The 71,921-nt window shown below is 46.0% G+C and overlaps 2 protein-coding genes, 3 non-coding genes and 1 pseudogene across 5 annotated transcripts; 4 read left to right on the top strand and 2 right to left on the bottom strand.

Annotated features, from left to right (window-relative positions):
• Nucleotides 1–1,876: 1,876 nt before the first annotated feature.
• LOC119949058 lies at nt 1,877–2,014 on the bottom strand. Its single transcript, XR_005457154.1, has one exon. It is a non-coding gene; the product is annotated as a small nucleolar RNA SNORA7 (small nucleolar RNA).
• An 18,218-nt stretch (nt 2,015–20,232) lies between these two features.
• On the top strand, nt 20,233–29,412 carry LOC119948782 (putative olfactory receptor 14L1). Its single transcript, XM_038770277.1, has 4 exons — nt 20,233–20,238; nt 27,225–28,161; nt 28,899–28,906; nt 29,317–29,412. The coding sequence occupies exons 1-4, from the start codon at nt 20,233–20,235 to the stop codon at nt 29,410–29,412; spliced, it is 1,047 nt and encodes a 348-aa protein (XP_038626205.1).
• An 8,266-nt stretch (nt 29,413–37,678) lies between these two features.
• On the top strand, nt 37,679–42,882 carry LOC119948781 (annotated as a pseudogene).
• Nucleotides 42,883–43,685: 803 nt separating this feature from the next.
• On the bottom strand, nt 43,686–44,618 carry LOC119948780 (olfactory receptor 2T2-like). The gene is made up of 2 exons (XM_038770276.1): nt 43,911–44,618; nt 43,686–43,823 (listed from the first exon to the last, which is right to left on the bottom strand). The coding sequence occupies exons 1-2, from the start codon at nt 44,616–44,618 to the stop codon at nt 43,686–43,688; spliced, it is 846 nt and encodes a 281-aa protein (XP_038626204.1).
• Nucleotides 44,619–51,466: 6,848 nt separating this feature from the next.
• On the top strand, nt 51,467–51,604 carry LOC119949011. The gene has a single exon (XR_005457109.1). It is a non-coding gene; the product is annotated as a small nucleolar RNA SNORA7 (small nucleolar RNA).
• Nucleotides 51,605–61,537: 9,933 nt separating this feature from the next.
• Nucleotides 61,538–61,675, top strand: LOC119949043. The gene has a single exon (XR_005457140.1). It is a non-coding gene; the product is annotated as a small nucleolar RNA SNORA7 (small nucleolar RNA).
• Nucleotides 61,676–71,921: the final 10,246 nt, after the last annotated feature.

The following is a 71,921-nucleotide window of genomic DNA, read 5'->3' as shown; positions in this document are numbered from 1 at the left end:
TCTTCGGGATTGCGATCCTGACACAGGTTGGCATTGAGATTTCAGCAAATGGATTCCTCTTTCTGTTTTATGTATATGAGATCCGTGGCGGCCACCAGCTGAGCTCCTCTGACATCATCCTTGCTCACCTGACCTTGGCCAACACCATCGTTCTTCTCACTGAGGGAGTCCTAAATGCTCTGGAAGTTTAGAGCCTGGGAAATTTCCTAGATGATTTCTGATGCAAAATGGTCGTGTACTTCTATCTAGTGCCCCGTGGCCTGTCGGTCTGCAGCACCTGCCTCTACCAGACCAATGCCATCAGCCCCGGGACCCCCAGGTGTGTAGGACTTAAGGCAAAGTTATCTATGTTCGTCCTCTCCTCCTGTCTCCTTAACTGGATCTTCAATCTCTTCTTAGATTTTGGTGCACCAATGTTCATGACAGGTCCCCGGAATGGCTCTGGTGTTCAAATCACGCTGGATTTTAAATATTGCACAGAGGTTCCTGTCAGTGAGGCAACCAATCAGATTAATGCCTTGTGCTCAGTACCTGAGATCTGTTCTTTGAGGTTGCGATGAGTACAGCCAGCAACTATATGGTATCCATCCTGCACAGACACCACCGGCAGGTCTGACACCTCCATATGCTTGGACCGTCCCCTGGGCTGATGCCCGAAGTCCGGGCGGCCAAGATGGTCGTCGTCCTGGTAGTGTTCTATGTCTTGCTGAATGGACAACAGACCATCATATTCAGTGTTTCGCTAAACAGGAAAGAGAATTCTCCGTGGCTGGTGAATAGCCATGTGGCTTTTTTACTCACTATCTCAGCCCTGAGTCCGTTCCTGATAATTTCCAGTGACCAGAGAATTGGAACCCTTTGGAAAAGGGACTCTCCTCTTTTCAACAAGGATCCCTAGGGAAGCTACATTCTTTCCCATGGTGTTCCCGGGAAGATAAGGGGGAGGCACCTGCAAGCTGGGAAGGCTCAGACTTGACCCATACGGTCAGAATCACCTCTGTGGTTGGTGCCCCGCTGTGAAACAGCCAACAGATGGCACGTCCAGCTCCCTGAGCCCTTCCGTCACCTTCACTTACAGGCCAGACTCAATGGCAGATGGCAAGACCAGATCATGAACAATGAATTCCTGGAACACAGACAGTCTCCTAACAGAGCTTTCCCTGATAAATAACAAACATTCTGTTTATGTTTATGAGTGACTTGGGCAAGTCATCTGTAACAGAGAAGTGAAGTGACTCACCCAAGGTCACACAGCAGAAAAGTGGCAGAGCTGGCAACAGAACCTGTGTCCTCTGATTCCTAGGGGTGTGCTCTTTCTACTAGGATAAGTCAGGGGGTAATTACGTTACATAAATTAGGAGGTAGTTAAGTTAGCTCTAGATTACAGATGGGTAGATATCACCCTCTTCATTTAAAATTATCTTCCTCCAATGCACTGTTCTCTTTTTGGTATCTTCTATGCTAAATGCTAAGGGTTCCTTAAGGCCCAGATCAATACTTCACAACAAGTAACTGTCACTGCTGTTAAATGCTAAAACATTTTACTAAGTAAACCCCATTTACCATCTCATAACCAGAAGTGCCTGTGTAATCTGTGTATGGAAAACACACAGAATTTGGAAAGATTCTGTCTCGGTGGGAGTAGGAATTGTCTTGTCATTATACTGTCAAGTCATCTCTGACCTGTGGCAAAGCCATGGACACATCTCTCACACAACACCATACCTCTATCTGCAATCGTTCTGATAGTGTATCCATAGAGCTTTCTTTGTAAAAATATGAAAGTGGTTTACCATTGCCCCTTCCGAACAGTAAACTTGGGTCTCCTCCCTCGACTCTCTCTCATGCCGCTGCTGCCCAGCACAAATGAGTTTAGACTTGTAGCAGATCGCCTTTCACTCACTAGTCACTGCCTAAGCTAGGAATGGAATGGATATGCCTCTGCCTGACTCTCCCTCCCATAGTCAAGACTGGTAGAGTATTGGAAACTCTCCAGGTGCGACCCTGAGAGGGGGGAGTAGGAATAGGTTATTTAAATCCCATCCCCTCCAAGAGGCTTTTCCCAACTGAGCCTTGATTTCCTATTCTCATATCCCCTTCTTCGTCAGCCCTCGTGCTTGGATTTGCACTCTTAATCATCCCTTCCTCAGCCCCTCAGCACTTATGTATATCTCCATAATATATCTTTTGTTTCAGGGTCTGTTTCCTCCTCTAGACTGTAAGCGTTTTGTGGGCAAGGAAGGTGTCTATGCCTCTGTTATATTGTGCTCTTCCATGCTCTTAATACAATTGATTGTTCGAGTGAGCTTCCTTAATGACCTCTCAGTCTCCCGTGTCTCCCCACCCCGTTCCATACTTTGCTCATTTTTCTACAGAGGCGTCAGTCTATGTTTCCCCACTTCTCAAGAAGCTCTAGTGGTTGCCTATCCACTCTGCATCAAACAGAAACTCCTTTTCATCAGTTCCAAAGCGCTGAATCACCTTCCCCCCTCCCATCTTATCTCACTGTTCTACTACAACCGAGCCTGTGCACTCTGCTCCTCTAACCCCAACCTTCTCACCGTACCTTGATTTTATCTATTTCACTGCCAGCCTCTCACCCACACCCTGCCTCTGTCCTGGAATGGTCTCCTTCTTCCCATCTGACAGACAATTACTTTCCCCACCTTCGAAGCTTTAATGAAGGCACATGTCTTCCATGAAGCCTTCTCTGATTTAGCCCTCATTTCCTCTTCTCCCACTCCCTTCTGCATTGCCCTTGTACTTGGATTTGCTTCCTTTATTCCTTTATTCACCCCTCACTTGGCCCTACAGCACTTATATACACTGACACTGTCCTCTCCTGGTTCTCCTCCTATCTCTCTGGTTGCCCCTTCCCAGTCTCTTTTTCAATCTGACCTCCTCTGTCTCCAATCCTCTCACAGTGGGGGTCCCTCAACGCTCAGTTCTCAGTCCCCTTCTATTCTCCATCTACCCACTCCCTTGGAGAACTTACTTACTCCCACAGCTTCAACTACCATTGCTACATCTATATATCCATTCCTGACTTCACCCCTATCTCCCCATTTCCTCCTGCCTTCAGAACATCTCTACCTGGACACCCTGCTGACACCTCAAACTAAACATGTACAAACAGAACTCCTCATCTTTCCACACAAATCGTGTCTTCCTCCCCTTTTCCCCATTTCCGTCACTGAAGAAAATCTTCTCGAATACACAATCCAGTTACCTTGGCATTTCCCTTGATTCATCCCACTCATACAACCCACATATTCAATCCTGTCAGTTCTACCTTCACAGTATTGCTAAAATCCTCCCATTCCTTTCCGTCCAAACTGCTACTACACTGATCCAAGCACTTATCCTATCCAGCTTTGACTACTGCAGCAGCCTCCCCGAGCTCCGGGAACTCTTGTCTCTCCCATCTCCAGTCCATACTTCACTCTGCAGCATGGATCATGTTTCTCAAAAAACCTTTCAGACGATGTCTCTCCACTCTTCAAGAACTTCCGGTGGTTGCCCACATACTTCCACATCAAACAGAAAATTCTTTCCATCATCTTAAAAGTGCTCCATCAGCTGGCCCTACCTACCTCATCTCCCTGATCTCCAACTACAGCCCAGCCCATACACTTCTCTTCTCTAGCAGCAGTTTATTCCCTGTGCCATGATCTCATCTAATCTCTCTGCTGACCAATTTCCAATATCCTCCCTCTGGCCTGGAACTCCCTCCACCCCCCATTTGTGCCAGACTTCCATTCTCTCCACCTTCAAAATCTTACTAAAGTCACACTATCCTCCAAGAGGCCTTCCCCCACTTTGAGCCCTTGTTACTCTGACTCCTCCCTTCTGCATCATCCATGCATTTGGATCTGTACCCTTTAGGCTTTTGGTATCCACCCCAAACCACTTGGATATATATGTTACTTATTTACATTAATGTCTGTGTCCCCCTCTAGACTGTAAAATTGTTTTGGGCAGAGAACACATTTGCCAACTTTGTTGTATTGTATTCTCCCAAGCGCTTAGTATGCCCTCAATAAATACCACTGATGATGATGAAGAAGATATCTTATCTCCATTTCACAGATGAGGAGCCCAAGGCCCAAGGCTTGGTCAAATCACACAGTAGGCCAGTGGTACTCAACCTTGGGTCTTGCCTCTTTTCCAATGCTCTAACCACTAGCCCACAATGCCTCCCTGAAACATTTTCGCCAAATCCCAAGGTGGGGTGGGAATGGGGATACTACTTTAGGTAGTAGATAGGTTCAAATGAAACAAAAGCCAATCATGTCTGCTCCAAGAGGATGGTGGCGAACTATCAGGGTCTCCCTTACCTCCACCCACAAAGCTTTCTGTTATCTGTTTTTGTCATTTCTGATATTGAGCAGTCAGAGCCTCAGTTTTGTATGTTCAAAGTAGGGTTGATCTCGAGGGTTCCCGCTAGCCTATGTCACAACTGAACCTGTAATTCACCACCTCTATTCCATGATTCTGAAGGTTTGCACTGCAGGAGAGTGGAACGCCCTCCTGCCCCACACCCGACAAACAATTACTCTTCCCCACATTCAAAGACTTATTGAAGGCACATCCCCTCCAAGAGGGCTTCCCTGACTAAACCCTCCTTTCCTCTTCTCCCATTCCTTTCTGTGTCACCCGTATTTGCTCCCTTTATTCATCCCCCTTCCCAGCCCCATAGAACATATGACCAGATCTGTTATTAATTTATTTATATTAATGTGTGTCTCCCCCTCTGGACTGTAAGCTCATTGAGGGTAAGGAATGTGTCTGTTCATTGTTACATTGCACTCTCTCAAGCGCTTAGTACAGTGCCCTACACACAGTAAGCGCTCCATAAATTCGATTGATTGACTGCTTAGTGAAGCCCCCAGGGCTCAACGAAACAGTCCTGCTGCCTGCGTCCTGGGGAAAGAGAAGAAGAAGAAGAAGAAGAAGAAGAAGGAGGAGGAGGAGGAGGAGGAGGAGGAGGAGGAGGAGAAAGTGGAGTAGGAGGAGGAGGAGGAGAAGAAGAAGAAGGAGGAGGAGCAGGAGGAGGAGGAAGAGGAGGAGTAAGAGGAGGAGGAGGAGAAGGTGGAGTAAGAGAAGGAGGAGGAGAAGAAGGTGGAGTAAGAGGAGGAGAAGGTGGAGTAAGAGGAGGAGGAGGAGGAGGAGGAGGGGAAGAAGAAGAAGAAGAAGAAGAAGAAGAAGAAGAAGAAGAAAGAAGAAGAAGAAGAAGAAGAAGAAGAAGAAGAAGAAGAAGAAGAAGAAGAAGAAGAAGAAGAAGAAGAAGGAGAAGAAGAAGAAGAAGAGGGAGGAGGAGGAGGAGGAGAAGGAAAAGAAGGAGAGAAAACGAGGAAGAAGAAGAAACCACTGAGAGTTAAATTCACCTATAAATGCATGTAGGACTGACAGTTTTGGTGGTACTGTGCACACAAAAAGGCTGTCCTCTATTTTTTAAATGATATTTATTGAATGCTTACTATATGTCAAGCACTGTGCCAAGGTAGAAGCAATCTAATCAGGTGGAACACAGTACCTGTCCCATATGGGTCTCATATTCTGAGGAGGAGGAAGTAGGATTTAATTCTAATTTTAAAGATGAGGGAACTAAGACCCAGAGAAAGTATGTGACATGTCCAAGGCCACACAGCTGAAAAGTGGCAGAGCCGGGACTAGAACCCAGGTCCTTCTGACGTCCAAGCCAGTGCTCTATCCACTAGACCATGCTGCTCCCCTTGTTTTGTTCCACTTAATATTTGCATTGTCTCTCACTCTTTATGGAGCTTTAGATTGAAAAGGGCCATTCCTTTCTTGATTGCAATGTGCTATGTTGGTCTCTTCGCAACAACTGACTTCCAGTTTTGAGCTGGGATGTAGACTTGTCTGAGGCTTTACTGTTTTTTATGGTAATCGAAAAGTGCTTACTATGTGCCAGGCACTATACTAAGTGCTGGGGTAGGTAATTAAATTCAGTCCATGTCTCATGGCTCACAGTGTTACAGATGAGGCAACTGAGGCCCAAAGAAGTTAGGTGACTTGACCAGGTTCACACAGCAGACAAGCAACAGAGCAGGATTAGAACCCAGTTCCTTCTGATTCACAGGACCATGGTCTATCCATTAGGCCATGATGCCTCTCATCCTTTATCTTACTATGGCCTTGAAATACTTCCTCTGCCCTCCTTGGTTTTGATTTTCCAATTTCAGCTCTCCAGAGAGCAGCTGTTTGTATCTCCTGCTGACTCTCGAATGATCTCCTCACGTCTCCTCTTCATTGGAGTTGCGTTAAGATGAGCATAGTATGAGGCTAGGAGACTGACTGTGATCTAGAAATTTATTCTCCGTAATCTGCTCTTGCCATTTGCCATTGAGTCTGTCACATAAATTGAGGCAATGGAAAGTTTCAGGGAGCCGGACGTGTCATTTGTTGGCTGTCTGACTGGGAGGCCCTGGGCCTGGCAGAGAGATGATTCTGACCATGTGCCTCCCTCTAATCCTCCACTAGACCTAATGAGAAAGCACGTAACTTCCCTAGGGATCCTCGTTCGAAAGAGGAGATTTCCTTTTCCAGTGTCCTTATTCTCTGGTCACTGGAAATCATCAGGAATGGACTCACGGCTGAGAAGGTAATCAAAAAAGCCACATGACTATTCACCAGCCATGCAGAATTTTCTTTTCTGTTTAGCAAAACACTGATCACGATGGTCTGTCGTCCATACAGCAGGACATAGAACACTACCAGGACAATGACCCTCTTGGCTGCCCTGACCTCAGGCATCATCACGGGGGACCGTCAAGGCATGTGGAGGGGCCGGATCTGCCAGTGATGTCTATGCAGGACAAACACCATTTGGCCACTGGCCACACTCATGAATGCCACGAAGAACAGATCCCAGGCACAGAGCACAACTCGCATTTATCAGGTTGGTTGCCTCACTGACAGGGACCTCAGGGCAATATTCAAAATCCAGCGCAATGCAAACCCTGGAGTCATTCCGGGGACCTGCCACAAACATCAGTGCACCAAAACCTAAGAGGAGAGTGAAGATCCAGAGGAAGAGACAGGAGGAGAGGACAAATTTGGATAATTTCATCTTCGGCCTAGCCCATCGGGGGGTTCCGGAGCTGATGGTGATGGCCTGGTCGACGCTCAGGAGGCACGTGTTGCAGATGGACAGGCTGTGGGCCACTCACTAGAAGTACACGACCATCTAGCAACCGACGTCATCTAGGAAATTCCCCAGGCTCCAAATTTCCAGAGAATTTAGGACTTCCCCCGTGAGAAAAATGATTCTATGGGCTAAGGCCAGTTGAGCTAGGATGAAGTCAAAGGAACTCAGCTGGAGACTGGCATAGGTCTTGTGGGTATAAAACAAGAAGATGAATATATTCGCTGATATCCCAGTGAGAACCGGTATCAGAATCGCAATCCCAAAGGTAGTGTCCATTCACCCAAATTCTCAGGCAGAATTAGAGAGGACCTCCAGCAAGGCAACTTTGGGAGAGAGAGTGACTTAATGTGAGAATGAGAGAGACAGAGAAAGAGAGACAATGAGAGAGGGTGCCCTATAGTGTCACTGAGATGTAAAAACATACATACACCCCTTAAATTTGACGGTGGTCAAAAGAAGAAGAGAAATGTACATACTTTGTATCTTAATGCTCCTGACCTAATCCCGTCGTTTTTCCCCAATTCTACGAAAAAAAGATGGAAAACACTAGTTGGGGCTCAGCGATGAAGGTGGCTCTGGGTTTGGATTGTATACTTGTGGGACCTGCTGATCAACTGAGATATAAAATATTGTTAGCCTCTAGTGCCTGTCTCCCCAGATAGATTGTAAGCTACTTGATGGCAAGAATCCTGTCTACTAACTATACGTTTCTTTTCCTAGGGCTTAATACACTGCTCTGCATAGAGAAAGCCCTCAAGAATTCCAATTATTGATCAATTGGTTGACAAAGGCTTCAGTGCTCAAGACAACTTGAGTGCATTAAAGGCTAATAATGTCCATATTCCCAAATTTAATTGCGGTGTGCTACCAGGCTGGGCCAACAGCTGAACTAGGCTTTTCCTCAGAGGATTTGTAACGAGAAGGTCATCTTCTACCAAAATTTAAATCCAATGAAAATCCAACTCATTTCACGCAGACTTCAATTTGGTTTTGGAACTTTTCCAACTTGTTCCTATAGCAATGTGTTTGATGCTCAACATCTCTGATGAAATGACCTGATCAACACAGTCTGTGCCTTATGCCCTTTTTTAGTGGTATTTGTTATTTGGTTGGGGATTGTCCCTATTCGTAGCTGAATTGTACTTTCCAAGCATTTAGTACAGTGCTCTGCACACGGCAAGCACACAATAAACATGATTGAATGAGTGAATGAATGTGTCAGGCACTGTACTAAGTGCTGGGGGAGATACAAGATAATCAGGTTGGGCACAGTCCCTGTCCCACATGGGGCTCAAAGTCTTAATCCCCATTTTATAGAACAGGGAACTGAGGCCTAGAGAAGTAAAGTGAATTGCCCAAGGTCACATAGCAGACAAGTGGCAGGGTCAGGACTAGAATCTAGGTCTTTCAGACTCCCAGTGGATAGCGGCTCTATCCACTAGGCAATGATGTTTCTCTTAGTATTTCAAGGCTAATTATGGGAATCATTACTGACAACGACACTGATTCTTCAGGCCCCAGGATCCACAGTCTGAGAGTCATTTCCTGGAGAGGACCTGAGGTCTAATTATGTCTCTGCTACTTCCCTGTTGTGTGTCCTTGGGCAACTCCACTTCTCTGTGCCTCAGTTCTCTCATCTGCAAAATGGGGATGTAATAATCAATCAATCAATCAATCATATTTATTGAGTGCTTACTGTGTGAAGAGCACTGTACTAAGCGCTTGGGAAGTACAAGCTGGCAACATATGGAGACAGTCCCTACCCAACAGTGGGCTCACAGTCTAGAAGGGGGAGACAGAGAACAAAAGCAAACATATTAACAAAATAAAATAGAATAGATAGGTACAAGTAAAATAAATAAATGAGTAATAAATATGTACAAACATATATACATATATACAGGTGCTGTGGGGAAGGGAAGGAGGTAAGATGCGGGTTATGGAGAGGGGGACGAGGGGGAGAGGAAGGAAGGGGCTCAGTCTGGGAAGGCCTCCTGGAGGAAGTGAGCTCTCAGTAGGGCCTTGAAGGGAGGAAGAGAGCTAACTTGGCAGATGGGCAGAGGGAAGGCATTCCAGGCCCGGGGGAGGACGTGGGCCGGGGATCGATGGCGGGACAGGAAAGCTGAGTAGGTGCGAATGAGGGTGTCGTTAATGTAACTTGGTGATAACAAGGGCCTTTTTCCCGGGGTGGGGGGGAGTCTATGGCGTCTATGGCGGACCGGACCGGGAAGCGGGGTTGGGGGACACCATAAGGAAGGTCGCTTACGTGGGTGGGGGTGGAAGCAGGGAGCGTCTATGGCGGCGCTCGGAGGAGAGGAGCCTTCCGGGAGCAGCAGGGGCCACGCGGTGTGATGGCGGGCGGGCGGGCGGGCCTCTCGGGAACGGAGTTCCGGGCGTCTATGGCGGGCCTCTCTGGCGCTCTGAGGAGAGAATCCTTCCGGGAGCAGCGGGGTCCATGCCGTGTGGTGGCGGGCGGGTGGGCCTCTCAGGAACGGAGTCCCGGGCGTCTATGGGGCGCTCTGAGGAGAGGATCATTCCTGGAGCAGCGGGGGCCACGCGGTGTGATGGCGGGGGGGCGGGCCTCTCGGGAACGGAGTCCCGGGCGTCTATGGCCTCGCTCTGAGGAGAGGATCCTTCCGGGAGCAGCAAAGCCGCGCGTTATGATGGCAGGCGGGCGGGCCTCTCTGGAACGGAGTCCCGGGCGTCTGTGGCGGCGCTCTGAGGAGAGGATCCTTCCGGGAGATGCGGGGGCCACGCGGTGTGATGGCGGTCGGGCCTCTCGGAAACGGAGTACCGGGCGTCTATGGCGGCGTGCTGAGGAGAGGATCCTTCCGGGAGCAGCGGGGGCCACACGGTGTGATGGCCGGCGGGCCTCTCGGGAACGGAGTCCCTGGCGTCTATGGCGGGCCTCTTTGGCGCTCTGAGGAGAGGATCCTTCCCGGAGCAGCGGGGGCCACGCGGTGTTATGGCGGCCGGGCCTCTCAGGAACGGAGTCCCGGGCGTCTATGGTAGCGCTCTGAGGAGAGGATCATTCCTAGAGCAGCGGGGGCCACGCGGTGTGATGGCCGGGGGGCGGGCGGGCCTCTCGGGAACGGAATCTCGGGCGTCTATGGTGGCGCGCTCTGAGGAAAGAGCGGTAATACCGGTCCTCCCTCCTCCTTAGACTGTAAGCTCGGTGTGGGACAGGGACTGTGTCCTCTCTGATGATCTTGTATCTACTCCAGTGCTTAGTAAAGAACTTGGCACATAGTAAGGTCTTAGCTAATACCACTATTATTATATTGATGGAGAACTCTAGTCTCACTGGTCTACAGATCAGAGCTTTCCTATGGGCCTTCCTCCCTCAATCTTCCCCAACCCTCCATTCCCTCTAATTTTTTTAATGGTATTTATTGAACACTTGCTATGTGGTGGGCACTGTACTAAGCACTGGGGTAAACACGAGCTAATCGGGGTGGACACAATCCATGTCCCACATGGTCTCACAGTCAAAATCTCCTTTTAACAGATGAGGTAACTGAGGCCCAGAGAAGTAAAGTGACTTTCCTAAGGTCACACAACAGACAAGTGGCAGAGTTAGGATTAGAACTCAGAATCTCTGACTCCTAGGTCAGTGCTCTATCCACTAGACAATGATGTTTTTCTTAGTCTTTCAAGGCTAATCATGGGGATCAGTACTGACAATGACACTGATTCTTCAGGCCCCAGGACCCACTGTCTGAGGGGTCATTTTCTGGAGATGGTGGGAGATCCTCATTCTTGAATAGGTGCCTTTGTGAGAGTGGAGCGTGACTAGTTTAAAAAGAAGCAATGTGGCTTAATGGATAGATCACATGCCTAGGAGTAAGAGGCCCTAAGTTCTTATCCCAGCTCCACCATCTGTCTGCTGTGGGACTTTGGGCAACTCATTTCACTTCTCTGTACCTCAGTTACCTCATCTGTAATGTGGGGATTCTATATCTGTTCTCCTTCCCTGCTAGACTTTGAGCCCCATGAGGAACATTAGATGGGTCCAAACTGATTATCTTTTGTTGACCCCAGTACTTAGTACAGCATCTGGCACATAGTAAGTGCTTAACAAATACCATAAAAAAGATGTAGCAGAGGAATGTTCTTATGTCAATAATCAGGGGAGCCCAGACGAATGTATTCTGCCATAGGACTGAGGTGGAAGAGGAAGAGCTAACAAAAGATGGCAGCTATGTACATATCTGTAATTTATTTATTTATATTAATGTCTGTCGCCTCCTCTGCCCCCAGACTGTAAGATCGTTATTTGCAGGGAATGTGTCCACTGATTGTTATATTGTACTCTCCCAAGTGCTTAGTACAGTGCTCTGCACACAGTAAATGCTCAATAAATACGGCTGAATGAATGAATGGATGAATTAAGTGGAGAAGGAAGTTAGCATGCCAATGGAGGTGATTTGGGATGAGAATATTTAAATCACTCTCTCAGTTAACTCTGCCTCATTGATAATAATAATCATAATCGTGGTGTTGGCTAATAACTCAGGTGCCAAACACTCTGCTAAATGCTGGGATAGATTCAAGATAATCAGGTAGAACAAAGTGCCACATGAGGCTCACAGTCTAAGGGGGAGGGAGAACACGTATTTTACCCTCATTTTACAGATAAGGAAAGTGAAGCATAGAGAGGTTAAGTTACTTTGCCAAGGTCACCCAGTATGCAAGCGTTGGAACTGAGTGGAAAACTCCAGTCTGCTGACTCGCAGTCTTGTGCTCTTTCCAATAAAGGGTTACCCAGGAATTCATTTGAACAGGGAGCTGGGGCATTCTTGTGCTTGACCTAAATCCTCCTATTTCATCCCCCATCCTCTTCCTTCTTTCATTCCTTCATTCATTCAATAGTATTTATTGAGTGCTTACTGTGTGTAGAGCACTGTACCAAGCGCTTGGGAAGTACAAGTTGGCAACATATAGAGACAGTCCCTACCCCACAACGGGCTCACAGTCTAGAAGGGGGAGACAGATAGCAAAACAAAACATGCGGACAGGTGTCAAGTCATCAGAATAAATAGAAATAAAGCTAGATGCACATCATTGACACAGTAAATAGAAGAATAAATATGTACAAGTAAAATAAATAGAGTAATAAATCTGTACAAACATATATACAGGTGCTGTGGGGAGGGAAAGGAGGTAGGGCGGGGGGATGGGGAGGAGGAGAGGAAAAAGGGGGAAGGAAGAACACGTTCAAGAAGTTTGGAAAGGAATGGTAGGAGGGAGATAGGGCTATAACTAGAAGGGGAGGTGGGGAAAAGAGAGGGTTTTTTTAGGATGGGGGGGACATGGGCATGTTTGAAGGCAGAGGGGAAGGAACCAGTGTAGAGTGAGCGGTTGAATATGGAAGTTAAGGAGGGGAGGAGGGAAGGGGCGAGAGATTTCATAAGATGAGAGGGAATGGGGTCAGAAGCACAGGTGGCTGGAGTAGCACTTGAGAGGAGGGAGGAGATCTCATCTGAAGATACTGCTGGGAAGGATGGGAGAGTAGCAGAGAGGGTTGAGAGCAGGGGTGTTGGAGAAGGGGAAGGAGTGACTTGGGGGAGCTCAGGCCTGATGGAGTTAATTTTACTAATGAAGTAGGAGGCCAGATCGTTGGGGGTGAGGGATGGAGGAGGGGGAGAAACAGGGGGCCTGAGAAGGGAGTTAAATGTACGGAAGAGCTGATGGGGATGACGGGCATCGGGGGCAATAAGGGAGGAAAAATACTTTTGCCTGGCAGAGGGGAGGGCAGAGTTAAGGCAGGAAAGGATTACCTTGAAGTGAACAAGGTTAGCTTGGTGTTTAGACTTTCACCAGCAGCGTTGAGCAGCTCGAGCATAAGAGCGAAGGAGACAGACAGTGGCAGTGATCCAGGGCTGTGGGTTAGTGGTATGAGAGCGGTGAAGGGAAAGGGGAGCAAGCAAGTTGAGCTGAGTAGAGAAGGTAGAGTTGAAAGCAGTAATCTGGTCATCAAGATTGGGTAGAGAGGAAAGGGAGGCGAGGTGGGCTGTGAGCCGGTCAAAAAGATGGATAGGGTCGAGAGAGTGGAGGTCTCTGTGAGGTAGTAATACAGATTTACAGGGGAGAGGACTGTGAGTGAGGAGGCAGTTGAGAAGGTTATGATCAGAGAGAGGTATTTCAGAGTTGGTGAGGGTGGAGATAGTGCAGCCGTAGGAGATGATGAGGTCGAGGGTGTGACCAAGTTGGTGAGTGGGCAAGGTGGGGTGGAGCAGGTGGTTGGCAGCATCAAGGAGAGATAGAAAGTGGGTGGCAGAGGAGTCACCTGGGACATCCATGTGAATGTTGAAGTCTCCAAGGATCAGAGTGGGCATGGAAAAGGAGAGAAGGAAGGTGAGACAGGGGTCAAAATCGTTAAAGACGTTGGAGGTGGAGCCGGGGGAGGGGGCGGTAGATGATGGCTACAAGAATCTGGAGAGGGTGGTAGAGGCTAATAATGTGGGCTTCAAAGGAAGGGAAGGAAAGGGAAGGGGGAGGAGGGATAATGTGAAAGCGACATTGGGGAGCATGAAGGAAACCGACACCTCCTCCTTTTCTGGTGAGTCTGGGGGAGCAGGATAAGAAGCGGCCTCCACTGGAGAGAGCAGCAGAAGAGACCGTGTCTTCCGGAGAGAGCCATGTTTCAGTTAGGGTGAGGAGGAGTAGAGAGCTGGAAAGGAATAGGTCCAGGATGAAAGGGAGGTTCCCCGTAATGGAGCGGGGGTTCCAAAGGCCACACTTGGCAGCAGCTGTGGAGGGAGGGGAGGGAAGGGGAAGGATGTGAGGGGTGGGGAGGGTTTGGATTGGGATGAGTTGGCGGGGGCCTGGGCGGGGAGAGGGAGAAGAGGGGTGGCGATGGGAAAGAACTAGGATCTCTTGACCCCTCCAAGCCAACCATGGGTCGGATACACAAGTCCCTGGCTAGTTTCCATCCTTCCTATGTCCATCTGTTCCCAAACACACCCCAGGCCCAGCAGGTTCCGTCTCAGGGGGAAACTTCCCCTTCCAGCCTCCTGTCCCTGTAACCCCAACGTCGCTAGATTGAAAGATAACTCCGTCCTACTCAACTGCCTCCATTTCCTCCACAGATGAAGGGTTCAGCTCTCTGACACTCTGACTCTGGCAGAAAAAGGAGGAGGCAAGCATTTATCAAACAGTTTTCCTCATCACTGCTCTCCCTCTGGAGTTGGTTAGTATGTGGGGGTTCAGTGAGTTTGTCTATGAGCATTATTTGCTCTGACACCCTGCCTGGGACATCTCTGATGATGATTGCCTCCATGTTGCCCCTCAATCTGAGACTCTGTGATCCTGGAGCTTTCTGCACAATGCAACGAGGTTAATTGACTTATCAGACACGTTCCAGAAGAGTTGGGACACGGACAAGCCCTGCAGATCTTGGGAATGAGTTGAATAAAAGAAATAATCAAAGCTCTTTTACAGGTTATTAGCAGCTAGAAACAATACAATATCTACCCTGATCTTGAGAGTTGATTTTTGACTGTCTGAACTTGGATTGACCAGCTGTCGATACTACCATATCACAGACAAATATCAGTCCCTTCACATCTGGCCAAAAACATGGGTAGGTGAAGGTGGCACTTGGCACATAGTAAGCACTTAACAAATACCATAATTACTATTATCATTATTAGCACAAGGCTCAGAAGCTGACTCATCGAAACCCACCTCTGATCCCTGTCTATGGAATACAAATGTTTTGGTTCACTGCTGGTTGGGGTCCCTTTGGAGGGGAAGCGAAGGGATTGAACTGTTTGTTTGCAGTGGTATTTGTCAAGCACTTACTATATGCCAGGCACTGTACTAAGAGCTGGGGTAGATGTGAGGTAACTAGGTTGGGCACGGTCCCTGTCCCTCACGGGGCTCACTGTCTTAATCCCCATTTTACAGATGAGGAAACTGAATCCCAGAGATGTGACTTTCCCAAAGTCACACAGCAGACAAGTGGTGGAGCTGGGATTGGAATCCAGGTCCTTCTGACTCCTGGGATCTTACCACTAAGCCACGCTGCTATTTTGGAGCTGAATGTGGGGGCTGACCCCTCAGGTATACTGTTGGATGTGGAGTACTTGGGGAAGGGGCTTTAGACTTGAGGTGATCTCACCGGGGCTCCAAGGAGACATAGGGCCGGCTTACCGTGTTGCCACTTGTGGGCACTAAACTGATTGCTGCCCCTCAGTTCATTAATTATAAATTTTCAAAGGATTATAAAATTGCTATTAATTGTAAAACTGATTTTATCCTATCATGGGCTTGCTATAACATTTACCCAGCAAAATGCCTCCTCTTCCTTTCAACATGAATCAATCAATCAATGATTGATTGAACGAAGCAGCGTGGCTCAGTGGAAAGAGCCCGGGCTTTGGAGTCAGAGGTCGTGGGTTCAAATCCCGGCTCCACCACTTGTCAGCTGTGTGACTTTGGGCAAATCACTTCACTTCTCTGGGCCTCAGCTCCCTCACCTGTAAAATGGGGATTAAGACTGTGAGCCCCCTGTGGGACACCCTGATCACCTTGTAACCTCCCCAGCGCTCAGAACAGTGCTTTGCGCATAGTAAGCGCTCAATAAATGCCATTATTATTATTATTATTATTATTATTATTATTATTTATTGAGCCCTTACTGAGTGCAGAGAACTATACTAAGATCTTGGGAGAGTACCAATACAACAGAGTTCCCTGCCCACAACAAGCTTACCGTCTAGAGAAGTTATCGGAGATCAATGATACGAAATCCAGCCCAACACTTCTTTCTTCATCATTTCTTTAGCTTGATGTTCACACTGAGACCCACCTAACCTCTTCTCAGTGAAGCCAAGGTTGGATAAAGTTTCAAGGAAAAGGGGGTGGTACACAGTATTAATAGGAGCTGAGAGGTTTAGGAGGATTAAGATAAAGTAGAGGCCATCAGATTTCGCAAGAAGAAGGGGCATTGGTTTCACAAGAAGAAGGGGGCGTAAGCCAGATTGGAGGAGATCAAGGGGAGGATTGGAGAAAAGGAAGTGGAGATAGCAGGTGCAAACAAATCCCTCAAAGAGTTTGGAGAGGAGTGGTAGAATTGAGATGGGACAATAACTGGAGGGAGCCGTGGGGTCAAGGGTGGGCTTTTCAAAAGAACAGGGAAGAGAAGATTCTGCTTGACAACAATAGGGAAAAAGCCACTGGAAAGTGAACAGTTGAAGATGGTGGTCAGAGAGGGAAGAAGGGAGGGGGCAAAGTGCTTTGATAAGGTGAGATGGGATGGGGTCAGAGTTAAGACTGAAAACCCCATGTGGGACAGGAACTGTGTCCAACATGGTTACCTTGTATCTACCCCAGTGCTTAAACAGTACTTGTCACATTGGAAGTGCTCAGCAAATACCTCAATTAATTAATTAATTAGTTAATCAACCTCCAGGACCATTCTATGGGGCAGAAATATCGCTCAATCTCCACAACCCTTGCCTGAGTTAGGCTGCTCTCCTTGTACTTCGGCTGTGACCCCCATGTGGAACCTGATTATTAGATACCACAGTGCACATTATAGTGCTCGACGCCTAGTGTTTAAATAACTATTATTATCATTGTTAAAATCGTTCTTATCATCATTATTATTACTTAAACCATGAGCCCCATGTGAGACCTGATTAGTTTTTATCTACCCCAGCACTTAGTACAGTACTTGACACACAATGAACACTTAACCAAAACCATTATTATTGTTATTATTACTCTCAGATTGATGCCTGTTTAGTATGTGTCAGGCACTGTACTAAGCGCTGGGGTAGATACAAACTAATCAGTTTGGACACAGTCCCTGTCCCTCATGGGGCTCACAGTCTTAATCCCCATTTTACAGATGAGGGAACTGAATCCCAGAGAATTGACTTGCCGAAGGTCACATAGCAGACAATTGGCGGAGCCAGGATTAGAAACTAGGTCCTTATGACTCCCAGGCTCTAACCATTAAGCTTCGGTTGTCTTGTATCTACCCCAGTGCTTAAGCAGTACTTTGTCACATTGCAACCACTCAACAAATACCTCAATTAATTAATGAATTAGTTAATCAACCTCCAGGACCATTCTATGGGGCAGAAATATCACTCAATCTCCACAACCCTTGCATGAGTTAGGCTGTTCTCCTTGTACTTCGGCTGTGACCCCCATGTGGGACCTGATTATTAGATACCACAGTACACATTATAGTGCTCAACACCTAGTGCTTAAGTAACTATTATTATTATTGTTGTTAAAATCGTTCTAATCATCATTATTATTACTTAAACCATGAGCCCCTTGTGGGACCTGGTAAGTTTTTATCTACCCCAGCACTTAGTACAGTACTTGACACACAATGAACACTTAGCCAAAACCATCATTATTGTTATTATTACTCTCAGATTGATGCCAGTTTAGTATGTGCCAGGCACTGTACTAAGCGCTGGGGTAGATACAAACTAATCAGTTTGGACACAGTCCCTGTCCCTCATGGGGCTCACAGTCTTAATCCCCATTTTACAGATGAGGGAACTGAATCCCAGAGAAGTGACTTGCCAAAGGTCACATAGCAAACAAGTGCCGGAGCCAGGATTAGAAACCAGGTCCTTATGACTTCCAGGCTCTAACCACTAAGCTTTGGTTGCCTTGTATCTACCCCAGTGCTTAAGCAGTACTTGTCATATTGCAACCGCTCAACAAATACCACGATTAATTAATTAATTAATTAATTAATTAATTAATTAGTTAATCAACCTCCAGGATGAATCTGTGGGGCAGAAATATCGATCAATCTCCACTACCGTTGCCCGAGTTAGGCTGCTCTCCTTGTACTTCAGCATATGACCCCCATGTGGGACCTGATTACTTTGTATCTACCCCAGTGTGTAGTCTAGTGCTTGACACCTGGTAAGTGCTTGCAAAACTATTATTATTATTGTTAAAATCGTTCTTATCACTATTATGATTTCTTAAATCATGAGCCCCATGTGGGACTGGATTAGTTTGTATCTACCCCCTGCACTTAGTACAGTGCTTGACACGCAGTAAACACTTAACCAAAACCATTATTACCATTATTATTACACTCAGATAGATGACAGTTTGCTAATGGCAGAGGTCCTCAGTCCAGATTGGCACCCACTTCATCATTCATTGAATCGTATTTATTGAGTGCTTACCAGGTGCAGAGTACTGTACTAAGCGATTAGAAAGTACAATTTAGTGATAGAGACAATCACTTCCCAACAATGGGCTCACAGTCTAGAAGGGGGGAGACAGACATCAAAACAAGTAAACAGGCATCAATAGCATCAATATAAATGAATAGAATTATAGATATATACATATCATTAATCAAAAAAATAGTATAGTAAATAGGTACATATATACACAAGTGCTGTGGGGCAGCAATGTCAGGGCAATGGAGAGGGGAGGAGGAGCAGAAGAGAAGGGGAGCTTAGTCTGGGAAGGCCTCCTGGAAGAGGTGAGCTATTTACTTAACAGTAGACTGAGAGACCCTGATCTTTCCAGCTTGGCAGGGAGGATGGGAAGGAATCAAAGGGCTGAGGAAATGCTAGGTAAGCTATTTACTATCTTAACTTCTCATCTCCTGACTATGCTTTGCTGCTTAATTGAGCCTCTTGGGTTTTCAGAGGCCTTCCTCAATTAAGCCCTCTTTTCCCCAGCTCCCTCTGCCTTCTGCTTCCCCTATGCACTTGGATATAAGCGCTTAGTACACTGTTCTGCACACCATAAGTGCTCAATAAATATGACAATGAAATACGATTGAATGATATGTTACCTTTGGACATTTGATATTTGCCCCACCCTCAACCCCACAGAACTTATGTACATATCTTTAAATGATATATCAGAAATTATTTATTGATGTTAATGTCTGTCTTGTCTCCCACCTCTGGATTGTAGCCTTTAAGGGCAGATGACATGTCTGCAGATTCTGTGGCATTTTAATAATAATAATAATGATAACAATTAACAATTATGGAATTTGTTTAAGTGCTTACTGGGTGCCAGGCACTGTACTAAGCGCTGGGGAGGATACAAGCAAATCAGGTTGGACACAGTCCCTGTCCCACTTAGGGCTCACAGTCTTAATCCCCATTTCACAGATGAGGTAACTGAGGCACAGAGAAGTGAAGTGACTTGCCCAAGGCCACACAGCCGAGAAGTGGCAGAGCTGGGATTAGAACCCATGACCTTCTACCTCCCAGGCTTGTGCTCTATCCACTACGCCACGCTGCTTCCCATACTCTCCCAAACACGTAGTACAGTTCTCTTCACATAGTAAGCACTCAATAAATATCATTGGTTGATTAATTGAACAATTCTGGGCTCTAAGCTCATGACATCTCTTAACTCTCCCTATCTCCATCCTTCCCTTTCGTATCTCTTATCTTTATCCTTCCCTGAACCCAGGTTCCCAGAAAGGCCAATCCCACTGTCTTTTCCAGTGGGATTAATTAGATTCTGAAAACCCAAGTCCATCCCTAGGGCTACTTCCTTGGAACCCTGGGATTAAAGTCTCCAGAAACACCAGGTAAGAAGTATGGTCCTCAGCCACTGAAGTCTTCACCCGTGGCGATCTTCAAAGACAAAACAACTGGGTTCATCTGTAGCCTGGCCCAGTCGTCCAGGTCTTCGAAGTGTTTCCACTGTAGCAAAAGGATGGAGAAGGCCCCACTCCATTCCCAGTGATTTTCATCCTCCCAGCGCCCACGGCTTCAAATCAACTGTATTTTCCAACCTCTTCACCGGCTATCTCAGTGATGATGGGATCACCGGGGCAAAAGGATTGGAAGAGACATGTGAGTTGAAGATCTTGGTACCCAGAAAGGTATAAGGGGGTTAGAAAAAGATTCCAATTCACCACTGCTACTCGTTTCTTAGAGCTGTAGGCGTCAGCATGTCCTGTCAGGTTAGGTCACCACTTCCTGTTTCCAGTTGGAGCCTGATGATGTGCAGACAGGTGGGGAGCAAAATAGGAAATTTCCTGATTATTTGTTTGGTTACGATGTGGTCCAGAGAGTCTTTCAAATTCAAGGATGAAGGTGAGGGGAGACATGAGTCTATAAGAAGTGCCATCACCGGGTCAGACAATTGCTCATCCAGCCCAGATTTACGTCTCTGGATTTTAATTTTTTTAGCATTTTGTTAATCAATCGATCAGTGGTCTTTATTTATAGCTTACAGACACTGTACTAAGGACTGGGGCAATAATAATAATAATAATAATAATAATAATAATAATAATAATAATAATAATAATGATAATGGCATTTTATTAAGCGCTTAGTATGTGCAAAGCACTGTTCTTAGCGCTGGGGAGGTTACAAGGTGATCAGGTTGTCCCACGGAGGGCTCACAGTCTTCATCCCCATTTTACAGATGAGGTCACTGAGGCCCACAGAAGTTAAGTGACTTGCCCAAAGTCACACAGCTGACAATTGGCAGAGCCTGGATTTAAACCCATGATCTCTGCCTCCATAGCCCAGGGTCTTTTCCACTGAGCCACGCTGCATTGGAAACAGTCCATGTCCCGCATGGTCTCACAGTCTTATCCCTATTTCACAGATGAGTTAACTGAGACACAGAGAAGTGAAATGAGTTGCCCTAAGTCATAGAGCAGATACGTGGAGGAACTGGGATTAAAACACAGGTCCTTTGACTCCCATGCCAGTGGTCTTTCCATTAAGCCATATCACCTCCACCAGATGTAGCAACTAGAGGATTTGGGGAACAATAGAAATGTGGAATCGTATCCCGCTTGGATTACTATATCAGCCTCCTTGCTGACCTCCCAGCCTCTTGTCTTTCCCTACTCCAGTCCATACTTCATTCTGCTGCCCGGATCATTTTTCTATAAAAACATTCAGGACACGTCACCCTGCTCCTCAAAAAACTCCAGTGGTTGCCCATTCACCTCCACATCAAACAAAAACTCCTCTCCATTGGCTTTAAAGCACTCAGTCACCTCACCCCCTCCTACCTCACCTCGCTTTTCTCCTTCTACAACCCAGCCCGCACATTTTGCTCCTCTAGTGCTAACCTTCTCACTGTGCCTCCATCTCTCCTGTTTCACTGCCGCCCCGTAGCCCACGTCCTGCCTCTGGCCTGCGACGCCCTCCTTTGTCAAATCTGACAGCCAGTCTAACCCGCTTCAAAGCCTTACTGAAGGCACATATCCTCCAAGAGGCTTTCCCGAATGAGGCCCACTTTTCCTCATCTTCCACCCTCTTCAGCGTCGCCGTGACCTGGTCCCTTTGCTCTTCCACCCTCCCAGTTCCACAGCACTTATGTACATATCTGTAATTATATTTAGTCGTTCGTTCTTCCCCCTCCCAACCCCAAGCCACTTACGTACATATCTGTAATTTGATTTATTTGTTTTGATGTCTATCTCCCCCACGCTAGACTGTGAGCTCACTGTGGGCTGGGAATGTCTCTGCTTATTGTTGTATTGCACTTTCCCAAGCACTTAGTACAATGCTTTGTGCACAGTAATAATAATAAATAATGATTATTATGGTATTTGTTAAGCACTTACTATGTGCCAAACACTGTTCTAAGCACTGGGGTAGATACAAGGTGATCAGGTTGCCTCATGTGGGGCTCACAATCTTAATCCCCATTTTACAGATGAGGTACCTGAGGCACAGAGATGTCAAGTGGTTTGCCCTAGGTCACACAGCAGACGAGTGGCAGAGCCTGGATTAGTACCCACGTCCTCTGACTCCCAAGCCTGGGCTCTTTCCACCAAGCCACACTGCTTCTCTAAGTTCTCAGTACGTGCTCAATAAATGCAACTGAATGAATGAATGAATGAATGGACCTCTTTAGGATAGTGGAAGAAGCATGGCTTAGTGGAAAGTCCAGACTTGGGAGTCAGAGGACCTGAGTTCTCTTTCTGGCTCCCGCACTTATCGCTGTGTGACCTTGGACTAGTCCTTAAACGTCTCTGTGCCTCAGTTTCCTCAGCTGCAAAATGGAGATTCCATGCTTGTCCTCCCACCTATTTAGACCGTGAGCCCATGTGGGACAGGGACTGTGTTTGACCTGATTAACTTATATCTAAATGCTTGACACACAGTAAACACTTAACTGATACCCTAATTTTTATCATTATTATGCACTGAGAAATTCTGTAGGGCAGGAGGTTAGTTGTTGCTACTCTTCTTTGGCTTGTCCCTATAGGAAGGGAGACTTGCTATGCTGAAGGGTCTTCAAGGCTGATGTTCTGCCTTAGCATTTTTAAGAATGGTATTAAGTATTTACTATGTGCTAAGCACTATGCTAAATCCCAAGGCAGATAAAAAATCAGGTTGGACACATTCCCTTTCCACATAATGCTCACAGCCTAAGTAGGTGGGAGAACACGTATTAAACATCCATTTTGCAGGTAAGGGAACTGAGGCACAGAGAAGTTAAATGACTTGTCCAAGGTCACCCAGTAGACAAGTGGTTGTGCTGGGAGTAGAATCCAGGTTCTTTGGTTCCCGGGACCCTTTAGGCCATGCTGCTTCTCATCGCTGAACTAGGTGTTAGCCTAGTTCAAATGACAAGTATGGTAGGAAGCAGAGTGGGTGAAGTTGCTTCACCCTCTTTAGCAGACAGAAGAAAATAAAAGTGAATGTGTAATTACTGGGTCCCTCTGGGAGAACTAAAAGCTGATATTCAATGTTTATTTGTTTTACTAGTTCGGGACCCTAACAGACATGCTCAGAATTCTTTGTGCCAGGGAGGACACTTTGTGCTACAAGACTCTCCGTGAGTTTCCTAGGAACTTCAGGAGTTTCGAGGAGCAGCATGGCTTAATGGAAAGAGCACGGGCCAAGGAGCCAGAGGTTATGATCCATATGCCTGCTGTGTGACCTTGGGCAAGTCACTTCACATCTCTGTGCCTCAGTTCCCTCATTTTCAAAGTGGGGATTCAATACCTGTTTTCCATCCTACTTAGTCTGTGAAACCCATGTGGAACAGGGACTACATCTGACTTGATTACCTTGTATCCTCCCCAGAGTTTAAAAGAGTGCTTGACAAATAGTAAGTGCTTAAGAAATACTACAATTCTTTATCTCTACTCATCTGACCTATTCTGGGTAGTCTTTGAGGTTCATGCTCATATTCGTTTTCAGTTTCACAGCAAATGAAAAGCAAAAGGATTGTTCTCTACAATGCATGCATATGGACTGTAAACTCACTGGGGGCAGGGAATATGTCTCCCAACTCTGTTGTATTCTCTCAAGCGCTTAGCATAGTGCTCTGTGCATATCATATGCTCAATAAATATCATTGAATGAAAGGTTGAACGTGCTATCTGCCCATAAAATTCTTAAACCCTTAAGACCGTTTCAGGGTCACACCTGGAGAGTTTCCAGTACTCTACCGCTCTCAACTACGGGAGGGAGAGTCAAGCAGAGGCATACCAAATCCATCCCTAGCTTGGGCAGTAGCATGTGAGTGGAAGGCAATCTGCTACAAGTCAAAACTTACCTATGCTGGGCAGCAGCAGCTTGGGAGAGAGTAGAGCATGGAGATTCAAGTTAACTGCATGGGAAGAGGTAATGATAAACCACTTACTGAGAAAAATCTATGGATATACTACCAGAATGAATGCAGATGGAGTTGGGGCATTCGGGGAATGATTCATTCATTCATTCATTCAATCAAACACATTAATTGAGCGCTTACTGTGTGCAGACCACTGTACTAAGCGCATGGGAAGTACAAGTCGGCAACATATAGAGACGGTCCCTACCTACCAACGGTCTCACAGTCTAGAACGGGGAGACAGACAACAAAACAATACATGTAGGCAGGTATCAAAACCATCAGAATAAATACAGTTGTAGCTATATGCACATCATTAACAAAATAGAGTAGTAAATATGTACAAGTAAAATAAATATAGTAATAAATCTGTACAAATATTTACAAGTGCTGGAGGGAGAGGAAGGAGGTAGGGCGGGGGGGATGGGGAGGAGGAGAGGAAAAGGGGGACTCAGTCTGGGAAGGCCTCCTGGAGGAAGTGAGCTCCCAGTAAGGCTTTGAAGGGAGGAAGAGAGCTAGCTTGATAGATCTGTGGAGGGAGGGCATTCCAGGCCAGGGTAAGGACGTGAGCCAGGGGCTGATGGCAGGACAGGCAAGAATGAGGCTCAGTGAGGAGGTTAGTGGCAGAGGAGTGGAGGATGCGGGCTGGGCTGTAGAAGGAGAGAGGAGAGGTGAGGTAGGAGGGGTGAGGTGATGGAGAGCCTTGAAGCTGAGAGTGAGAAGTTTTACTTGATCTGTATGTTGACAGGCAACCACTGGAGATTTTTTAGTTGGGCAGTGACCTGCCCAGACATTTCTGTACAAAGATAATCCGGGCAGCGGAGTGAAGTACAGAATGAAGTGGGGACATCCAGGAGGATGTCACCTCCTCCAGGAGGCCTTCCCAGACTGAGCCCCTTCCTTCCTCTCCCCCTCGTCCCCCTCTCCATCCCCCCATCTTACCTCCTTCCCTTCCCCACAGCACCTGTATATATGTATATATGTTTGTACATATTTATTACTCTATTTATTTATTTATTTTACTTGTACATATCTATTCTATTTATTTTATTTTGTTAGTATGTTTGGTTTTGTTCTCTGTCTCCCCCTTTTAGACTGTGAGCCCACTGTTGGGTAGGGACTGTCTCTATATGTTGCCAATTTGTAATTCCCAAGCGCTTAGTACAGTGCTCTGCACATAGTAAGCGCTCAATAAATGCGATTGATGATGATGATGATGATGGGAGATCAGAGAGGAGACTGACGCAGTAATCCAGTTGAGACGGGGTGAGAGATTGAACCAGCAAGGTAGCGGTTTGGATGGAGAGGAAAGGGCGGATCTTGGAGATGTTGTGGAGGTGAGAACGACAGGTTTTGGTGCCGGACTGGATGTGTGGGGTGAATGAGACTACGGAGTCAAGGATGACACCAAGGTTGCGGGCTTGTGAGACAGAAAGGGTGGTAATGGCCTCTACAGTGACGGGAATGTTAGGGAGAGGTCAGGGATTGGGAGAGAAGAGAAGAAGCTCAGTCTTCGACATATTGAGTTTTAGATAGCGGGCAGATATCCAGATGGAGATGTTCTGAAGGCAGGAGGAGATACGAGCCTGGAGGGAGGGAGAGAAAGCAGGGGCAGGGATGTAGATTTGGGTATCATCAGCGTAGGGATGGTAGTCGAAGCTGTGGGAGCGAATGAGTTCACCAAGGGAGTGAGTGTAGATAGAGAACAGAAGGGGACCGAGAACTGACCCTTGAGGAACCCCTACAGTAAAGGGATGGGAGGGGCAGGAGTAGCCCGCAAAGGAGACTGAGAATGAATGGCCGGAGAGATGAGGAGAGCCAGGAGAGGACGGGGTCTGTGAATCCAAGGTTGGATAGCGTGTTGAGAAGAAGGGGGTGGTCCACAGTGTCAAAGGCAGCTGAGAGGTCGAGGAGGTTTAGGATGCAGTAGGAGCCATTGGATTTGGCAAGAAGAAGGTCATTGGTGACCTTTGAGAGGGCAGCCTTGGTGGAGTGTAGAAAACGGAAGCCAGTTTGGAGGGGACCTAGGAGAGAGTTGGGGTTGAGGAATTCGAGTGCAGCGAGTGTAGATGACTAGTTCTAGGAGTTTGGAAAGGAAGGGTACGAGGGAGATAGGGCGATAACTATAAGGGGTAGTAGGATCAAGAGAGGGTTTCTTAGGATGGGGGAGACGTGGGCATGTTTGAAGGCAGAGGAGAAGGAACCAGTGGAGAGTGAGCAGTTGAGGATGGAAGTTAAGGAGAGGAGGAGGGAAGGGGCGAGAGTTTTCATAAGATGGGAGGGAATGGGGTCTGAAGCACAGGTGGATGGAGTAGCACTTGAGAGTAGGAAGGACATCTCATCTGAATATACTGCTGGGAAGGATGGGAGAGTAGCGGAGAGAGTCGAGAGCGGGAGGGATGGACAAGGGGGAGGAGTAACTTTGGGGAGCTCAGACCTGATGGAGTTAATTTTATTAATGAAGGAGGAGGCCAAATCTTTGGGGGTGAGGGATGGAGGAGGGAGTGGAACAGGGGGCTTGAGGAGGGAGTTAAATATACAGAACAGCTTATGGAGATGATGGGCATGGGTGTCAATAAGGGAGGAAAAATGCTTTTGCCTGGCAGAGGAGAGGGCAGACTTAAGGCAGGAAAGGATAAATTTAAAGTGAACAAGAATGGCTTGGTGTTTAGAGTTTTGCCAGCAGCGTTCAGCAACTCGAGCAGAAGAGCCAAGGAGGCAGACAGTGGCAGTGATCCAAGGCTGTGGGTTGGTGTGAGAGCAGCGAAGGGAAAGAGGAGTGAGCTAGCTGAGTTGAGAAGAGAGGGTGGAGTTGAGAGCAGTAATCTGGTCATCAAGAGTGTGTCTATGACGTCGTTATGGGTCGGAGATGACTCGACAACATAAGACAATTGACAAGAGTGACATAAACATATTTAGACCTAGCGCAATAAAAATCAATGATTGGATGTACAACCAATCAACGGTATTTATTGAGCACTTACTGCTTGGAAAAGGAAAAAACAACAGAGTTGGTAGATATTTTCCCTGCCCACAAGAAGCTTTCACTTTAGAGGAAACAGGACATGAGAGAAGCAGCGTGGTCTAGTGGAAAGAACCCGGACCTGGGGGTCAGGAGATCTGGTTTCTATTCCTGGCTTCACCACTTGTCTGCTGGGCTAGCTTTGCCAAGTCACTCAACTTCTCTGAGCCTCAGTTCCCTCATCTGCAAAATGGGGATTAAAAACCTGTTCTCCTTCCTACTTGGACTGTGAGCCCTGTGTGGGACCTGATTATCTTTTATCTACCCTAGCACATAGTAATGTGCCTGGCAAAGAGTAAGCATTTACAAATACCACAATTATTATTATCACTATCATGACAAATGAAGTGTTCTCTGAGAGGGAATAAACATTCTTCTTATTTTCTTCAGTCTTCCAATAGCTCCAGAACTGTTTTGGAAAAGCATTGCCTTTTCACTCTCATTTTCAAAGCTATTATTCCCCAGGGTGCCCACAGCTTGGCTGTAGAAGGAATGTCCAACATCACCATGGTGACAGAATTCCTCCTGCTGGGGTTCTCAGAGGTCCGGGAGCTGCAGCTGGTCCACGCAGCACTGTTCCTCCTTGTCTACCTGGCGGCCCTGATGGGGAATCTCCTCATCGTCACCGTCACCACCCTCGACCAGCACCTCCACACCCCCATGTACTTCTTCCTCAGGAACCTGGCCCTCATCGATCTCTGCTTCATCTCCGTCACCGTCCCCAAGTCCGTTGTCAACTCCCTGACCAACAACAGATCCATCTCTTTCCTGGGATGTGTTTTACAAGTCTTATTCTTCATATCTTTGGCATCCACTGAAATTATCTTGCTCACTGTAATGTCCCACGACCGCTATGCCGCTATCTGCCACCCCTTGCACTACGAGGCCATCATGAACAGAGGAGCATGTGGTAAGATGGCAGCCACCTCCTGGCTCAGCGGGGGCCTCTCTGGCCTCATGCACATGGCTGCCACCTTCTCCAAGCCCTTCTGTGGATCAAATGTGATCCATCATTTCTTCTGTGATGCTCCCCTCCTCCTGGCCCACGCTGACTCCACTGTGATCCTTAGAGAAGTCGAAGTTGCAACCTTCACTACAGGCGTCGCTCTGTTCTGCTTTGTTTCCATCATCGTTTCTTACATCCGTATCTTCTCTGTCGTGCTGAAGATACCGACGGTGGAGGGCCAGTCCAAAGCCTTCTCTACCTGCTTACCCCACCTGGTCGTCGTCACTCTTTTCCTCTCCACGGGAGCCTTTGCCTTTCTAAATCCGAATTCCAATGGTCCTTCAGGGTTGGATTTGTTTCTTTCCGTGTTCTATTCCATAGTGCCTCCAGCCACGAACCCCATCATCTACAGCTTCAGGAACAGAGAGCTGAAAGCCAGTCTGGGAAGGATGTTAGGTGGGACAAGGTCCAACAAGTAGGAAATGTTTGCTCATCCATTAGTCCTTTAGACTGTAGACTCACTGTGGGCAGGGAACGTGTCTAACAATTCTGTTGTACTGGACTCTTCCAAGAAGCAGCATGGCCTAGTGAAAAGAGCATGGGCCGGGGAATCAAAGGTTGTGTGGTCTAATCCTGGCTCCACCTCTTTCCGCTGTATAACCATGGGCAAGTCACCTAACTTCTCTGTGCCTCAGTTACCTCATCTGTAAAATGGGGATTAAGACTGTGAGCCCCATGTGGAACAGGGACTGTGTAGAACCTGATCACCTTGTAACTACCCCGGGGCTTAGAACAGTACTTGGCACTTAGGAATCACTTACCAAATATCACAATTATGATTATAATTGCCTTTTGTGCTACTAAATAAAATTGTGGTATTATGAGTGGATCTCTATACTAAATACTGCGGGAGATGCAAGATAATCAGGTCCCACATGGGGCTCACAGTCTAAGTAGGAGGGATAGCAGGTATTGAAACTTCATTTGGCAGATGAGAGAACTGAAGCACCGAGAAGTGAAGTGACTTGCCCAAGATCACACAGCAGACAAGTGGAGGAGTCAGGCTTAGAATTCAGATCATCTGACTCCCAGGCCCAGGTTCTTTACATTGGACTATGCTGCTTCTCTAAGAAGAAGTGACTGAGAACTCGAAACTTATCAGACTCAGGAAAGCTGCTTGGGTCTCTCAACAGCTACCCGGGTGAGATTTTTCCCCCTTTCAGCCTTCTCTTCCAGCCCAGCTCCCTGTTCTTTAGCCAAGACAAATCATAAATCTCCATGAAACATAGCCCTCACTGATGCCGCAATTACTTTCAAGATCCACTGGTAGTTGGCCAATGAATAGCAGTTAGTCCACCTGACTGACCCCTTAGTCAGTTGACTGATCCATCAGTATGGAATCAGTCATATTCCATTACTGTTCTACATATCTCCAATATTCTTGCCCCGACCTTTGACAATGATGAGGGAAATCTCTCTTTACTTGTTTTGACTGGCTCTGATTGGATCATGGTGGAGATGAGCGTTTCAGGCCTCATTACATGTCTTGCCCTTGTCTGTTTCATTTCCATGACCATCTCTTACGTCTGCATCTTCTCATTTGTGCTGAAGATGCGGTCCTCAGAGAGCCGGTCCAAAGCCTTCTCCACCTGTCTGCCCCATCTCATTGTCGTGACCTTCTTCCTCTCCACCGGTTCCTTCGATTAACCAAAACCACCCTCCGACTCTCCCTCTTTTCAAGACCTGCTGGTGTCTGTGTTCCACAGGGTGGTGACCCCCGCACTGAACCCCCTTATCTACAGCCTAGGAGCAGTGACATGATGGCTGCTCTGGAGAAGATACTGGGAGGGGAAGTGCTCACATAGAATGGAATATGGTTTTGCTTTCAATAGCTGTTTTCTGATTTATTGCATGGTGTCTTATTGATCAGCAAATGCGGGAGAGGGGAGAATGTTGCAATATAAAGTAAAACTATAGTGGGATTACCTATATGCATGTAAGGCAGAAGTAGAAATGGTGTGACATTGGATAAAATGCAGGGCTGGGAGTTAGAGGACCTGGGTTCTTATCCGGGCTCTGCCACCTGTCTTCTGTGTGACCTTAGGCATGTCACTGAACTTCTGCGGTCCCCAGTTACTTCATCTGGAAAATGGAAATTAAGATATGAGCCCCATGTGGGAAATAGAGTGCTCCCAACCTGATTATCTTGTGTGTACCACAGCACGCAGTACAGTGCTCTGTACACAGTAAATAACAATAAATACACTGGAATGATTGATTTATTCGTGTATATATGTACTATGGGCCCGGGGATTGTGTGAATATCAAGTTATTAAAGGTTTCAGAACTAAACACATTCGGCTTGGGTCTTTTGACCATCTATTCTGTCCTTGTGATTTTCCGCAGATTGCAGAGAAGGATCTTCAATGGCATTCATTCATTCAATAGTATTTACTGAACCCTTACTGTGTGCAGAGTACTGTACTAAGGCATTACTGTCCATCTCTCCCATCTCTGTTTCCTCATCTCTTTGTCTTCCGGTCCCTCTGCCTCTGGCTTTTCTCCCCTGCCTCCCCCTCCTTCCCTGTCTCTCAGTCTATTTCCCCCCATCTCCCACATCCCTCTGCCACTTTTTTTTCTGTCTGTGCCTCTTCCTATCTCTCCCCACCTGAAGGCCGCCCTGTGGAAGATTTTCTCCGGCAACTTCATTTCCGGAATGAACAGACACTCTCTCTTGCCAGGGTAATAGGAATGTGGAGGGATTCACTTGAGGGAAATAGTGTGGCCTGGTGAAGAGCCTGAGCCCGGGAGGCAGAGGACCTGAGGTCTAATTCTGCCTCCGCTACTTGCCTGCTGTGTGTCCTTGGGCAACTCACTTCACTTCTCTGTGCCTTAGTTCTCTCATCTGCAACGTGGGGATGCAATACCTGTCCTCCCTCCTACTTAGACTGTGAGCCCGGTGTGGGACAGGGACTGTGTCCTTTGATGATCTTGTATCTACCCCAGTGCTTAGTAAAGAGCTTGGCATATAGTAAGGTCTTAGCTAATACCACTATTGTTATATTAATGGAGAACTCTAGTCTCACTGGTCTACAGATCAGAGCTTTCCTATAGGCCTTCCTCCCTCAACCTTTCCCAACCCTCTATTTCCTCTCATTCATTTTTAAATGGTATTTCTTGAACACTTACTATTTGCTGGGCACTGTACTAAGTTCTAGGGTAGACATGACCTAATTGGGTTTGCCACAATCCATGTCTCACATAATAGTAATAATAATAATAATAATAATAATGGTATTTGCTAAGCACTTACTATGTGCCAAGCACTGTTCTAAGATCTGGGGTAGATACAAGGTAATCAGGTTGTCCCACATGGGGTTAACAGTCTTAATCTCCATTAATGAGATAACTGAGGCCCAGAGAAGTTAAGTGACTTGCCCAAAGTCGTACAGCTGACATTTGAGGAAGCTGGGATTAGAACCCATGACCTCTGACTCCCAAGCCCGTGCTCCTCCCACTTAAGAACACTGCTTCACAAGGTCTCACAGTTAAAATCTCCTTTTCACAGATGAGGTAAATGAGGCCCAGAGAAGTAAAGTTACTTGCTCAAGGTCACCCAGCAGACAAGTGGCAGAGTCAGGATTAGAACCCAGGATCTTTGACTCCCAGGCACGTGCTCTTTCCACAAGGTCGTGCTGCGTCTCAACAATGGAACTCCTCATAATGTGAGCCATTTGAACAAAGATTAACCAATAGTTTAATACCATTCATTATTAGAGAACATAGCACAAAATGGAATTTCATATTCTTTCTCCGTGTGTTCTGGAACAAATGCTACTTTATAACATGTAAATAGAAGAGAAAATCTACTCACTTTGAAACTCTTCCTAGCTCCACAACAATTATGTACATATCTTTGTACTCTACTACATTCTCTATCTGTAATTGATCCTAATTTCTATTTCCCCATGAATGCTGTAAACTCCCTGTGAACGGGTATTGCACCCACCAACTCTATTATATTGTACTTTCCCAATCATTTAGTACAGTGTCTGCACATAGTAAGCATTCAATAAATACTAGTGTATGATTGTTCTAATATTTTAATTTGGCACATTCCTTCAGTGAAAGAGATAAAGATGAGACATGGAATCGAAGAAGCGATGTTTACAACCTATGGCTAATGGAAAGCCAAATGGACTAGTGAAAGAGAGTGAGTGGAATTTCATAGCCTTAATTTATTGGTTTTAATCAATGTCTGTCTCCCTTTCTAGACTAACCTCGTGGGGGGCAAGGAATATGTCCGTTATATTGTTATATCATACTCTCCAAGGCTCTTAGTACAGTACTCTGCACACCTTAAGTGCTCAATAAATACTATTGATTGACTGATTGATTGGATGAGGGAGGTGGGAAGGGGGCAGAGGTGAAAGGGACAGGATCAGGGGCCAGTCTGGGGACTGACTCAGGATTGATATTCCCCCTCCCACCCAACTAGGGTTTTGTCAGAGATACTGGGCAGACCTTTAGCGATAGGCCTCTTTCTCCCTCCACCTGCCGGATGCACTGCCCTTGGCCTTCTCCTGGGGAAGGAGATTGGTGTTCTGCTCAAATGAGCTCAGGACTGACCACGGAAAGTAGTCTGTGGGCCAAGGGAAAAGAAGGAACATGGATGATTTGGGAGCTGATGCGGGAAATCAACTCACTCAAAACAGTGCCCTCTGGGGGATGCCCCTGGCATCATGTGTCAGTGCAGATGAGCTGCACCCAGACTCTCGCCCTAGTGTGCCCAAAACCCACAGTTTGACCCCGGAGGTCTTACCTAATCGTGCCCAAATTAAGGATTCCCCTGCCACCTCAGGAGCCGCCCTCTGGTCATCCTGTCTGGCCTCAGCAGGATCATATAGATGCCCAAAGATTCAGCCGAGGAACCCGGTGCCAGAGTCTAGGATGGAGAAGACGTCCACAACCACTGAGGCCTTGCCCCTGGTGCTCAGGGAGGTGGGCAGGAAGGAGACCCAGACGCTGCAGACCATCAGCATGCTGAATGTGATGAACTTGGAATTGTTGAAGCTGTCCAACAGCTTCCTGACCAGGAAGGCCACCATGAGGTTGACGAGGGCCAGGAGCCCCATGTAACCCAGGATGCAGTAGAAGGCGGTGGCTGAACCCTCGTTGCACTGGACGACGATGATCCCGGCCTCGGATACCGTGTCTAAGTCGGTGAACGGAGGGGAGGTCCCCACCCAGAAAATGCAGATGCCCACTTGGCAACAAAGAGACTCAGATGGATGGAGAAACTGCTTTCAAAAGACTGGAATGTGTCTACCAAGTCTGTTGTATACTACTCTCCCAAGGCCTTAGTCCAGTGCTCTGCACACAGTCAGTGCCCAATAAATACTGGATTGACTGGAATGATAAAATTGGTTCAGTCTGCCCAGTTACTTGAGCACTTGGATTAGTACCATATATTCCCCTCGACCCTGCTCAGCACCATAGTCCTTCTGGCCATAACCACAATTTATTTCAATGCCTGACTCCCTCTCTAGAATTTAAGCTCCTTGAAGACAGGGAATGTATCTACCAACTATTATATCATACTATCCCAAGCCCTCAGTACAGTGCTCTGCACAAAGTAAGTGCTCACTTAATATCGTTGATAATTGATTGATTGTGGGCTGGGAACATAGCTAACAACTCTATTGTTGTCTACTCTCCCAAGCACTTAGAATAGTGCTCTGCACATGGTAGTTGCTTACTTACTACTATTTATTGATTAATTGATTGATGACAGGGGAATGAAGGAACCCTCCCGAAATGCTGTGGACCAGGCACAGAATCCAACCCTGAGGAGACACTGGGACACAAAGGAGGCTGGAGATCCCAACTGCTTCATGCCTCCCACCTCCAGCCTGGCCTAGCCGATGGAGCCGGGGGCTGGAAGTCAGGAGGACCTGGGTTCTAATATCAGCTTCACCACTTGCCTGCTGGGTGAATTTGGGCAAGTCATTTCACTTCTCTTTGCCTCAGCTACCTCATCTGTAAAATGAGGATGAAGACTGTGAGCCCCAAGTGGCACAACCTAATTACCTTGTGTCTACCCTAGCGCTTAGAACAGTGCTCGGCACATAGTAAGCACTTAACAAATGCCATCATTATTATTACTATTATGCATTCAGCACAGTCATAAGCACTAGGGGGGATACAAGTTAATTGGGTTGGACACAATCCCTGTCCCACTCGGGGCTAACAGTGGGATCCAACACACACATCTTTTCTGTTCTGCCCCTGCCTACTTCCCAGTCCTGACCCTAGGAACCTCTAATGAAGGGAAGACTTATTCCTGGTTGCCGGTACCCTAGCTCCCCGGATGATGTGAAGGTGATGGCCACCCCTAACAGCAGTAGCCAAGAAGACTTCTCTTCATCCTGCTGGGCTCCTCTGACTGGCCCCGGCTCAAGCGGGTCCTCTAAATTGCTTTGCACATAGTAAGCGCTTAACAAATGCTATTATTATTATTATCATCTTGATGGCTTACGTCCTGACCCTGGTGGGCAATGCGGCCATTATCCTGGTGTCCTGGATGGACCCCCGGCTCCGCCTGACCATGAACTTCTTCCTGACTAACCTTTCCTTCCTGGACCTCTGCTTCACCACCAGCTCCATTCCTCGGAGAAGCAGCGTGGCTCAGTGGAAAGAGCCCGGGCATTGGAGTCAGAGGTCACGGGTTCAAATCCCGGCTCCGCCAATTGTCAGCTGTGTGACTTTGGGCAAGCCACTTCAATCAATCAATCAATCAATCGTATTTATTGAGCGCTTACTATGTGCAGAGCACTGTACTAAGCGCTTGGGAAGTACAAATTGGCAACACATAGAGACAGTCCCTACCCAACAGTGGGCTCACAGTCTAAAAGGGGGAGACAGAGAACAGAACCAAACATACCAACAAAATAAAATAAATAGGATAGAAATGTACAAGTAAAATAAATAAATAAGTAAATAAATAGAGTAATAAATATGTACAACCATATATACATATATACAGGTGCTGTGGGGAAGGGAAGGAGGTAAGATGGGGGGATGGAGAGGGGGACGAGGGGGAGAGGAAGGAAGGGGCTCAGTCTGGGAAGGCCTCCTGGAGGAGGTGAGCTCTCAGCAGGGCCTTGAAGGGAGGAAGAGAGCTAGCTTGGCGGAGGGGCAGAGGGAGGGCATTGCAGGCCCGGGGGATGACGTGGGCCGGGGGTCGATGGCGGGACAGGCAAGAGGGAGGTACAGTGAGGAGATTAGCGGTGGAGGAGCGGAGGGTGCGGACTGGGCTGTAGAAGGAGAGAAGGGAGGTGAGGTAGGAGGGGGGCGAGGTGATGGAGAGCCTTGAAGCCGAGGGTGAGGAGTTTCTGCCTGATGCGCAGATTGATTGGTAGCCACTGGAGATTTTTGAGGAGGGGAGTAATATGCCCAGAGCGTTTCTGGACAAAGATAATCCGGGCAGCAGCATGAAGTATGGATTGAAGTGGAGAGAGACACGAGGATGGGAGATCAGAGAGAAGGCTGGTGCAGTAGTCCAGACGGGATAGGATGAGAGCTTGAATGAGCAGGGTAGCGGTTTGGATGGAGAGGAAAGGGCGGATCTTGGCAATGTTGTGGAGCTGAGACCGGCAGGTTTTGGTGACGGCTTGGATGTGAGGGGTGAATGAGAGAGCGGAGTCGAGGATGACACCAAGGTTGCGGGCTTGTGAGACGGGAAGGATGGTAGTGCCGTCAACAGAGATGGGAAAGTCAGGGAGAGGACAAGGTTTGGGAGGGAAGACAAGGAGCTCAGTCTTCGACATGCTGAGCTTTAGGTGGCAGGCGGACATCCAGATGGAGACGTCCTGAAGGCAGGAGGAGATGCGAGCCTGGAGGGAGGGGGAGAGAGCAGGGGCAGAGATGTAGATCTGGGTGTCATCAGCGTAGAGATGATAGTTGAAGCCGTGGGAGCGAATGAGGTCACCAAGGGAGTGAGTGTAGATTGAGAACAGAAGGGGACCAAACACTGAACCTTGGGGAACCCCCACAGTAAGAGGATGGGAGGGGGAGGAGGAGCCTGCAAAAGAGACTGAGAAAGAACGACCGGAGAGATAAGAGGAGAACCAGGAGAGGACAGAGTCTGTGAAGCCAAGGTCAGATAGCGTGTTGAGGAGAAGGGGGTGGTCCACAGTGTCAAAGGCAGCTGAGAGGTCGAGGAGGATTAGGACAGAATATGAACCGTTGGATTTGGCAAGCAGGAGGTCATTGGTGACCTTTGAGAGGGCAGTTTCCGTGGAATGAAGGGGACGGAAGCCAGACTGGAGGGGGTCGAGGAGAGAGTTGTTGTTGAGGAATTCTAGGCAGCGCGTGTAGACAACTCGTTCAAGGAGTTTGGAAAGGAATGGTAGGAGGGATATGGGACGATAACTAGAAGGTGAGGTGGGGTCAAGAGAGGGTTTTTTTAGGATGGGAGAGACATGGGCATGTTTGAAGGCGGAGGGGAAGGAACCAGTGGAGAGTGAGTGGTTGAAGATGGAAGTTAAGGAGGGGAGAAGGGATGGAGCGAGAGATTTCATAAGATGAGAGGGAATGGGGTCAGAAGCACAGGTGGCCGGAGTAGCACTTGAGAAGAGGGAGGAGAGTTCCTCTGAGGATACCGCTGGGAAGGATGGGAGAGTAGCAGAGAGTGTTGAGAGCCGGGGGGTTGGAGAAAGGGGGGAAGAGACTTTGGGGAGGTCGGACCTGATGGATTTAATTTTGTTAATGAAGTAGGAGGCCAGATCGTTGGGGGTGAGGGAAGGAGGAGGGGGAGGAACCAGGGGCCTGAGAAGGGAGTTGAATGTACGGAAGAGCTGGCGGGGGTGATGGGCATGGGTGTCAATAAGGGAGGAGAAATAGTTTTGTCTGGCATAAGAGAGGGCTGAGTTAAGGCAGGAAAGGATAAACTTGAAGTGAACGAGGTTGGCATGGTGTTTAGACTTTCGCCAGCAGCGTTCGGCAGCTCGAGCATAAGAGCGAAGGAGGCGGACAGTGGCAGTGATCCAGGGCTGTGTGTTAGTGGTGCGAGAGCGGCGAAGGGAAAGGGGAGCGAGTGAGTCTAGCTGAGTAGAAAGGGTAGAGTTGAGAGCAGTAATCTGATCATCAAGACTGGGTAGAGAGGAGAGGGTGGCGAGGTGGGGTGTGAGGCGCTCCGAAAGATGGGTGGGGTCCAGAGAGCGGAGATCTCTGTGAGGGAGTAATACGGATTTACAGTTCACTTCTCTGGGCCTCGGTTCCCTCATCTGTAAAATGAGGATGAAGACTGTGAGCCCCCCATGGGACAACCTGATCACCTTGTAACCTTCCCAGCGCTTAGAACAGTGCTTTGAACATAGTAAGCACTTAATAAATGCCGTCATCATTATTATTATTATTCCTCAGCTTCTCTTCAACCTGCGGGATCTGGACAAGACCATCAGCTACTCAGGCTGCACACTGCAGCTCTTCCTGTTCCTGAGTCTCGAAGGGGTGGACTGACTCCTCTTGGCCATCATGGCATACGATAGCTTTGCCACCGTGTACCACCTCTTGCATTACCCTCTTGCTTCAAGGCCCTACTGATAGCCAAGGCCCTACTGAGAGCTCACCTCCTCCAGGAGGCCTTTCCAGACTGAGCCCCCTCCTTCCTCTCCCCCTCCTCCCCCTCTCCATCCCTCCCACCGTACCTCCTTCCCCTCCCCACAGCACCTGTATATATGTTTGTATGTATTTATTCCTCTATTTACTTATTTATTTTATTTGTACATATTTATTCTATTTATTTTATTGTGTTAATATGTTTTGTTCTGTTATCTGTCTCCCCCTTCTAAACTGTGAGCCCACTGTTGGGTAGGGACGGTCTCTATATGTTGCCAACTTGTACTTACCAAGCGCTTAGTACAGTGCTCTGCACACAGTAAGCACTCAATAAATACGATTGAATGAATGAATGAGTTACCCGGCCATCATATACCCGTGCCTTTGCCTGGGCCTGGTTTCCATGGTGTGGGTGGGTGAACTGGCCAACTCCTAGTGGGTGCCACAAATTACAGGTGCCATGAGGTGGACCACTTCCTGAGTCCCACCTGATCCTTCTGGCCTGCATGGACACCTCCGCTGTAGAGGGAAACATCTTCCTCCTAGCCTTGGGCAAACTGCTGGCTCTCTTGGTCTTCATCCTCATCTCCTATGGCTCCATTGCCCACACAGTAGTGGGCATTGGATCGATCACCTGGCAGCGAAAGGCAGCCCACACCTGTGGATCCCACCTGACAGCAGTGTCCCTTTTCTATGGTAAATCACCTACATCTACATGCAGCCCAGCTGTGACGGGTCTCAGGAGTGGAACAAGTTCCCGACGGTTTTCTACAACATCCTGACTCTTCTCCTCAACCCCCTCATCTACACCCTGAAGAACAGAGAGGTAAAAAGGGCGGGTCTCAGGAGTGGAACAAGTTCCCGACAGTCTTCTACAACATCGTGACTCTTCTCCTCAACCCCCTCATCTACACCCTGAAGAACAGAGAGGTAAAAAGGGCCCTGAGGAACCTCCTCAGCTTGCAATAGGAAGAACTGATCTGAACTTGGGAACGCTCAGGATATTTATGAATAATAATGATCGTATTTGTTAAGCACTTACTATGAGCCAGGCACTGTTCTAAGCACTGGGGTAGATATAAGGTAGTTGGGTTGGACACAGACCCTGTCCCATATAGGGCTCACAGTCTTAATCCCCATTTTCTAGATGAGGGAACTAAGGTAGAGAGAAGTGAAGTGACTTGCTCAATGTCACACAGCAGACATGTCCCGGAGCCAGGATTAGAAGCCAGGTCTTTCTGACTCCCAGGCCCAGACTCCAGTAGGCCACACTGTTTCTGGAAGGAGACCTTCCCAGACTGAGCCCCTTCCTTCCTCTCCCCCTCGTCCCCCTCTCCATCCCCCCGTCTTACCTCCTTCCCTTCCCCACAGCACCTGTATATATGTATATATGTTTGTACATATTTATTACTCTATTTATTTATTTATTTTATTTGTACATATCTATTCTATTTATTTTATTTTGTTAGTATGTTTGGTTTTGTTCTCTGTCTCCCCCTTTTAGACTGTGAGCCCACTGTTGGGTAGGGACTGTCTCTATATGTTGCCAATTTGTACTTCCCAAGCGCTTAGTACAGTGCTCTGCATATAGTAAGCGCTCAATAAATACGATTGATGATGATGATGATGGAACGTGAGCTCCTTGTGGGCAGCAAAGCTTTCGGCCCACTCTGGTGTGTTGACTCTCCTAAGCACTTAGTACAGTGCTCTCTGTGCAGGCTCTAGTCTCCAGACAGTCTAGACTGTCTAGACTGCACATAGTCTCTAGACTGTAAGCTTGTTGTGGGCAGGGATGTGTCTGTTTAAAGTTATACTGTAATAATAATAATAATAATAATAATAATAATAATGTTGGCATTTGTTAAGCACTTGCTATGTTCCGAACACTGTTCTAAGCTCTTGGGTAGATACAAGGTCATTGGGTTGTCCCACGTGGGGCTCACAGTCTTCATCCCCATTTTACAGATGAAGTAACTAAGGCATGGATAAGTAAAGTGACTTGCCCAAGGTCACACAGCTGACAAGTTGTGGAGTCGGGATTAGAACCTATGACCTCTGACTCCCAAGCCCGGGCTCTTTCCACTAAGCCACGCTGCTTCTATTGTACTCTGCTGAGTGCTTAGTACAGCACTTTGCACATGGGAAGTGCTCAATAAATATAATTGAATGAAATACGATTGAAAAAACGGCAAGCATTCAATTCATACCAAGGATTGATTGACTAATTCCTCTAGACTGTATGTTCTCTGTGGGCAGGGAATGTATCTGCCAACTTTATTCATTTATTCATTCATTCATTCAATCGTACTTGGAAAAGTACAATAAAATAATAAACAGACCCAGCTTTTTCTTTCCCAAGTACTTAATACAGTGCTCTGCACACAGTAAGCACTCAATAAATACCATTCATTGGTTGATTAATTGAGAACAGAGTAGCCCCAGTTGCCTGCGTGCTGAGAGACTACTGAAGAGAACACACCCATTTCATTCATTTATTTATTCATTCAATCATATTTATTGAGCGCTTACTGTGTGCAGAGCACTGCACTAATCACTTGGAAAGTACAATTTAGCAACAGAGACAATCGCTGCTCACAACGGGCTCGCAGTCTAGAATGGGGGAGACAGCATCTTCCTCTCTATCTTGGAGCTCCCAATACCAACATCTCTCTTTACTGATAATCGTGGTACTTGTTAAACACTATGTGCCTAGCACTGTTATAAGTACATGGGTAGATACGAGGTAGTCAGGTCAGACAAAGTCCCTGTCCCACATGGGGCTCACAGTCTTAATCCCCATTTTACAAATGAGGTCACTGAGACACAGAGGAGTGAAGAGACCTCCCCAAAGTCACACAACAGAAATGTGGTAGAGCCTGGATTGAAATGGGTGGATTTTATTGATGTTGTGAAGGTGGGACTGACAGGATTTAGTGATGGATTGAATATGTGGGTCGAATGAGAGACAGGCGTCAAGGATAATGCCAAGTTTACGGGCTCGTGAGGCAGGAAGGATTGTGGTGCCATCTACAGTGATGGGAAAATAATGGGAAGGACAGGATTTGAGTGGAAAGATAAGGAGTTCTTGTTTGGACTTTTAAGCTTGAGGTTGCAGGAGGACATTCATGTAGAGATGTTTCGAAAGCAGGAGAGGGACTGCCAAGAGGGAGAGAGATCAGGGCTGGAGATGTAGATTTGGATATCATCCATATAGGGGGGATAATTGAAGCCATAGGAGCAAATGAGTTCTCCAAGGGAGTGAATGTAGATGGAGAATAGAAGGGGACTCAGAACTGAACCTAGAGGGACCCCCACTGTTAGGGGGTGGGAGGCAGAGGAGAAGCTAAGAGAGGAGACTGAGAATGAACAGCCAGAGAGATGAGGAGTACCAGAAGAGGGCAGTGTTAGTGAAGCCAAGTTTGGATGACACTTCCAGAAGGGGGTAGTCCACAGTGTCAAAAACAGTTGAGAGGTCGAGGAGGATTAGGATGGAATAGAGGCCATTGGGTTTGGCAAGAAGGAGATCATCTGTGACCTATGAGAGGGCAGGTTCTGTGGAGGAATTTGAGAAGCGGGTGCAGACAACTGGCTCAAGGAGCGTTGGAAGGAATGGTAGGAGAGATTTGAGTGATAACATCACCAGTGACATCATCTGGCAACCAATGGTATTTATTGATCACCTTCGGTGTTCATCTAATCCAGGTGCTTTCTTCCAGGTAGTGTCCACAATCTATCTAGTCATATCCCCAACCCCACAGCACTTATGTACATAGATTTAAATTTTATTTCATAAATTACTTATTTAGTCCTATTAATTCCTGTTTCCCCGTCTTGTGTGGGGTAGGGAATGTTTCTGCTAGTTTTGTTGTATTGTGCTCTCCCAAGCACATAGTACAGTGCTCTGCACATAATAAGCACCCACTAAATTTGATGGATTGATTGATTATATGAGGCCACCAGTGGGTAGACCACCCTTCTTATCAGCACATTCTAACCTTAAGTTTTCATTTTTCAATTATTTCCTCATTACTGAGAGGCAGCAGTGCTAATCAACCTCAATCACCCCCTTGTTGTCCAAGACTTTTAATTTACATGAGAAGCAGAATAATACTAATACTAATGTCATTTGGTAAGTGCTTACTCTGTGTCAAGCACTGTATTAGGAAGTGGAGTAGACACAAAATAATCAGGTCCCACAGGGAGTTCACACTTTAAGTAGGCTGAAGAACAGGCATTGCATCCCCATATTTCAGATGAGGGAACTGAGTCACAGAGAAGTGAAGTGACTTACATAAGATTATGCAGCTGACAAGTGGTAAAGCCAGGAACAGAACCTAAGTCCTCTGACTCCCAGATCCATGCTCTTTCCACTACGCCACATTAGTTCTGTGGATCGCAGTTGAAACTCCCTCTGTAGATTGATAGGTTTTGAGTCAGCTGGATTCATTCTTTCGTTCATTCAATCACATTTATTGAGCACTTACTGTGTACAGAGTACTGTACAAAGCATTTGGGAGAGTACAATATAACAATAAACAGACACATTCACTGTCCTCAACGAACTTACAGTCTAGAGGGTGTGAAGAGTTTATAGAGACAGGCCTGAGGATGGACATAGAGGTTCAGAAGAAGACAGGAGAAATAAAAGAGCACAAATCAGGATGTTTCCAGAGTTTATTAGAACAACCTTGTTTGTACAGCCTGTTTTCAATGGAAGAAATTTGGAAAACTAAATAAAGTTAAGTTTCAGTCTAAATCCATCCCAAAACTGTTAGGTATTGTCCACATTCTCCAAACTGTTTATCACCTGCATGACCCTCCATTAAACCAGATGATAATAATAATAATAATAATAATAATAATAATAATAACTGTGGTGGTCATTAAGTGCCTACTATGAGCCTAGCACTGTATCGATTGCTGGGGTAGATACAAGATAATCAGGCCAATCATTCAGTGGTATCTATTGAGCACTACCTATGGGCAGAGGGCCGTATTAAGCACTTGTCAGACACATTCCAGGGTCCTAGATGGAGGGAGAAAGAGGATAAACGTTGATTTAAATGTGTTTGGCTCCATATAAAGCTGCAGGTAAGGATCCCTCTAGACTGCAAACTCATTATGGCAGGGAAAGTGTCTGCTAATTCTGTTGTAGTGTACTCTCCCAAGCTCTTAGAGCAGTGCTCTGCACACTGTCAGTGCTCAATAAATGCCATTGATTGATTGATTGATTGATCTGGATTAATAATGATAATGTAAAATTATTATTACTGCAGAATGCAAATGACAACTCTGTAAACTACCGTTAGAGTAACACAAAGCATAACATAATTAATATTACTGCAGAATGCAAATGACAACTCTGTAAACTACCGTTAGAGTAACACAAAGCATAACATAATAATATTAAATGAGGAGTTTAGTACAGTGCATGCAGTAAGCACTCAATAAATGCCATTGATTGACTGATTGATAAGGCACTGAACTCAGTCAACACCTTATAATTGGTGCTGACTTCCCGCCTTGACAAACCTCAAATTTCAGTTTCATGGCTAGTAGCAAGTGCTATCAAACACCAATGAAAAACATGAGGACTTTATATGAATGAAGATGTTTTACTGTTCCGGTTCCCTTGGCTCCAGATCAGTTCTCAACCTATCTTCATTTTCCTAGCTAAATCAAGGAAAACCGAGCCACAGAGAAATGGAATGAATCTTCAGGGATTCATTCCCACTTAGATTGTGAGTCCATGTGGGACAGGGATTGGACCTGACCTGGTTATCTTGTATCTACACCAGCACTTAGAACAGTGCTTGTCTCCTAGTAAGCACTTAAAAAATACCACAATTATGATGATGATGATGACACCAGAGGACGGAAGAAACTCTTGGAGGCTTTGAATTCTCAGACTATTAGGTTGTTGTGGACAGGGAATGTGTTTATAAACTCTGTTATAGTTATATTATACTGTCCAAACTGCTTAGTACAATGCTCTGCACATAGTAAGTGCTCGATAAATACAAGTGTTTGATGGATTGATACAGTGCCCTGCACACAGGAAGACCTTTAAATCTCTAAATAACATTAATGGATTGATACAGTGCTTTGCACATAGTAAGTGCTCAATAAATACCACTGATCAATTGATTAAAGTCCACCATTCTTGGATGAGACTATTGATGAGTAGATTGTAATGTGTCTGCTTATTGTTATATTATATACTACCAAGTTTAGTACAGTGTTCTGCACACAGTAAGTGCTCAGAAAATACAACTGAATGTGTCCTCCAACTCCAGTGATCCAGAGAAGACCCCAGGAGGATTCAGATATTTGACACTATGTCTATGGGGGGTCTTCCTCTAGGCCCAAAATTCTTGGAAGAGCTTCTTCAGGGCCCCGGTGACCTCTTTATTCCGGAGACTGTAGATGAGAGGGTTCAGCATGGGGGTGAAGACCGTATAGAACACCGCCAGGATGTTATCTTCCTCTGGGGAATGCTGGGAGCTGGGCCGGATGTACATCAACATGGCCGCCCCATAGTACAAGTGGACCACGAGGAGGTGGGAGGAGCAGGTGATGGCCACCTTCCTCCATCCTCCTGTCGAGGGCTTCTGCAGGACGGTGAGCAGGATGTGGGCATAGGAGGCCAGAATAAGTAAGAAAGGGATGAGGCTCACGATGCTGCAGATGACAAAGACAGCCGGCTCATAGATGGACACGTCGACACAGGCCAGCTTGAGCAGGGCCGGCATTTCGCAGAGAAAGTGGTGGACTTTCCGGGGTCCGCAGTAAGGCAAACACATGGTGAGGACGGTATTAAAGAGAGAAACCGCGGCAGCCCCCACGCATGCCCCGATTCCCATCCTCCGGCACTTGTCCCGAGGCATCAGGAGAGGGTAGCGGAGAGGGTGGCAGATGGCGATGTGGCGGTCATAGGACATGAAACCCAAGAGGAGACCTTCGCCTCCTCCAAGGGCCATCACGAGGAACATCTGGACCCCACAGCCCACGGGGGTGATCGTATTGGTGTTCAGGAGGTAGTCGATGAGCACCTTGGGGACCACGACTGAGGTGAGGAGCAGGTCCATTAGGGAGAGCTGGCTGAGGAAGAGGTACATAGGGGTATGGAGGCGGGAGTCCATCCGGATGAGGAGGATCATGAGGCTGTTGCCGGCCAGGGCCAGCAGATAAACTATCGAAAGGGTGGAGACAAGCAGCCCCGGATGAGGGAGGTGGGCAAACAACCCAACTAAGAAGAACTCTGTCCTCGAAGATTCGTTCCACTTCTTCATTGTTCCAGTTTTCCTTGATTCACCTAGGAAAATGAGGATAGGTTGAGAAGGAACCTGGACCCTCCATTCATTCATTCATTTATTCATTCATTCATTCAATCAGTCGTATTTATTGAGCGCTTACTGTGTGCAGAGCACTGTACTAAGCGCTTGGGAAGTAAAAGTTGGCAACATATAGAGACGGTCCCCACCCAACAGTGGGCTCACAGTCTAGAAGGTGCATATCATTAACAAAATAAATAGAATAGTAAATATGTACAAGTAAAATAAATAGAGCAATATATCTGCACAAACATATATACAGGTGCTGTGGGGAGGGGAAGGAGGTAGGGAGGGGGGATGGGGAGGAGGAGAGGAAAAAGGGGGCTCAGTCTGGGAAGGCCTCTTAGAGGAGGTGAGCTCTCAGTAGGGATTTGAAGGGAGGAAGAGAGCTAGCTAGGCAGATTTCTGGACGGAGGGCATTCCAGGCCAGGGGGAGGACGTGGGGTGGGGGTCGACGGCAGGACAGGCGAGAATGACGTACAGTGAGGAGGTTAGCAGCAGAGGAGCCGAGGGTGCGGGCTGGGCTGTAGAAGGAGAGAAGGGATGTGAGGTAGGAGGGGGCGAGGTGATGGAGAGCCTTGAAGCCGAGAATGAGGTGTTTTTGCTTGATGCGTAGGTTGACTGGCAACCACTGGAGACTTTTGAGGAGGGGAATAACATGCCCAGAGCGTTTCTGCACAAAAATGAATCAGGCAGCAGCGTGAAGTATAGACTAAAGTGGGGAGAGACATAGGATGGGAAATCAGAGAGGAGACTGATGCAGTAATAAAGTCGGGATAGGAGCTCTGCTACTCTCCCATCCTTCCCAGCAGTATCCTCAGATGAGATCTCCTCCCTCCTCTCAAGTGCTACTCCGGCCACCTGTGCTTCTGACCCCATTCCCTCTCATCTTATGAAATCTCTCACCTCGTCCCTCCTCCCCTCGTTAACTTCCATCTTCAACTGCTCACTCTCCACTGGTTCCTTCCCCTCTGCCTTCAAACATGGCCACGTCTCCCCCATCCTAAAAAGACCCTCTCTTGACCCTGCCTAGCCTTCTAGTTATCGCCCTATCTCCTTCCTACCATTACTTTCCAAACTCCTTGAACGAGTCGTCTACACCCGCTGCCTCGAATTCCTCAACGTCAGCTCCCTCCTTGACCCCCTCCAATCTGGCTTCTATCCCCTACACTCCACCTAAACTGCTCTATTAAAGGTCAGCAATGCCCTCCTGCTTGCCAATTTGAACGGCTCCTACTCTATCCTAATCCTCCTCGGCCTCTCAGCTGCCTTCGACACTGTGACCACTGTGGACCACTTCTCCTCAAAACGCTATCTAACCTTGGCTTCACAGACTTTGTCCTCTCCTGGTTCTCCTCTTATCTCTCCGGCCGTTCATTCTCAGTCTCTTTTGCGGGCTCCTCCTCCCCCTCCCACCCCCTTACTCTAGGGGTTCCTCAAGGGTCAGTTCTTGGTCCCCTTCTGTTCACTCACTCCCTTGGTGAACTCATTCGCTCCCACAGCTTCGACTATCATCCCTACGCTGGTGACACCCAAATCTACATCTCTTCCCCTGTTCTTTCTCCCTCCCTCCAGGATCGTGTCTCCTCCTGACTTCAGGACATCTCCATCTGGCGATCACCTCCACAACATCGCCAAGATCTGCCCTTTTCTCTCCATCCAAACCGCTACCTTGCTGGTTCAATCTCTCTTCCTATCCCGACTGAATTACTGTATCAGCCCCCTCTCTCAATCCCAATCCCAATCTCAATCTCAATCTCCAATCCTCCTGTCTCTCCTGACTTCAGTCTATACTTCACTCTGCTGCCCGGATCATCTCTGTGCAAAAACGCTCTGGGCATGTTACTCCCCTACTCAAAAATCTTCAGTGGTTGCCTGTCAACCTACGAATCAAGCAGAATCCTCACTCTCAGCTTCAAGACTCTCCATTACCTTGCAACTTCCTACCTCACCTCCCTTCTCTCTTACAGTTCAGCCCGCACCCTTGGCTCCTCTGCGGCTAACCTCCTCACTGTACCTCATTCTCGCCTGTTCTGCCGTCGACCCCCGGCCCATGTCCTCCCCTTGGTCTGGAATGCCCTCCCTCCAAACATCTGCCAAGCTAGCTCTCTTCCTCCCTTCAAAGCCCTACTGGGAGCTCACTTCCTCCAGGAGGCCTTCCCAGACTTAGCCCCCTCCTTCCTCTCCCCCTCCTCATCCCCCCGCCGTACCTTCTTCCCCTCTCCACAGCACCTGTATATTTGTTTGTACAGATTTATTACCCTATTTGTTTTGCTTGTACATGTTTACTATTCTATTCATTTTATTTTGTTAATATGTTTTGTTTGTCTGTCTCCCCCTTCTAAACTGTGAGCCCGTTGTTGGGTAGGGACCGTCGCTAGATGTTGCCACCTTGTACTTCCCAAGAGCTTAGTACATTACTCTGCATACGTTAAGTGCTCAATAAATATGAATGAATTAATTAATTAATTAATCCCCATTTTGCAGGTCTGGAAATGAAGGAACAGAAATGTGACTTATCAAAGAGCAGAATAATGCCCGTTTCGGGTTGCACCCTTAATTTCCTGACTTCCAGTTATGTACATAGTACTTAGCTCAAACTGTTAAAGTACTATTTTGGCAAAAGCTCCTTTACCCAATTTTGTGAGTTTGAATCTCCTTTATATGTGCCATCTAGACTGTAAGCTTGTTGTGGGCAGGGAATGTGTCTGTCATATTTTTATATTGCACTCTCCCAAGTGCTTAGTGTGGTACTGTGCACACAGTAAGCGCTCAATAAATACGATTGACTGATTGACTGCTCATTCCACTAGGCCACACTGCCTGCTAGCTTTATTTCTGCAATACTGTGTGATTTTCCACTAGTGCCTCAGTCTCAGTTTTCCTCCCTCTACTTCTGGTAAAACAGGGATCATATGGACTCATCCATCTAAAGAGTGAGCATAGGCTACGTTAAATGTGCTCAATTCTCCCCTATTTGGGGGCATGAATACTTTCCATTTTCTAGGGCGATATGCCCCTAATTTCCATGTCACATTCTACAGAAAGCCCTTTTTGATTAATTGCCGGGCTTCTGATGCAGGTTAAGAATTCCCAAGTAAAGCATTTTTTTGTGGTATTTGTTCAGGGCTTCCTTTATGCCAGACACTGTACTAAGTAATGAGGTAGGTACAAGATAATCAGGTTGGATACAGTCCGTGTTCCACATGGGGCTCACAGTCTTAATCCCCATTGTACAGATGAGGGAACTGAGGTCCAGAGAAGTGAAGTGATTTACCCAAGGTCACCCAGCAGACAAGTTATAGAGCCGGGATTAGAACCCATGTCCTCTGACTCCCTGGCCTGGGCTCTGTCCACTAGGCTGGGATGAATCCCATGGCATTATCACATTAATGATTCCTTGGGTGAGAAGCAAGGAATCATAGCTTCTGAGTCCCATTGCTTCTATCCACTCTGGTGAGGCTCTGCCCTATACTTACAGAGTTCTGAGATTCCGCAGCCCAGATGAATTCTTCCAAATCTCCAGGCTGGAGAATTCTTCGCATCTTATCCAATTGCAAAATTATTCATGATCTTTCCATGGTGGAGATGGAGAATAGTGTACATACTATGTTTATTGCACTTCTTAGCGTTTTGATTGCCCATTAATGTCTCGTCCTCTAAATTGTAAGGTCATCGGGGGCAGGGAATGCATCTGCCAACTCTACTGAATTGTACTCTCATAAATTCTCAGTGTAGTGCTCTGCACACAGAAAGTGCTCAATAAATATGATTGATTGATTTTATTGCCCTTAAAGCATTCAATTAGCTCTCTTCCCCTATTTATCCTCCCTATTATCCCACTACAACCCAGCTCACATACATCAGTCCTCTAAACCCAGTCAATCTACCACGTTCTCTTCTCTCTCATCACTGACCTCTTGCTCACACCCACTGCCCTGCCTGGAATTCCCACACCCTTCACAACTGGATGGCTACCGTTGTCCCACTTCAAAATCCTGCTAAAGTCACATCTCCAGGAAGCCTTCCCTGATTAATGTATATCTCCTCACCCTGTTTTCTCCCCACTGCCACTTTAACCATTCGGTATCACCTAAGCACGTTGATTATATTCATTCCCTTCCACCGAGGATTTATTTATATATCCCTCTATTGCATCTCCCTACCTGAAATTCATTTTCACAGCTCCCTCCAATCAATCAGTCAATGGTATTTATTGAAGGCTTACTGTGTTCAGAGCAGTGGATTAAGTGCTTGGGAGAGTACAATTTAACAGAATTGGTAGATGTTTTCCTGAGCCACAGTGAGTCCAGAGGCTCACTAGATTGTAAACTCTTGGTGGGTAGATATCGTACCTGCCAATATTACTAGATGCTCCCAAGCCCTTAGTACCATGTTCCACCGAGAGTAAACACTCAATAAATAATATGGATGGATTGATTATTACACCATTGCTTTCCTTCCAATCTCCAGCCTCTCCTGTTATAATAATGACAACTCTTACTATTCTTATTCTGTCATTGCTCAACAAGTTGGTAAATGCACTTCAAGGTCTGGCCCATCTAATTCCTACTGCATTTTAAGTCCTTTCTGTAACATTCCACCCTTCCATCTGAAATGTCTATCTGTATGCAAAGATCCTACCTCCTTATTCCCTCTTGCCGGTAGATAGTAACCTTAGAGTGCAGATGCCACAAGGTTCAGGAAGAAGCATTCTAGTTGGGCCCCCCGTTCTCACTTCTCCAGAAATGTGAAGCTCTATGCTGAAATGGAAGGCAGTATTCCCCAAAACAAGCTTCACTGAGGGGTGACCAAGCATATACCTTGGACAGCAATTAAACTGGGCTTGGATCTGGACAGAAGCAGACTCTGCTCAGGGATTGGAAACGTTTCCGCTGAAGGGCTATAAATTCTCTCTGTTCCATTCTCCTGGGACTCCAGCTGCTGAATAGCAATTAAAGCAGAGGAGATTAGAACTTAAAATTCTTTACACAATCAATTCCTCCGATATTTACCTGAAAGACTGAGTTTGTTCTTAACACTATATGGTCTATTGGGGAGAGTTTAGATAATTAGCCCAAAATACTAAAACAACTCAAAGTCTTGTTTGGAAGATAAAGATGATCATGGATAAATTCCCCAATTTAATTGCTCTATTCTTTTTTTCTCCCCTTCAGGGAAATATGAATTCCCTGAAGAAAATAAACAAAATTCTCCCCAAGAGAACCAAGAGGTCACCATTCAGACAATGGGTCTAAATTTCACATTCCCAATAAGTCAGATAGACACATCTCATAAATTCAGAGGGTTTTGGATTCCTTATGAATGTTTTTGAGAAGAGTGCCTTAAATTTTATTTTTGCATTTTAAGTACTCCCATTTTCTGGACCTTGCCTAGAATCTACTAGTCTTCTTTCAGTCCCTCATCTACATGTCAAATGCATTGATTGAGCACTTACTGTGTGCAGAGCACTGTACTCAGGCTTTGGGGGAGTATATGTAACAGAATTGGTAGACACAATCACTGCCCACAGGGTTATAGTCCATCAATCAATAGTCTTTAGAGAGCATTTACTCTGTGCAGTGCACAGCATGAAGAACTTGAGAGAACATAATCAAGTTAGTTAACAAAGTGCCTGACTTGAAGGAGTTTATAATCTAGTAGGTAAAATAGAAACAGCAAAGTTGTCTATGGATCCCTTTTTGTACATGGCCTGGTTCATTCATTCATTCATTCATGCATTCATTCATTCAATCGTATTTATTGAGTGCTTACTGTGTGCAGAGCACTGTACTAAGCGCTTGGGAAGTACAGGTTGGCGACATATAGAGACGGTCCCTACCCAATAGTGGGCTCACAGTCTAGAAGGGGGAGACAGAGAACAAAACAAAACATATTAACAAAATAAAATAAGTAGAATAAAAATGTACAAGTAAAATAAATAAATAAATACAGTAATAAATACGTACAAACATATATACATATATACAGGTGCTGTGGGGAAGGGAAGGAGGTAAGGCGGGGGGTGGAGAGGGGGAGGAGAGGGAGAGGAAGGAGGGGGCTCAGTCTGGGAAGGCCTCCCAACAACAGTTCCATTTATTGTTTTCACCCCAGCGCTTTGTACAGGACTCAGCACAATGTAAGTGCTTAATAAATGTCTTTACAGACGGACCTCAACTTGAGATTTTGACTTTGTTTGCTTGTTTTATTTGTATTTGTTGAGCACTTACTATGTGCCAGGCACTGTACTAAATGTTGGGGTAAATACCAGACAGTAACGTCAGACCCATTTTTTTACAAAAATGTTCAGGCCATATTCCCTTCTACTCAAGAACCTCAAGTACTTGCCCAAAGTAGGGAATCTTACCTTGATTCAGGAACCAGTTCCTCTTTCATAACATTGGTCCTCTGGCAAAAATCGGTTTCAATTTATGTTTCAAATGAAGGCACAGTTTTCAGGGATTTTATAAATCCAAGGACTGCCTCTACTACTACTACTACTACTACTACTACTACTACTACTACTACTACTACTACTAATGGTGGTATTTGTTAAATGCTTACTATGTGCCAAGCACTGTTCTAAGTGCTGGGGTAGATACAAGGTAATCAGGTGGTCCCTCATGGGGCTCACAGTCTTAATCCCCATTTTACAGATGAGCCCAAAGTCACACAACTAATAAGTGGTGGAGCCGGGATTAGAACTGCTACTACTACTATTAGAACTACTACTACTATTACTACTATAATGATTTGATTATTTTGACTACAAATACTACTATTACTGATACTACTACTATTACTATACCCTCTCAGGGTCATGCCTGGAGAGTTTTCAGTCCTCTACCGGCCCCGGCTATGGGAGGGAGAGTCAAACAGAGACCTACCCATTCCATTTCTAGCTTGGGCAGTGGCTTGAGAGTGGAAGGCAATCTGCTACAAATCAAAACTCACCTTTTCTGGACAACAGCAGCATGGGAGAGAGTCGAGGGTGGAGACTCAGGTTTAATTCATGTAAGCATACAATGGTACACCACTTCAATATTTTTACCAAGAAAACTCTATGGATACACTGCCCAAACAATTGCAGCTGGAAGATGGGCTTTCTGGGAAAGATGTGTCCGTGGCATCCTTATCGTTCAGATGCGACTCAACAGCATAAGACAACAACTATTACTATGGCCACTACTCTTACTAACTCTACTACTATTATTACTACCACTATTATCATTACAGTGGCCACTCTACTACTACTACTAATAATAATAATTTTGGTATTTGTTAAGCGCTTACTATGTGCCAAGCATTGTTCTAAGTGCTGGGGTAGTTACAAGGTAATCAGGTTGTCCCACATGGGGCTCACAGTCTTAATCCCCATTTTCCAGGTGAGGTAACTGAGGCACGGAGAAGTTAAGTAACTTGCCCAAAGTCACAAAGCTGATAAGTGGCAGGGCCAGGATTAGAACCCATGACCTCTGACTCCCAAGCCCGGGCTCTTTCCACTGAGCCACGCTGCTTCACTACAACTACTACTATTCCTATTATCAGTATGGCCATTACTACTACTTCTACTACTACTGCTATCACTATGGACACTAATCATTCAATCAATCAATCAATGGTATTTATTGATTGCTTACTATGTACAGAGCACTATACTAAGCACTTGGGAGAGTACATAATTACTTGTACATATGTACTATTCTATTTATTTTGTCAATGATGTGCATCTAGCTTTACTTCTATTTATTCTGATGACTTGACACCTGACCACATGTTTTCTTTTGTTGTCTGTCTCCCCCTTCTAGACTGTGAGCCTGTTGTTGGGTAGGGACAGTCTCTATATGTTGCCAACTTGTAGTTCCCAAGCGCTTAGTACAGTGCTCTGCACACAGTAAACGCTCAATAAATACGATTCAATGAATGAATGAATGAATGAGTACAATATAACAGAGTTAACAGACACATTGCCTCACCACAATGAGCTTTCAGTCCAGAGGGGATGACAGACATTAATAGAAATATATACTTTATAATGTATAACTTAAAATATGTACATAAATGCTGTGTGGGTGAGGGTGGGATGAATATCTGTCCAAGTAATAATGATGATGGTATCTGTTAAACACATACTATGTGCCAACATTGTACTAAGCACTGGGATAGAAACAAGATAATCAGGTTTCACATGGTGCTTACATTCTGTATACGAGGAAGAACGGTTACTGAATCCTCATTTTGCAGATGAGGGAACTGAGACACAGAGAGGTAAAGTGAATTGCCCAAGCTTACCCAGCAGGTAAGTGGCAGAGTTGGAAATAGAACACAGGTCCTCCTACTCCCAGGTCTGTGCACACATTTATTTAGTGGTATATTTGCTTTGGTCATTCTATATGTAGGGAAGGAGAGTGGCTTGGTAAAAAGACCATGGGCCTGGGAGTCATAGGACCAAGTGTCTAATCCTGGCTCTGCCACTTGTCTGTTGTGTGACCTTGGGCACATACTAAAAACTTAGATACCATGAAAAAACAAACCAACTATTTTTATGCCTGTTTTCCCCATTAAAGTGTAAGCTCCTTTGGGGTAGGGAACCTGCTACTACTTTTCTTTATACATCCCACGTGCTTGGTACCTTGCATTGCACTCAGTCGATGATAAATTAATGCTCTTTCTACTACTGTCACGAACATTCCTCTGGCACCCTTTCTTTCTGGACTGATTAATTAAAACACCTCTTACAGACCTAGTGTGAAATCCCACAATTTTTTGGATCATAGAAAGTCACGTACCTAAAGTGAAGAGTCAAGTGTGGAGAGGGATAAGGGATCTCAATAAGATCGAAAATCATTTAACTCTGAAGTTCTTCTTCATGTCTCATCTACAGCCTTCCTGCTTCAACCAAGAAGTGTGGCCTAGTGGATCGAGCATAGGCCTGGGATTCAGAAGGACCTGGGTTCTAATTCCAGCTCTGCCACTTGTCTGCTGTGTGACCATGGGCAAGTCACTTAATTTCTCTGGGCCTCAATTACTGTATTTGTAAAATGGGTATTATGACTGACCTTCAAGTGGGACATGGGCTGTGTCCAACCTGATTAGCTTGTGCTGATCCAGTGCTTAGTAGAGTGCCTTTCACGTAGTAAGCACTTAACAAACACCATTAAAATAAAATGGAGTCTCAAAAAACAAAAAAAATCCATCTGCATTTGTCTTTGCCTCATGAACAAAGAGAGCCCCATTGGAAATCCTCATCTCCCCAGAACTTTCGTGAGGGCTGTGACAACCTCTCAGTATCGGAGGCTGCAGATACGAGGGTTGAGCATGAGAGTGAGTTTGGTGTAGAAAATGACACTCCCTGGTCCTGAGACAGAGTGTGGTAGGATTTTGGAAGATGGTACTTGAAGAGATAGAAGAGATAGACCACTATTATGTATGAGAAGAAGGTAGTCAGGGCTTTTTGTGACCAGTGCTTTTCGTGAACAGTTATTGAATCCCCAGTTTTCAGATGAGAAAAGTGAAGTGACTTACCCAAGATCATACAACAGGAAAGTGGTGGAACAGAGATTAAGACTCAGGTTTTCTGTTTCTCAATCCTCTGCTTTTTCCACTCAGCCAAACTAACTGTTTTACCCTCTCATACCCCTCTTTGATCTTCTAGCTATTAGTATGTTCATCTCTTAAGCAAAACACATTCCTTCGTCACATTCCCAGCCCCATGGCACTGAAGTACAAACCTCTATGTTCTCCCATTCCCCCACTGGTAATTTATCTTAATGTCTATCTCCCCCCTAGACTGTGAGCTCCTTATTGGCAGGGAAAGTGTTTACCTCCTCTCTTGTATTGTTCCTTCCCAAACTCTTAGTACAGTGCTCAGCACACAGTAAGCATTTAATATATTCCATTGATCGATAGTTTGTTTGATTGAGGGTAAGCCCTTAAAATTAAACACTGGACGTAAGGATGGTGGGGCCACCTCTGTGCCGGATAGTGGAAGTATACCAAGTACATTGGAAGCGGCAATGACCTAGAGGAAAGTACACTGGCTTGGGAGTCAGAGACCTTGGGTTCTAATCTTGGCTTTGCCAATTGCTTGCTGTGTAACCTTGGACAAGTCACTCAATTTTTCTGAGCCTCAGTTCCTCAACTGTAAAATGGGGATTAAATACCTGTTCTCCCACCTACTTATGTGAGCCCCAAGTGGGACAGGCACTGTGCCCAACCTGATTATCTTCTATCATTCTATCAAGAATGGTGCTTGACACATTGTAAGCACTCAACAAATACCAATCAATCAATCAATTAATCAAGAGTATTTATTGAGCCCTTACTGTGCATTTACTGTGAATTTACTGTGCACTGAGAGCTTGGGAGAATACAATATAACAGAATTGGTAGACACATTCCTTGCTCACAGTGAGCTTACATTCTAAAGGGGGAAACAGACTTATTATAAATAAATAAATAAATACATAAATAAATAAATTATGGATAGGGACATAGGTGCCATAGGATTGAGTGAAAGGTAAATAAAGAGTCCAAATCCTAATGCAAGGGCCATTCAGAAGGGAATCAGAGAGGTGGAAATGAGGGCTTAATCAAAGGAGGCCTCTTGAAAGAGTGTCCACTGAAAGCTTGTTCTCCCCTTGTGTTTTCCATCACCTCCACACCCCTCAATAGGGATGAACTTCAGGAAGGTCCTCTTTAAAAACAAAGCCATTTCTAAAAACCATCTCCCTGCGAGCCCTTATCCAAGGTAACCAGCACTCAGATCATCCAGAGTCCTTACCCCACAATCTAAGACAGAGGAAGAGCACATATCTAAATAATATTTTAGAAATAAGGAAACTGAGGCACCGAGCAGTTAAGTGACTTACCCCTTCTATTCTCCAACTCTGCCAACTCTCTTAGAGAACTAATTCACTCCAATGGCTTCAACTTTCATCTCTATCCAGATGATTCCCAAATACTTCTCCAGCTCTGACATCACTCCTCTTCGTTCTTGCATACCTTTCTTCCTTCATGACATCTCTGCTTGTATGTCCCACCAACACCTCAAACTTGTCCCCAGTGGAACTTCTCGTTTTCCCATGCAAACGTTGTCCTCTCTCTGACTTTCCAATCACTGTAGACAATGCCACCGACCTCCTTGTCTCATGAACCCATAGCTCTCATTCAAGCATATTTACTGAGCGCTTACCTTGTCATTATCCTCTACTCACTTCTCTCATTCAGCCCACACATTCACTCTGTCACCAGTCTGTCCTTTCCTCTCCACCCAAAACTGTTACCATCCTGATCCAAGCACTTATCATTTCTGACCCTGACTACTGCATCAGTCTCCTTGCTGACCTTCCTGCCTCCTGTTTCTTCCCACTCCAGTCCATACTTCACTCTGCTGCCTGGATCATTTTTCTGAAAAATCTATTCAATCTATACCCCCTGACTCCTCAAAAAATCTCCAGAGGATGTCCATCTACCTCTGCAACAAACAGAAACTCCTCAACATCGGCTTTCAGGCACTCAATCAGCTCTCTTCCTTCTACCTATTCTTGCTGATCTCCTACTACAGCCCAGCCCACATACTTTGCTCCTCTAATGCCAACCTAATTACTGTACTCTGAGCTCATATATCTTGCTTTCAAACCCTTTGTCCACATCCTCCTTCTGCCTTGGAACTCCCTCCCCCGTTATATCCAACAGCCAACAGAGAGACCTACCTTCAAAGCCCTACTAAAATTATATTTCTTCTAAGAAGTCTTCCCTGATTAATCTGTCATTTCCTCACCCTGTTCGCCCTCCCTTTTGTGTCACTTATACACTTAGTCTGTACTCCTTAGATATTTTGTTACCCCATCCCCAGTCCCATAAGCACTTATCTACATATTTTCATACTCTTCTGTTTCCCTTATCTCTAATTTGTTTTAATGTCTGCCTCCTCCCCACCCCCCTTGACTGTAAGCTCCTTAAGGGCAGGGATTGCATCTTCAAACTCTATTTTGTTGTACTGTCCCAAGTGTTTAGTAGCTAGGGTGTTATTAAAGTATCTGCATGGCCTAGTGTGTTGAGCACAGACCTGGGATTTGAAAGGACCTGAGTTCTAATTCCTACTCTACCACCTGTCTGCTCTGTGACCTTGGGCAAGTCACTTCAGTCTCATTCAGTCACCTCATCTGTAAAATAGGCACTAAGACTGTGAGCCCCATGTGGGACAGGGACTGTGTCCCACCTGATTAGCTTGTATCCAGCCCAGCACTTAGAACAGTGCCCAGAACATAATATGTGCTTATCAAATACAAAAAAATTATAAAAAATCAACAACCAAGCAACCAGCCAAATACAACACAGTAAGCGGTCAATAAGTTCCATTGATTTATTTCATTATTTATTCTGATATTTTATCCTGGGATGCTTCTCTACTACCTTTTTCTGCTGTTCCTACTATTAGAAAATAACCCTGTATGCCTGCCTCCCCAAGCAGAGTGTGAGTTCTGTTTGGGCATGTTTTGCTGGTTTTTTTCTTTTGTACATTCCCAAGCACTTAATCCAGTGCTTTGCACTCAACAGATGCTCAATATCTACCACTGCATTCCTCCTGCTATTGCCAAGTAATCCCATCATTGACCTATTCTAGTGCCAAACAACTTCAGAGCCTCCTTCCTGGAGCCTGTCCCAAATTCTGCCCACTGCTTTTAAACACATTTCCTCCTGGTCTGTGTGCAATGGAGATAGAAAGAATAGCTGATGAGTTCTTCTGAGGAATAGCTCTTCAAAGATCTAAATGCCACCTTTGAATCAATCTCTTCTTCAGCTTCTTGAGAAGTCCAGTCCCAGAATTCACCCAAACCAGATAATTCCCTCTTTCCTGTAGCCTCAGAGACCCAACACTGACCAAAGAAGAGGAAAAACTCAGCTGAGATCTGAGCTGACTAAATTGGCACCTAGTTCTTTTTTTACCTTCACAAAGTCTGCAGGGATAAATGTAAATGTATAATTAACTCTCTCTTGTTAGGTTTAGTTGAGCTCTGCTCTCCTCCCCCTCTCCCACATAATAATAATTGTGGTTTTTGTTAAGCACTTACTATATGCCAAGCACTATACTAAGCACTGGGATAGATTCAGGGTAATGAAGTCCCACATGGAGCTCACAGTCTAAGTAGGCGGGAAGACAGGTATTCAATCCCCATTTTGCAGATGATGGAAATGAGTCACAAAGAAGTTAAGTGACTTGCCCAAGGTCACCTACCAGACAAGTGGTGGAGGGGGAATTAGAACCCAAGTGATGATGTTGTTGATTATGATGATGACAATAAAGGGGGCATTTGTTATTTTTTCATATTTACTGAGCACTTAAGTGTGTGTAGAGTACTGTACTAAGTGCTTGGAGAGTATACTTTTGCAATATAACAGACAAATTCCCTGCCCACAACAAGCTTACAATCTTTTTAATGCACTTACTAGTCTGTAAGCATGTTATAGGCAGGGAACGTGTCTGCTAATTCTTTTGTACTGCATTCTCCCATGCGCTTAGTACAGTGTTATGCAGATAGTCAGTGCTCAAGAAATACAATTGATTGATTGATAAGGCACCCAGCACTGTACTAAGAGCTGGGGTATTCATTCATTCATTCAATTGCATTTATTGAGCACTTACTGTGTGGAGAGCAATGTATTAAGCACTTGGGAAGTACAAATTGGTAACATATAGAGACGGTCCATACCAACAACGGGCTCACAGTCTAGAAGGTATATACAAGATAATCAAGTCCAGGGTTGGACACTGAGCCTGTCCCTCTTCAGGCTCCCAGTTTAAGTAAGAAGGAAGATAGGTATGTAATCGCCATTTTACAGATGAGGAAACTGATAAACCCTGGTCCCATCACCAAGACTTCAGGACCAGGGACCTGCACAACAGTGGAAAAAGAGATGCACAATGAGACACTGGACCACAAACATCTAAGTGAATATATCCCTTTAGGCTTTCTCCAAGGGTGAGATCTATCAAGAAATCAATATACTACCAGTGCTCTTTCCATTAGGCTACAAAGAGTAATGATAATAATGATAATATGATGATAATATTGGTTGAGGCTTACTGTGTGTCAAGCACTTAAGAGTTGGGGTAGATACAAGATATTCAGGTGGGATACAGTCCCTCTCTCACACCGGGCTCTCAGTCTCAGTCTAAAGGAGAACAGGGATTGAATCCCCATTTAGCAGATGAGGAAATTGAGATGTAGAGAATTTAAATGCAGAGACTTTCCCAAGGTCACACAGCAGACAGAGCTGGAATTATAACGCAGGTCCTCTGACTCCAAGACCTGAGCTCTTTCCATTACAGCAAACTGCTTCTAATATAACCAACCTAAGAGGAAGAAGAAAATGCTGAAGTGTTTATTGATGATCCATTGATTCAGGGTGATCTAATAAGGGAAACATCATTGTAGGCTTGTTCAGATCGTGATTAAAGTTTGCCAAGAAGGTCTTCAATCAATAGATTTATTGAGTGTTCACTATGTTCAGAACACTGTACTAAGCACTTGGGAAAATACGATAATACAGAGGTTGGAAACATGTTCCCTACCCACAGAGAGATTGAATCACAGTAAATGTAAATTACGTTTAAGTAAATTGCTGTATCCACACTTGGTGGACACAGACGTGACCATTCAGTCACTTAAATCATAGTCATTTAGTCATGAGAGACAGCATTAGCTCTTCTTCATCTCCATCTGGATGTCTGCCCGCCACCTAAAACTCAACATGTCCAAGACGGAACTCCTTGTCTTCCCTCCCAAACCCTGCCCGCTCCCTGACTTTCCCATCTCTGTTGACGGCACTGCCATCCTTCCCGTTTTACAAGCCCGCAACCTTGGTGTCATCCTCGACTCCGCTCTCTCATTCACCCCTCACATCCAAGCCGTCACCAAAACCTGCCAGTCTCAGCTCCGCAACATTGCCAAGATCCACCCTTTCCTCTCCATCCAAACTGCTACACTGCTCATTCAAGCTCTCATCCTATCCCGTCTGGACTACTGCATCAGCCTTCTCTATGATCTCCCATCCTCGTGTCTCTCCCCACTTCAATCCATACTTCATGCTGCTGCCCGGATTGTCTTTGTCCAGAAACGCTCTGGGCATGTTACTCCCCTCCTCAAAAATCTCCAATGGCTACCAATCAATCTGCACATCAGGCAGAAACTCCTCACCCTCGGCTTCAAGGCTTTCCATCACCTCGCCCCCTCCTACCTCACCTCCCTTCTCTCCTTCTACAGCCCATCCCGCATCCTCCGCTCCTCTGCCGCTAATCTCCTCAGCGTGCCTCGTTCTCGCCTGTTCTGCCATCGACCCCTGGCCCACGTCATCCCCCTGACCTGCAATGCCCTCCCTCTGTCCATCCATCAAGCTAGCTCTCTTCCTCCCTTCAAGACCCTACTGAGAGCTCACCTTCTCCAGGAGGCCTTCCCAGACTGAGCCCCCTCCTTCCTCTCTCCCTCTCCATCACCCCCATCTTACCTCCTTCCCTTCCCCACAGCACCTGTATATATGTATATATGTTTGTACATATTTATTACTCTCTTTATTTATTTTACTTGTACTTATCTATTCTATTTATTTTATTTTGTTAATATGTTTGGTTTAGTTCTCTGTCTCCCTCTTCTAGACTGTGGGCCCACTGTTGGGTAGGGACTCTCTCTATATGTTGCCAACTTGTACTTCCCAAGTGCTTAGTACAGTACTCTGCACACAGTAAGCACTCAATAAATACGATTGATTGATTGATTCTTCACCTTAATATGGTACTTGTTAAGCTCTTACTCTGTGCCAGGCACTGTACTAAGCGCTGGAGCAGATACAAGATAATTGGGTTGGACTCAGTCCCTGCCCCTCATAGGGCTCGCAATCTAAGTTGGAATGAGTAGGATTAAATCTCCATTTTACAGATAAGGTAACTGAAGCACAGAGAAGATAAATGACTTGCCCAAGGTACACAGCAGACAAGTGGTGGAGCCAGAATTTGAATAAAGAACCTCTGACTCCCAGGCCTCTAGTCTTCCAGTACGCTACGCTGCTTCCTAATCATGATGCCTGGTCTCTGCCTAACTTAAGCTTTGACCCCCACCATAATACCAATGATCATAGTTATAAAGCACTTACTATTTTCCAAGCACTGTTCTAAGCAGTGGAGTGGATAGAAAATGATAAGAGCAAACTCAGTTGCTATCTCACATGAGGCCCAGAATCTAACAGGGAAGGAGAACTGGTATTTAATGCCCATTTTCATCATTATCACCAAATGCCTTCGTTTCTGATCCATAGCGACTCTATTGACATATGGACATATAAGAGAAGCAGCGTGGCTTAGTGGAAAGAGCCCGGTCATGGGAGTCAGAGGTCGTGGGTTCGATTCCTGGCTTTGCCACTTGTTTGCTGTTTGACTTCGGGTAAATCACTTAACTTCTCTGTTCCTCAGTTACCTCATCTGTAAAATGGGGACTAATACGGTGAGCCCCATGTGGGACAACCTTGTATGTACCCCAGCGCTTAGAACAGTGCTTGGCACATAGTAAGTGCTTAACAAATACCATCATTATTATTATATTTTTTTTCCAGAATATCCTATCTTTTGCCAAATCTGTAGACATTATGGTATATCTATCCATAGAGTTTTCTTGGTAAAAAAATATATGGCAGTGGTTTACCATTCCCTTCTTCCACACAGTAAAAACTTAAGTCTCTGTCATTATCTTTGATCAAGATTTCAATGACTTGATGATCCGCCTTTGACTCTTTCCCATGCTGATGCTGTACAGTACAGGTGAATCAACTTTGTCTGACACTTCGGCTTAGACCTTTCCAATATGGGTAACCCTGATGTGAAAATCCTCTCAGGATCGCACCTGGAGAGTTTCCACTACTCTACCAGTCTTGACAATGGGAGGGAAAGTCAAGCAGAGTGATACCCAATCCATTCCTAACTTGAGCAGTGGCTAGCGAGTGGAAGGCAATCTGCTACATGTCAAAACTCACCTGGGCTGGGCAGCAGAGGCATGGGAGAGAGTTGAGGGTGGAGACTCAAGTTTCCTTGCAGAAGAAGGCAATGGAATAACTCTTCTGTATTTTTACAGATAAAACTCAATAGATACCCTAACAGAATGATTGCAGATGGAAGTGGGGCATTCTGGGAGAGATGTGCCCATGTGTTCGTGTCCACCTTTGTGAATGAAAGAAGAAAAGTCTCTAGACTGTAAGCTTCTTGTGGCCAGGGAACAAATGTACCAATTCTATTACATTGTACTCATCATCATCAATCGTATTTATTGAGCGCTTACTGTGTGCAGAGCACTGTACTAAGCGCTTGGGAAGTACAAATTGGCAACATATAGAGACAGTCCCTACCCAACAGTGGGCTCACAGTCTAAACGGGGGAGACAGAGAACAAAACCAAACATACCAACAAAATAAAATAAATAGGATATGTACAAGTAAAATAAATAAATAAATAAATAAATAGAGTAATAAATATGTACAAACATATATACAGGTGCTGTGGGGAAGGGAAGTAGGTAAGATGAGGGGGATGGAGAGGGGGACGAGGGGGAGAGGAAGGAAGGGGCTCAGTCTGGGAAGGCCTCCTGGAGGAGGTGAGCTCTCAGCAGGGCCTTGAAGGGAGGAAGAGAGCTAGCTTGGCGGATGGGCAGAGGGAGGGCATTCCAGGCCCGGGGGATGACGTGGGCCGGGGGTCGATGGCGGGACAGGCAAGAACGAGGTACGGTGAGGAGATTAGCAGCAGAGGAGCAGAGGGTGCGGGCTGGGCTGTAGAAGGAGAGAAGGGAGGTAAGGTAGGAGGGGGTGAGGTGATGGAGAGCCTTGAAGCCGAGGGTGAGGAGTTTCTGCCTGATGCGCAGATTGATTGGTAGCCACTGGAGATCTTGGAGGAGGGGAGTAATATGCCCAGGGCGTTTCTGGACAAAGATAATCCTGGCAGCAGCATGAAGTATGGATTGAAGTGGGGAGAGACACGAGGATGGGAGATCGGAGAGAAGGCTGATGCAGTAGTCCAGACGGGATAGGATGAGAGCTTGAATGAGCAGGGTAGCAGTATGGATGGAGAGGAAAGGGCGGATCTTGGCAGTGTTGTGGAGCTGAGACCGGCAGGTTTTGGTGACGGCTTGGATGTGAGGGGTGAATGAAAGAGCGAAGTCGAGGATGACACCAAGGTTGCGGGCATGTAAGACGGGAAGGATGGTAGTGCCGTCAACAGAGATGGGAAAGTCAGGGAGAGGGCAAAGGGCAGTGTACTCTGTACAGTGCTTTGCACACAGTAAGTGTTCAATATGTACAGGGGATTGATTGACTGGAACGAGTAGGGGGAGAGAAGGAACATTGCTTACAGGTGGATATCAGCTTCTTGTGATGCCATTCCAGTCCAGTCAAGCAGTATTCATTATTAGGGTATTTGTTAAGCACTTACTATGTGTCAAGCACTGGGGTAGATACAAGATAGTTAATCAATTGCATTTATGGAACACTTATTGAGTGCAGAGCACTGTACTAAGAGGTGAGGGGAGTACAGTATAACAATATAACAGACACATTTCCTGCCTACAACGAACTTACAGTCTAGAGAGCAGCTTACAGCACTCCCATTAAGTCCCATGGAACAGTGCTGTCTAGTGGAAAGAGCCCGGGCCTAGGAATCGAATGACGTGGGTTCTCATTCTGGCTCTACTACTTGCCTTGACCTTGGGTATGTCACTTAAGTTCTCTGTGCCTCGGTTTTCTCATCTATAAAATACAGATACAATACGTGTCCTCCCTCCTACTTAGATTGTGAGGCTGATGATCGTGAATCCACCCCAGTGCTTAATGTGGTATTTGTCACAAAGATAAAAACATGATGATGATTTTGATGATGATGATAATGATTATCATTATCAAGAGCAAAAAGGGGATTCAGGGTAACATTGGAGAAGACATGCACTATGATACTATTGGTAACAGACACATTGTCACATTGTCATTGTAAGGTTTATGAATACTGATTAGAGTTTACCATATTTTACAACAAAACCCAAGTAATAATAATAATTGTGATATTTGTCAAGTGTCTACTAAATGCCGTGCACTGTACTGCGTGCTGAGGTATATACAAGATAATCAGTTTGGACATAGTCACTGTCCTGCAAGGGGCTCACAATCTGAATAGGATGGAAAACAGATATTGAATCCCCATTTTACAGGTGAGGAAACTTAGGCACAGAGAAGTAAGTGACTTGCCCCAGGTCACACAGGAGGTAAGTGGCAGGTTTGGGATTAGAGCTCAGGTCCTCTAACTCCCGGGCTGCTGCTCTTGCCCCTAGGCCACCGAATTAAATATTACTTTGAATTTAGCCCTGAAAATACTAAATGAGTTAAAAGTCATCTTAGCAGAAGGGATGAAAAGACTAAGACCCAGGGATGGCAGAGTTTAAGAAGTCATTCAATTTATAGTTTCAAATGAGAAATGATAAAACCCTTAATTTTACTTTAGGCTTTTTTACTGGTATTCCATGAGTTAATCTTCACAGTCTTCTAGACTGTGAGCCCACTGTTGGGTAGGGACCATCTCTATATATTGCCAACTTGTACTTCCCAAGCGCTTAGTACAGTGCTCTGCACACAGTAAGCACTCAATAAATACAATTGATTGATTCATCTTTTCTGTAATCTTTTAAAAGTACATATTCATAATCTATATTATAATCTATATTAATGTCAACATCCCTCTTCATTAAAGCCCAAATTCTGTCCTTGATGTAGAAAGAGAGCTGCCACTGAAGTTAGTAAAAGGGAACCTTCTAAGGTAGACGAGTTCTTAACAATTTGATATCATTGCCTTTAGCATTCAATCAATTGTGCCTGAGATGTATTTAAATGACAGTGCATATCATTACATCCTTACTTTTCTTTAATGACATTTCTCTAATGGAAAAAAAAGGACACCACTTGAATGCACTGCAGCTAGGACAAGGGCAGAACAACACACTTAGGGAAGCTACCAAACTGCACTAATGCAAGTGTGAAAGGATTTTCCACATGCAGAACTGGTCAGAACTGGACATAAGAAGCCAGGGACAAGGAAAACAGTTGGATAGTAATGACGGAAAAACCCCTCGAGGTCATCATGCCATTAAAGCAACCTTGGACAGACCTTTACTGGAGAACAAATGTGTCCTAGTATTTCCAGCTGTGTTGAAAATTTCAAGAAGCTTAGGGGAGAGCCACAGAGTTAAAACGCTGTAAAAATGGGGCTCAAGAGATGCAGTTAAATTATTTAAGAATATTTGCTTGAATGAAAGAGTGATGGGAACAGAACGTTAACTACTTCTTTCCCATCTTTCTGGTGAACATAACAGGGAGTTGGTTTATGTTGCAGAAGTAACGATTTAAATTAAATGCAAAAAAGAATCGACTCATGAGAGTTGTAAGCCCAAGACTGGCCAAGTGAGGCATTTAATAAAGTCACCTCTATATAGTCTAGCTGAACTTCCACTGGGAGATGGCATACACCAGATTCTGGCTCCCTTTCTATTCTCTATCTGCACCTACCCCCTTGGAGAACTCATTTGCTCACTAGAGAGATGCAGCGTGGCTCAGTGGAAAGAGCACGGGCTTTGGAGTCAGTGGTCATGGGTTCAAGTCCCAACTCCTCCACTTGTCAACTGTGTGACTTTGGGCAAGTCACTTAACTTCTCTGTGCCTCAGGTACCTCATCTGTAAAATGGGGATTGACTGTGAGCCCCCCATGGGACACCCTGATCACCTTGTAACCTCCCCAGCGCTTAGAACAGTGCTTTGCACATAGTAAATGCTTAATAAATACCATTATTATTATTATTGTCATCATACTAACCTCAGTCCCACAGCACATATGTCCATATCCTTATAATCTACTATTTCCCCTTTCAGCAATTTATTTTAATTCCTGCCTCCCCCTGTAGATTGACAATAATAATAATAATAATAATAATAATAATAATGGTATTTGTTGAACGCTATGTGCCAGGCACTGTACTAAGCACTAGGGTGGACACGAGCAAATCGGGTTGGACATAGTCCTTGTCCCACATGGGGCTCACACTCTCAATCCCCATTTTACAGATGAGGTAACTGAGGCCCAGAGAAGTCAGGTAACTTGTTCAAGGTCACACAGCAGATGACTGGTGGAGCAGTCATTCATTCACTCATTCAATCATATTTATTGAGTGCTTAGTGTGTACAGAGCACTGTACTAAGCATTTGGGAAGTACAAATCGGCAACATATGGGGATGATCCCTACCTAACAACGGGCTCATAGTCGAGAAGGGGTAGACAGACAACAAAACAAAACAAGGAGACAGGTGTCAATACCATAAAAATAAATATAATTATAGCTCTATACACATCATTAATAAAATAGAGTAATATATGTACAAATATACACAAGTGCTGTGGGGAAGGGCAGGGGGTAGGGCAGAGGATGGAGAGGGGGTGATGGGGAGGCAAGGAGGAGGAGAGGACAAGGGGGAGCTCAGTTTTGGAAGGCCTCCTGGAGGAGGTGAGCTCTCAGTAGGGATTTGAAGGGAGGAAGAGAGGTATCTTGGCAGATGTGAGGAAGGAGGGTAATCCAAGCCAGAGGTAGGATATGGGACAGGGGTCGATGGCGGGACAGGTGAGAACGAGGCACAGTGAGGAGGTTAGCGACAGAGGAGCAGGGTGTGCAGGCTGGGCTGTAGAAGGAGAGAAGAGAGGTGAGGTAGGAGGGGCCGAGGTGATGGAGAGCTTTGAAGCCGAGAGGCAGGAGTTTTTGCTTGATTATAAGGTTGATAGGCAACCACTGGAGATTTTTGAGGAGGGGAGTGACATGCCCAGAGCATTTCTGTACAAAGATAATCCGGGCAGCAGAGTGAAGAATAGACTGAAGCGGGAGGAGACAGGAGGATGGGAGATCAGAAAGGAGGCTGATGCAGTAATCCAGTCGGGATAGGATGAAAGATTGAACCAGCAAGGTAGCAGTTTGGATGGCGAGGAAAGAGCAGATCTTGGCGGTGTTGTGGAGGTGAGACCTGCCCTGCAGGTTTTGGTGATTTCAATTAATCAATTCAATTATTATAAATTCAATTATTTGTGGGTTGAATGAGAGAGTGGAGTCAAGGATGATACCAAGGTTGTGGATTTGTGAGATTGGAAAGATGGTAGTGCTGTCTATAGTGACTAAATTCTACTAAGTTACATTAAAAAAAACAACAATAAGAAAAAACAGGCATTTAATCTCCATTTTACCGAGGACGAAACTGAGGCACAGAGAAGTTAAGTAATTTGACCAAGGTTACACAGCAGGCAAGTGGCAGAAGTGGGATTAGAACCCAGGTTTTCTAACGCCCATTCCTGTGTGCTTGTCACTAGCCCACGCTGCTTCTATGAATAAGATTCACGGAGGGAAGGAGATGGTATTGAAGTGGCATAGTGATTTGGCAATGAGATAGAAAGTTCCATCCCCAAATGCATGTCTCCTTGCCTAGTGTTTATGAGAGAACAATGAAACAAGAAGTGGACCTGGATTTTAATTCTGGCCCCACAACCTGTCTGTGGGTGAACTTGGGCAACTCATTTAACTTCTCTGTGCCTGAGGTCTAATTGCAGTTCCACCGCTTGTCTTCTGTGTGACCTTAGGCAATTCACTTAATTTCTCTGTGCCTGTTACTTCATCTTTAAAATGGGGATTGAGACAGTGAGTCCCATGTGAAACAGAGACTGTGTTCAACCAGATTAGCTTGTATCTACCCAGCGCTTAGTTCAGTGCCTGGCACACAATGAGTACTTAACAAATACCATTTTAAAAAATGTAGTAAACCATTGAGCAGGCTCAATGGTTTCTTGGAAATTAGGTTGGTCAATTTCTCTCTGTGCAAAGAGATAGAAACTGTGCATTGATGTCCTCGGTGGGAAGTAACCTGGCCTAGTGAAAAGAGCAGAGCACTGGGAGTCAGGATTCCTGGGTTTTCATTCCAACACTGCCTCAAACACTTTGCTTGCTGTGTAATCTTGGGCAACTTATTCAGTTCCTCTAATGCCTCAATTTCCTCACCTATATAAGTTATTCATTCATTCAATCGCATTTACTGAGTGCTTACTGTGTGCAGAGCACTGTACTAAGCACTTGGGAAATACAAGTTGGCAACATATAGAGATGGTCCCTACCCAACAGTGGGCTCACAGTCTAGAAGGGGGAGACAGAGAACAAAACAAAACATATTAACAGAATAAAATAAATAGAATAAATATGTACAAGTAAAATAGAGTAATAAATTCGTACAAACATATATACATATATATGTATGTATATATAAGTTATGTGTTCTCAATGGATCAATCAATGATATTTATTCAGTGCTTACTGTGTACAGAGCACTGTATTAAGCACTTTGGAGAGTACAATATAACAGAGTTGGTAGATATGTTCCTGCCCACAATGAGCTTACAGTCTAGAGGGGGAGACAAACATAAATAAATAAATTATGGAAATGCGCATACATGCTGTAGGGCTGAGGGAGGGGTCAATAAAGAGTGCATATCTAAGCGCAGGGCTGATGCAGAAGGGGGTGGGAGAAGAGGCAATGAAGGTTTAGTTAGGGAAGGCCTCTTTGAGGTGCTGTAATTTTAATAAGGCTTTGAAGCCCCTGTTCTCTCTCCCTCCCTCCAGGCTCGCATCTCCTCCTGCCTTCAGGACATATCCATCTGGATGTCTGCCCGCCATCTAAAACTCAACATGTCCAAGACTGAACTCCTTGTCTTCCCTCCCAAACCCTGCCCTCTCCCTGACTTTCCCATCACTGTTGACGGCACTACCATCCTTCCCGTCTCACAAGCCCACAACCTTGGTGTCATCCCCGACTCCGCTCTGTCGTTCACCCCTCACATCCAATCCGTCACCAAAACCTGCCGGTCTCACCTCTGCAACGTTGCCAAGATCCGCCCTTTCCTCTCCATCCAAACCGCTACCTTGCTGGTTCAATCGCTCATCTTATCCAGATTCGATTACTGCATCAGCCTCCTCTCCGATCTCCCATCCTCCTGTCTCTTCCCACTTCAATCCATACTTCACGCCGCTGCCCGGATCGTCTTTGTGCAGAAACGCTCTGGGCATGTTACTCCCCTCCTCAAAAATCTCCAGTGGCTACCAATCAACCTATGCAAGAGGCAAAAACTCCTCACCCTCGGCTTCAAGGCTCTCCATCACCTCGTCCCCTCCTACCTCACCTCCCTTCTCGCCTTCTACAGCCCATCCCACACCCTCCGCTCCTCTGACGCTAATCTCCTCACAGTGTCTCGTTCTCACCTGTCCCGCTGTCAACCCCCGGTCCATGTCATCCTCCTGGCCTGGAATGCCCTCCCTCTGCACATCTGCCAAGCTAGCTCTCTTCCTCCCTTTAGAGCCCTACTGAGAGCTCACCTCCTGCAGGAGGCCTTCCCAGACTGAGCCCCCTCCTTCCTCTTCCCCTCTTCCCCCTCCCCATCACCCCCGCCTTACCTCTGTCCCCTCCCCACAGCACCTGTATATGTTTGTACGTATTTATTACTCTATTTACTTATTTCATTTTTACATGTTTATTCTATTTATTTTATTTTGTTAATATGTTTTGTTTTGTTTTCTGTCTCCCCCTTCTAGACTGTGAACCCACTGTTTAGTAGGGACCTTCTCTATATGTTGCCAACTTGTACTTCCCAAGCACTTGGTACAGTGCTCTGCACACAGTAAGTGCTCAATAAATACGATTGATGATGATGATGATGATGATGATTGAATGAATGAATGAATGAATGAAAGGAGTGAAATGTGTGGGCTGGGTTGTAGTAGGAAAGTAGAGAGGTAAGGCAGGAGGGTCCAGGGTGGTTGAGTGCTTTAAATTCAATGGTGAGGAGTTTCTCTTCGATGCAGAGGTCGATGGGCAACCACTGGAGGTTCTTGAGTAGTTGGGAAACATGGACTGAACGTTTTTGCAGAAAACGTATGTGGGCAGCAGAGCAAAGTATGGACTGGAGTGGGAGAGACAGGAGTCAGGGAAATCAGCAAGCGCCTTGTGGGCCGGTAATGTGTCTACTACCTCTGTTATATTGTACTCTCCCAAGTGCTTAGTTCAATGTTCTGCACACAGTAAGCCCTCAATAAATACCATTGATTGATTGATTATGAAGTACTTACACTGTGATCCTCATGTGTAACTTGATTATCTTATATCCACCTGTCACCCGTCGACCGGGGACGGGTTCGTTCAGTGATCGGCGAGGCGAGAGAGAGAGAGAGAGGCCGGGGATGGAAAGCCTAAGTTTTATGTAAAATTTATTCCGCGAAGTGCGCAATGGATTGAGCTTCCCTTTCGGGAGGAATATAATTAATTAGCGATATTAGAGCTTCCCTACACGGGAGGAATTCACCTGATTTCCCACGCACGTGGCAGGTGGCCGGCCGGCCTCCGCCACGTGGTCACCCACGCCGGGAGAATTCACTTGTAACTGAGCCTCCCTTTCAGGAGGAATATAATCAATGAGCAATATTATTAGAGCTTCCCTACACGGGAGGAACACAATCATCCGTTAATCGCACGTGGGTGAGTTGGTTAACCCTCACCCATATGCACTTCCCACTAGGGAAGAATCCACTTACTTTCCCACATGGGAAGAATTCATTACATTACCCGCGCACGTGGTGGGCGGCTAGCTCTCACAATGTGCTCTCCCTACATGGGAGGAATCCATTCATAATTCCCATCAGCAGCGGGATACCTGGGTTCCACCCACGAGACACTCACCCATCCCGCGGCCCTTGCCTCAGTGTGTTGGTTCTGGTTGCAGAGCGGCCGTCTGGCGTTCTGGGTAGAGGGAGAGAGACACGTGGGCCGCCGCTGCTACTGCTGCTGCTGCGGCTGCTCCTGCTGCTGGTGCCCGTCTCGATGTTCTGCCCAGAAGGTCAGAGGCCACAGGTATTTATATCACCTGTGGCGTGGGCCCTTCCTGTTTCCGTCCTCTGCTTGCTCCATCTCCACCCCTTCCTGCCTCCATACCTTATTTGGTCAGCATGGAGGTGAGGGACACCTATCCTTCCGCCCTGCTCCCCTCTGGCCAGAGGAATTGCGTCAGAGGTGGCATTTGACCTCAAGATGGCCGGTGCCTTGGGTCACCTTGGCACATACCACCCCTTGGCCCTCGCCAAACGTGCCCACTTGACCCCAACCTGCCCTACGTCCCTTCCGGGGTGCATGGTGGTGGGGGTGGCGCTGGAGGCCGTGCCCACCAGCGCTGTCCCTCCCTTAACCTCAAGGACCTATGTCCTTCCTCGGCTGGCCACGGAAGCCGGGGAAGTGGGTCCATGGGCTGGGGCAGAGGACGGGGCCCATCCCCTGGCCAGGGGTGATGGGGCGGAGCCCTCAAGGTGTGTGGACCGGAGGTATGGAGGGTGATTGGTGGACCACGATGGTCTTAAGGTAGCGCACAGAGGCAGGACCCGGGGATGGCTGTAGTGTTTGCCGCACCTGTGAGGACAGGACTGAGCAACAACAACTCAAGAACCAACATCCTCCCACTAAGCCCACCGCCAGGAGCAAAAGTAGCAGCAACCCCTGGAATAGTGAGTTTCCCTCCTCAAGTCTAAAGAGTCCATAGAACCAGTACAAAACTCCTCTGGTGGTGGGGACTCTTCATTAGCTGCATGGTGCACTGCCAGAGATCATCGTTTCCAATTGTTCAGAGTCACTGGAGTGAGGGGGTGAGAAGCACCGGTCATGTTGAAACAGGAACAGGTCGCCTGGTAGAAATAGGTTCCCTTCCCTGATGATGTCACACCATGGCTAAGACTGAAGACAGGCTCTCTGGGAGGCAGTTCAGTGATGATTCCTTTGCTGGGCCTGTCTGGAAGTCAGGCAATCCTGACCATAGAATTGTGAGGCAGAGAAGTACCCAGGAGCATCATATAGCCAGATATGATTGATAAAAGTTTGAAATAATAGCTTTTTCCTAATAACATTAAACAATTATTCTTAGCTCATTCTTAAAAACTACTAACAATTTTAACAAATTTTCCAATTATTCTTCTGTTGCTTTCCAAATCCTTGGGATATGACTAAACCTTTTCAGTCCCTTAAAAGGAAACAATCGCAAAGACAAAGTAGACATCCAGATCTGTACATATGTATGATACCGAATAACATACAGCTGCTTTTTGCCCATTAGCTAGGCTATAGCAGAGA

This window comes from Tachyglossus aculeatus, chromosome X3, assembly GCF_015852505.1.
Source record: "Tachyglossus aculeatus isolate mTacAcu1 chromosome X3, mTacAcu1.pri, whole genome shotgun sequence".
NCBI lineage: Eukaryota > Metazoa > Chordata > Mammalia > Monotremata > Tachyglossidae > Tachyglossus > Tachyglossus aculeatus.
The sequence above is the reverse complement of the archived record's forward strand: the minus strand, read 5'-3'. Positions and strand labels throughout refer to the sequence as shown.

Bases quoted from the DNA above. Each gene is read 5' to 3' on its own strand.
- LOC119948780 (XM_038770276.1), bottom strand. From the start codon at position 44,618: ATGAAGAAGTGGAACGAATCTTCGAGGACAGAGTTCTTCTTAGTTGGG. The intron at 43,824-43,910 runs GTGGCCATCACC...CCCAGCTCCCAG, and splicing joins CGACAGGAGGATGGAGGAAG to CATTCCCCAGAGGAAGATAA.